The 72089-nt window shown below is 45.2% G+C and overlaps 1 protein-coding gene across 2 annotated transcripts; it reads right to left on the bottom strand.

The window, feature by feature from the left end:
• Positions 1-20961: 20961 nt before the first annotated feature.
• On the bottom strand, positions 20962-47519 carry NELFA (negative elongation factor complex member A; the record flags this gene model as incomplete). Of its 2 annotated transcripts, XR_014617416.1 has the most annotated exons (12): positions 20962-21351; positions 24986-25227; positions 26681-26780; positions 27798-28054; positions 30219-30330; positions 33762-33850; positions 34681-34750; positions 34918-35048; positions 36846-36935; positions 37825-37986; positions 39131-39302; positions 47268-47519. XR_014617416.1 is itself a non-coding variant. In XM_084266821.1 (11 exons), 11 exons carry the CDS (start codon positions 47517-47519, stop codon positions 25043-25045), a joined length of 1620 nt encoding a protein of 539 aa, XP_084122947.1. In that variant the 3' UTR covers positions 24896-25042. The 2 variants fall into 2 exon arrangements, 1 of the variants encoding a protein (XP_084122947.1); XM_084266821.1 differs by lacking the exon at positions 20962-21351 and having other exon boundaries at positions 24896-25227.
• Between the last annotated feature and the right edge of the window lie 24570 nt (positions 47520-72089).

Here is a 72089-nt window from a genome sequence, read left to right as displayed (position 1 = left end):
AATGGTAAAGTTTTGAGGATTGCTATGATTATTATTATTATTATATTATTTAAAATAGCATATTCTTAAAAGGAAGCATATTTTTGTTAGTTCCTGCCCAGGTGGAAATGCATCTAGAATATTGTGTCCAGCTCTGGGCCTCTCCTTGAAAGAGCCCAGCCAGGGCCACCAAGATGATTAAGGGAGTGGAACCCCTTCCTTATGAGGAGAGGCTGAGGGAGCTGGGCCTCTTTAGCCTGGAGAAGAGGAGACTGAGGGGTGACCTCATCAATGTGTGTAAATATATAAAGGGTGAGTGTCAGGAGGACAGAGCCAGGCTCTTCTCCATGATGCCCAATAACAGGATAAGGGGCAATGGGTGCAGCTGGAGCAGAGGAAGTTCCATCTGAACATTAGAAAAAACTTTTTCCCTGGGAGGGTGGCAGAGCCCTGGCACAGGCTGTCCGAAGAGGTTGTGGGGTCTCCTGCTCAAAACCCCCTGGACGTGTTCCTGTGTGACCTAATCTAGGTGATCCTGCTCTGGCAGGGGGTTGGACTAGATGATTTTTCAACCCCTACTGTTCTGTGATTCTGAGAGCGTCTCAATAACTGCAGCAGTTGATCCTCACCCAGTTTGTTCATCTGACTGGAGACACACAGAATTGTTTCCTGAGGGAAGGAGAAAAGTGTTTACCAGTGAATGAAGCCAGGACCTGAAGGGAAACTTCCCCACCACTCCAGTTCCGCAGAGCAGCCAGCCAGCTTGGTGGGCACAAGTAGCCACAACTCAAAACCTGAGTTTTATTTCTCCACCCTCACTTTATCCATACAGAAAGAGATGGCTCTTGGGTAAAACACTTGCCCCATACACAGACACCTGTATCACCCCATGGAAAGACAAAGAGGGTGATTGCTGATACCCTGTCCTGTGCTACCAGCCAGCATAGACTGGTTCCCTGTGCTCCGTCCCCCCATACGTTGTGTGTCGTCCTGAGCCTCTGGGTAGCAACAGAGACTTTAATGATCTCTTGGTATAATCTTGTCGTCTTCTCAGAATTATCACAAAGACAGCAAGGATTCCACCTGGAAGGCAAGGAAAGGTAGTTATTTTCAGAGGGGGAGTTAAAGTCTCACCTGCTCTAGGGCTTCCCAACTCAAGTATTCTCTCTGGTAAGTTAAGGGGGGTTGGTTTGTGGGGTTTTTTTCCTCCTACATATTCTGCATAAAAATAGTTTGGGCTGGCTATAAAAATAAATACTTAACTTTGACATTTCAGCTTTTCTCTGGAAGCTGCAGAGAATAACAGCAGGTTTTAATGAAATAATTTAGTGACTTGCTTTCCTACTCCCATTTACTCTCTGCTCTGTGACACTATTATTTTCCATTGGCATCTTACCCACTGCTGATCCCACCGCAGGAGCTTGTCAAGAAAGGGGGTTGCCCTGTGCAGGGCTTACACTGAAGCACAAGGAGTAACTGACCTAGATTAACTCTGAGTCTAGACCGTGATCAGGACTGTCAGGAAAAATTACCCCTAGATTGAGCAGAGCCATGGAAGTAATTGGCAGATATCAAGCACTGTGATGTGCTGTTGGTTTGTTTCCCACAGAAGCATAATCAGGGAAAACTGATCTTAACAGAAGAGCACAAATCTGTCGCTGTGATGCAACGTGGCCAGACAAAGATGTCCAAATTTAGGCTGCATGAGCAGACAGTCTCATGGTAAACAACTGATCTGTTAGACCAGCCATGCAATACTCAGGTTCCTGTGGGGCTGGGTCTTTTACCTTTCTTTGGAGCAAGCTTTGTGACTTCACTGAGGAATGTAGTTCTGTGACCTCAGACTTGTTTATCAGAAATGCCTGTTAATGGTCCCCACGTGGACAGGCTTCTCAGGAGCTTCATTTTAATCTACTTTTTCTAATTAATACTCGCTTCAAATGGCATCTGGCTCAGCAGGGTTTTGGACTGCAGCCTGGCACAAGGGGATCTGGGCCAGTGGAGGAGCTTCCAAAAAGTTCCAAGCCATGGCTTGTGAGGACAAAATGCTGCTCCCACCAAAATATTTCAGCCCTCTGGAGAAGTGCTGCTAGACCTATGGCCCCTTCCTCATATGCAGTCCCTTTCTCCTCAGGACCCAATGGTGTCCTTTCCTCTGGTGCTAAGAGAGGGAATTGATGAGAACAACCAGCCCTGCTGTGTTGTAGGAGAAGCATCTCTGTGCTCTCTTGTTCATTGCTGGGAACAAACCAGTGCCTCCAGGAGCTGGAGAGGTTTACAGTAAACAGGAGAGATTTAGAAATCCTTCCCTGTGAGGGTGGTGAGGCCCTGGCCAGCTGTGGCTGCCCCTGGGTCCCTGGCAGTGTTCAAGGCCAGGTTGGATGGGGCTTTGGGCAACCTGGGCTAGTGGAGGGTGTCCCTGCCCATGGCAGGGGGTTAGAACTGGATGGGGTTTGAGGTGCCTTCTAACCCAAACCACCCTAGGATTCTAATGACACATCTATTTTATCTCCCCATGCCATTTAACAACAGCCAGCTTGACTGGAGGATGGGTCTTCAGGAGGCATGTAACTGTCATGCTTAAAACACAGAAACCCATGGAGAAGAGGCTGTAATTAATCCCTTCTCTGATGATTTAGTCAGCTCTAGGACTTAGAGATTAAAATGTTGTGTCAAGAGAGTAGGCAGCAGCACTTTCAGTGGGGTTTCTGTTCATCTGTCTGTGCACAGGAGACAAGTCCTTCTTCCCACCTTGCCCTTCTGCCCTTTTTGCAATCCATAGCAGTAAGAATTGCTCATTTGCATCATAACTCTTACCTCTGATTAAACATCCCCCAAACTTTGATTAAAAACTACTGAACTCTCCCCTTCACTCTCCTTGCTAGGACTATGAATGCACATGCACTGGTCTGGAAAGACAATTCACAGTGTAGCTTCCAGGTGGAAAAGCTCATCCACCCACTGGCTTCCCCTTGCCCTAATGAGCTAATTATAGCAGGTGACCTGTGGGATTAGGGATGCTCCAATGGTGGCCTTTCCTTCTGCTGGTCACAAGGTGGACTACAGCAGCCACGCAACCAACGCTGCACTAGCTGCCAGCACCCCATCCTGCTGGGCTGCTGCAGCAAGGATTACAGAGTTGGGGGCAAGGAAGGTTTTTAGGAAGCTTCGGATCTCATTTCAACAGGAAATCCTCCTTTTTCCTGTTTTTGGGGCAGCCAAGAAATTCCTGGTTTGGGGTCCATACACACACCTGCTTCCCAAAGACAAACAGCAGAGGGGCAGCTTTATGGTACCCTTCTTCCTTCAGAGCACACACAGCAATACCCCTACCTACAGATGGGGACAGGAGTCTCAGTCACGTCACAGCAGCCAGAAAGACCTTTACTAGGAACCCATAAGATACACTGTCCAGACAGCACCCCAGGCAGCGCCCCAGCGGGGTGCCTAATGTTACCAGAGGACAGAGAAGACAGGTACTTACCTGCTGAGAAGGTGGCCAGGAGAACAACTGTCAGGGGAGTCAGCTGGCAGGAGTCCCCAGACTTGTAAAGAAAGAGCTCCATGCAGTACGTGGGCTCAGCGCTGCCCGCGGGGCAGAAAGCATCGGGGGGGCACTTGATGGGGTTCACGTCTGGACTCTGCCCAAGAGAAGAAGTAGTAACTAACTCAGCACTGGCAAATGGAGAAGACCACAAAATGTAACTGGTCTGGAAGGAGATGAGGCTACAGCATTGACACAAACAGAAGAAAAACAGCCAAGAAATGAAGCCTGCCAGGGTTAAATCAGCCCGCCCGCCCCTGCGGTGTTATTCAGGTGAGGGTGAAGAGCAGAGTGTGTCATTCCACATCAAGCTCCCCAACAGACTCCCAACATTCCCCTGACAGCCCGGTGAGACCAAGTGGCTCCGCAGAGCCAGACTCCTGGTGTCAAACCTGAGCCACCTCCCTCCATCAGGGCTCTGCCAGTGTTCAAGAAAGAGGCTCAGCTAAGAACAGCGTTAAGGGAAGTGTGTTCAGCTTGGCAGGGGATAGCTGGATTTGTCAGTCTGGGCTGTCAAAGCTGCTGATGGTGACTCACTGGGCAGTAGTGATTTTCTGGGCACAGGTCGCAGCTCTCCTCGCCCCGCTGTAACTGGTATTCTCCTGTCCCACAGAGCTTGCATTTGGTGTCACTGGGACCTTTGAACATACCTGGAATACAATCACAAAATTAAGGTTGGGGACGAGAGCCCGGGGCCTCTGCAATTACATATGGCTGATTCAGCTTTCAATGCTGCGAGGGTAAAGACCTTTAGATGCTTCATGTGCATAATAAAACCTGAGCTGGGATGGGCTTGGTGGCAGAGGGGCAGGAAAGAGCAAGCAGGGACAGAGGGACTAAAGGACAGCTGGGGTTTGATCTGGCAAACCGAGCAAGTTCGAGTAGGAGTACAGTGGGAGGTGGGTTTAGTAGCAAGCTCTGGCTTTAAAGCAGAGGGAGGGTTGGAGCTGGAGGTCAGCAGCGTTTCATCCTCTCTAATTCCAGATTCAAACGCCTGTCACAGCTGTTTGAAACTTGCTGAGCAAAGTTTAAAGCTCTGCTTAGTTTCCCAGGCTTGGTGGGAACGATGGGGCACAGCAGTGCTGGGGCTCAAAGCAGGAAATGCTTTTCTGTGTGTTCCAAATGCAACTTGACTGCAAGAAGCGCCCGCTGCAGTCTCCAGAGGGGAGGCTCTCCATTAGGGGTTGGGGGGTGGCGGGGGGCTGGAGCACCCTGCCTGCCTGCTGACTCCCCTGCTGTGGTTTGACCCTCTTGCAGTGACACGAGGAGCAGGGCCATCCACTCACTCCCCCCCCACTCCCACACATGACTGCCCCTTCACTGCCTGGTCCACTGGGGTAAGGGAGATACGAGCCTTCCCAGGAAGAAACCATTCCTCCTGGTGCTGAATCTGTGCATTCCCAGTGGGGCTATCACTGCAGCAGTTACCTGGCAGGCAAGGTGTACACTCCTCCGACGCCTCCTGAAGAGCCTCTTGCCCACCAGGACACGGCAGACACCCCATGCAGCTGGTGGTGCTGGGGAGACAGACAGCACTGTAGGACAAGCACTTCCAAGACCAGCCCACCAAAGAGGAGTCTCTTATATGTGCACAGCCTGAAGCCTCCCAGGGTCTGCTTTTGCCCCTTTGTGGGCATTCACCATGTCCCTCTCAGGTGTGGTTTCTCACATGTCTAATTCCAGTCTGGCACGTGGTGGCATCTCTGTCCTCCCTTCGGTGGCTTATTTGCATGAAACCTCTAGGTACTTGCTTTCCTAGAAGCTGCTGTTCCTTAGCAAACTTGGCTGGAACTGGCCCGTGGGTACCAAAGGGAGCTAAGAGAGAGACCTGTGATACATCCAGGTAAGCCCTGGGTCCAGTCTTGTGGCAAGTTAATCAAGGTTCAACAGAGATCTGCTCCATATCATGGGACAAGCTAGCCCAAGGTGAGGTCAGAAGGAAGGTAGATGTTCACGTCCCAATTCACCTGCTTTGGATACAGATCCTGCAACCTCCATGCAGGCATCACTACAGAGCAGGGTGTGGAGCCCATCATGACATATCCCACCATCACCTCCCCCAGGCCCTCTCTCTCACCCTGGAGGTGACAACTCAGCCAGGGTACTTCAGCTGCTGCCTTCTGCCTATCCTGACAGGATAAACAAACCAGTAGCTCAGCTTGAACCTACAAAACCCAGAGCGATGCTCAGCTCAATCCCTGTGCCAGTATCAGCCAGTTTATCAGTGGTGTGCAATGCCCAGACAACACAGTGACAAAAGGAAGTTGCGAGCTGATGCTCTACCACCTCATTCTGGGGTATCTCCCCATCCAGCCAGCCCCCCCCCCACCTCATTATCCCACCCCTCTCCCAGCAGGGTCAGCACCAACATCCCTCCAGCCAAAAAGGCAGGCAGGTAATTTGCCTTTGGCCACTACATGGGTGGTTCTAGCTCAGTGGCCAAAAGAAAACCACCCCTCCCTGTCCACCTGACAGCCAGCAGCACAAGTCTTACTTGCAAAATGATCCAGGCAGGCAAGGCAGACAAAAAACTGCATTTTGCTGGGAACTAAAATACCCTGAAAAAGAGAAGAGTGAGGCTTCAGGATCTTTCCTCCACCATCCCTGCCCCACATTGTTGTATGTTTGCTCATCTCCAATTTACAAGCAACAAAATCACCTCCCCACAACACACTCCAGGCAGCTTCTCATGGGCTGCCAGGATGGTGGGGCTTGTATTTGTCAGAAGCCCTGAAGTAGCAAAACAAGGTTCCTAACGACCTCTGCCATGCTGAGGGACATGTGGGGGGCTTGGTGGCACTCTCATGTCCTAAATCCTGCCAGGAAGAGGGAGGCCTGGGCACACTGTCAGCACGACAGGTTGGACTGGAATGAAGCTGAAACAGGTGGTGATCCCAATGCTGGCCCCTGCGTTACTCAGCTGGAGCAGGGGGAACCCTTCTGGTCACCTCAAGCTCTCCAGGGTCTCCCCACCTAAGAAAAGCCATCTTCTTCCCCCTAAAAAGAAGGATTCCAGGCCCATTAACAGGGTGGCTCTGCTCTGTACAGAGATCTGCTGTTTGTTCTCCCTGCCTGCACCATCAGGACCATGAAATGTGGGAAGAGGAGGCTGAGGGAAGACCTTTTCACTCTCTACAGCTGCCTGAAAGGAGCTTGTAGCGAGGTGGGAGTTAGTCTCTTCTTCCATGGAGCAGGACAAGGAGAAAGGGTCTCAACTTGTTCCAGGAGAGGTTTGGATTGGATATTAAGAAAAATTTATTCACTGAAAGAGCAGTCAGGTATTGGTACAGGCTGCCCAGAGAGCCCAGGTGGAGCCACCATCCCTGGAGGCATTCAAAAAATGCCATACTGAATAGCTGCTAATTAGGTTTCCCATACACACACGCTAAGCCTGTTTCAGAGGTGCTGTTGTCCCGTCTTGCTCATATTGCACTTGCCAGGCACAGAGCAGCCTGCCGAGCCCCCCAGTACTGTTCAGACTGCAGGACACTGCCTACCAGGAAACAAGGACAGTTTAGGCTAATCTGTGTCATCAAAATGACTTTTATTTTCCCGACTGCCTCCTCCTTCCCCATCAGCTTCACAAACCACCTCTCCCGGCCTCCTGGAAAAGGCTCTTGCTGCAGTGGCAACACCAGCTTGTTGGGAATAGGAGCATGGCCCTCAGATCTGTTCTTCCCGTTTTAATAAGAAAACAGGTTGGGAAGAGACCTGCTGTTCTATTTTTAGCCTGAACAAAAGAACCTGCATCTGGCCACAGGAAAAAGCTGGGCGCGGCCTGAGGGAAAGGCGCTGGGGTGGAACACAAAGCCAGGCCTACCTCTGCCACACGCTCTGCAGGCTGCAGCCCCCGACTCATTCGCGTAACGGCCAGGCGGGCAGGGACGGCATTCGGTGCTCCCTGTGAGGCTGGGAGAGAAGGGAGCAGAGGTGAGCGCTGGTTCGGGGCACCTGGGCCTCCATCCACTTTTGGAGGAGGAGAGAGAAGGGCACAACTCTGCTTCACGAGCAAGCCTAGAAACAGGGTGATAGTAATGAAGGAGTCTAGGCAGAAAAACAGCAACTTGAGCTCGCCTGAGCGGTAAAGGTCCGCTGGAAAAATGAAGCTTTCTGTATCTTTAACATCAGAGACACCCTGCAGGCTGGGTAGGAAAGGATGGGTTTCCCCACTCTGAATTCTAGGTCTTGAAAAACACGTGTCAGCCAGGCTCACAAGCCTTGGTTTAAAGTCAGGCTGTTAAAGCCAGGCTTGGAAATTGAATTGAGCCAGAAAGGTGCCTGCTGTTCAGCGCCCATCAGCGATTCTAAAAGGAGCTGCTCTGTTGCTGAAAGTCAGGTTGCCTTAGGAGTTGAAAAAAGGAGCTAAACCCCAGGCACCGATGTACGAGAGTCCCGACCGCGAGTAACTGGGACTGTGGGAAAGGGGATGTAAGGAGTTAGGCCTCCGGGAGCAGGGGGAGGAAAATGAGGAAAGGCAGAGAGAGAGAGAGAGGAAAGTTGCTGCATTCATCACCAGCAAAGCCAAATCCCCAACAAGAAGCATGTATAAGTATTTGTGTGCATGCTTAGGGATGCTTTAGAGGAAAACAAGGGCATGCTCTTCAATTCCTTCAGAAACCCCAGGGCTGAGCAAGATTTGTGGAAAACCATAAAAACCAATTGGAAACACAACAAATGCTTTGCTTAAAACAAACCAGGACCGGGCCCGCACCAGCCAGAGCCGCTCAAAGCCCGGGGAGCCTGGATTCTCCAAATACCACAAAAATGTTAAACGATCCCGTCGGAGCCCCGAGGCCCAGGCAGCTGCCATGGCGACTGCCATGCACACACTGTGCCTGCTGGACCCCCCAATTTCTGGTTCCCCGCCTGTGACACACGCAAACCCAGCCGCCACTCGGTCCTGCCTGGCCCCCAGCTCTGTAGTGCCCTTTCTGACAGCATTTGTGTGTCGGCCTGGAGGCTGATCCTGTTCTCTTTGAAAGCTCTCAGGGGTAAACGAGGTAAAGCAGGTCCTCATGGCACAAACAGCAACGGGGGAGCACAAAGGGGGAACTGATGCTCCCTCAAATCTATGGGCTGCCGTGAATGTACTGCGTGGTCTCCTTGTACTTCCTCAGGGCCAGGTTTTGTTCCCTCTCCGTAGGGCTGACCCAAACGGAGATGCTCTGCAGGGGACATGGTCCAGGGAAGGCCCCTCCTGTCCCCGCAGCTGCCAGAGGGACAAACCCCACCGGCTGCTCACAGCAGGCATCGGATGCAGTAGGGAAAACCTCAGTGGGAAACATGCAGGGACACGTGTGTGCGTGTTCCTGCAGCCAGAGGACACTACATGGCACCCCTGGGATGTGGCAGCCCAGTGAACTTGCAAGGTCACACTTCTGCCTGGGACACCTCGTTAGCTTTTATCAGCTAAGGATGTTGCTTCAGTTGCTGGTGAATAGAATAGAATGAGATCCCTTGGAGGTGACAAATCTTGAGAAAGTTTGGGGCAAAGCACAGAGGTCAAGCCAGTTGGCCAGAGGTATCCTGGAGAAAAGCTGAGGAATGAACCCCACTGCTCACCCCCAAGTGTCCCTCTGCCACAAAAAGATGTATTCTCTCCTAGTACATATAAAAGACCATGGAAAAAAGAAGAAAAGGGGGTAGCTGGCTGCTGGGAAGCCCTCTACAAAAGCACCCCCATGCCAGTGTCTGCTGGAGAAAAGAATTCAGCAGCACTGCAGAGGCACACCCCTTCACACCTCCCCCTGCCCCATGGGGAGGTCTTTCCCAGTTTGGACTGTTTGTACACTTAAAAGGCATGTAGCTGTTTTGGCTTTGCAGTGAATGAGCTCCCTGTGACCCAGTCTGCCACAGAGCCCTGCAAGCCTCTGCTGCCACCGAGTGCTTGCACCATGGGTGGGTGCTGGGGCAGCAAGCCCAGAGCCCTTGGGATGCAAAGCCCTGCACCTCCCCCCGAGGAACCACCCTGGCAGCACTTCCCCCTTAGCCCAAAGGAGGAGACTTCTCTGGCTGGGAAGCATTTTGAGGGAGAGTGCCCACCACCCCGTGCCCAGGGGCTGAGGCACTTACTTGGTGTAACGCCCCTGTGGACAAGGCAGGCAGGATGGTTGCCCACTTTGGGGCTGGTAGTGGCCCAGTGGGCAGGAGATGCAGGCACTGGGGTCCGTACATGAGCCCCCCGCACAGCACGAGCAGCTCAAGGAGCCTAAATTGGAACAAAAGATCAGGATCAGGACTGAGAGACTCAACTTGAACCCCTTTGCTTGTCAGAGCAGATCACTGCCATGAATGCAGAAGTGTGGGGAGGCAGCCCCCCCCCCCCCCCCCCCCCAGTCCCAGGAGGTACAAACACCAATATGAATGCCAGTGACCCAGGAGGGTTTTCCTTGCTTTCCCTCCAACACACAAACAAACAAAAAGGAAGGAAAAAACCCAACATACTCCTTTGGATTGCTGATAATTCCAACTTGCGGGAAGCAGAAAGGCCCCAGAGCAGAGGATCTGCCTTCAGGAGCAGCAGGAGCTTTTCTTTGGGCACAGGAACCACGACATTCCCATCAGCCACAAGCTCGCCCTCTCTGGTCCACGAAACAAATCCAAGCTAAGGGGGATAACCGGGTGGGAGTTGCTGTAGCTGCACATGTCAATCCTGCCACCCCACTGCTGGCAGGAGCCAGTGCTGGGTGCTGCAGCAACCGGACACGGGTAGGGGGAAAGGGGGTTGGACCCGATGATCTCTCGAGGTCCCTTCCAACCCCTACGATTCTGGGATTCTGTGAAAGGATCCTGTGGATGAACATCCTGCGCAACGGGGCTGGCAGGAACTACCTCCTGTCTCTGCAGATGTATCCTAAACCATCAAAGCTGTTTATCCCTCTTTTAACGATTGCCCTGCAGTGGTGGAAGCAAAAAGTACATGGCTTGTATCTTAGGGATTTTTTAGGGGGGTGGGGTGATGGTTGTTTGAAAAACCTGAACTAACCACAACACAACACATAAATAACTTCTGAAAAAGGTAACATTGTGCACTCCTGACCACAGAAGAGGCTGGCCAGGTGGTTTCTCAAGCCTGACTGAAAAGGCCGTTCCTATAGCAGAGATTCTCTTTCAAACGTTTGAGACAGATAGGTGGAAGCCCTCCTTATACCTGGCATCATATCTCAAAACAGCATCCTCCTGCCAATAAATCAGGTTACACTTGTGTTACACTTTTCAAGCCACAAGCCTACTGCTTCCTCATCTTCCCCAGGAAGCCTTTGGAAGACAGCAGGAGGCCAGCAGAGGCCAAGCTCTTCCTCTTTCAGGGAGGTGTGACGAATTAGTTGTGCTCCTACTGGCTGTCCAAGCCTCTAACAGGAGGACACGTGCCAGTTTCACCTCCCTTGAAAAGTTACTTTTCCACCTAACAGAGCCAGAGTAAGCACTAAGCACCACGGGCTCTTACCTTCGTTGGGGAACGTCCCTGGGGAGCAGCGGGCACAGGCGGTCACGTTCACTCTGCTGCAGTTGGAGGGCTTGGCAGTGGTGAGGAATGGAGCCACTGACGGGACCCCAGGAGATGTGATCTCACCTGGAGGGGATGCTGGGGTGCTGGTGGACGCGGCCATGGGTCCTGTAGGGGTTTGAGAGGTGGTTGTGCTGGCAGAGGTGAGGACAGTCCCATCCGTGGTGGCAGGCAGAGTCTGAGCAGGTGTTTTTGTGCTCAGATCAGAGGACGGTGCTGCCGTGGATGCCACAGGGTTTGCAGCGGTTGATGCCACTCCAGCCGAGAGCGTTGCAGAGGCAGTTGGGGGAGCAGTGGCTACGGTGGGGGTTGTACTGGGAGGTTCCAGGGTTGATGCAATGGGGACCTGGCTGATAGTTGTGCTGGGAGGCACTGATGTTGAGGCAACAGGGTCCTGGGTGGTGGCTGTCTGGCCTAAAGCAATACCTAAGAGAAGAAAAAACATAATTGGTGGCCAAATTACTGTTCTCCCTTTAACAGAGGCTTCCCGTGAGGCCTTTACCAACTGCCCAGCCCACATGTCCTTGCTTGATGTCCAGAAGCTCCCTTCTGCTATGGTTTACCACAGAGCGGTCCAGAAGCAAGGAGGGAAACAGCATTGGCAGCATCTGAGAATCCCTGGCACGTGAGAGACTCATCAAGGAAATGAAGGACAGGGACCACGAGGCCACAGCTCAACTCAGCAGATGCCAGTGTCCAGGAGGTCTGGCTCTCTGAGATGAAAGGGTGTGAGAATTGCCTGAAACACTTGATTTTGTTAGCAGCAGCTGTGGAGACATCCCACGACAATCTATTTAAGATGCTTGTCAGGCAGCTGGCTGGTTTATCCCGCCTCTGTTAAAGGGATCAGCAAAGAAAAGTCATGGGTTTGAGATTTATGGGTTTTTTCTAAATCTGTTCTGGAGATGGATACTGTAACCAGAAGGGAACCTGCAGGCCAAGACTTGCTTTGATTCCAAAATCTCCCCATCAGAGTGGGGACAGCTGTCATCTTCAGAGACAAGGGGCATTGCTGCAGTTTGGGTGGCTTTGGGGTGATACAAACCAAAACGCTGTCTGCTGGCTCGTGTCATCCCAGCACACAGCCCAGGGGCTGCCCTTCAGCCTCCCACGAAACGAGACATAAAAGGCGGCAAGCCGGGTTGAGGCCGGCAGCGTGGCACCGAGCGAAGGAAGCACAGCGAAACCAGAAGGGGCAGCTCCCACCACAGCAGCTCCCACGTCAGTTTGGGCCGGAAACCCAGGGCGGGGACTTACCCTGAAAGCAGCTTCTGAACACATCCAGCTTCACGCAGCACCGGCGCGCGGCTGGTACCGCGCTGCTCGGCAGGCGCCCCGGCCAGCAGGCCTCAAAGCCACCGCAGCAGCAAGAGGGGCTGCTGGAATCCCATGGCCGAGCGCTACGGGTGGCCAGCGCTCAGCCCCAGCACCGCCACACAGCCCGAGTTAATCAATGAGTCCAGTTAAATTGCTGCAGCGAGATCAGGACACCAAATCAAAGGGTCCTTACACAGTTGGGATCACATGGAGAGGAGTTGCTCCCTCCTGTTGCACACTGCCTGCTTTGTGCTCCGCAGAGCACACGCCCCCATCCTTCTGCAACCAGCAACCAAAGGGGCAGATGAGCACCCAGCTGTCTGGGCCACCACCCATGTTTTCTTGCTGTAGCCCCCAAAACAGAGATGCTGAATTTAACAGTGGCCATTTTGCAGCATATTTGTTTGGCCCAGGCCCAAACCTGAATGACGTGGAGATGCCAGTGCCGGTGTTAGGCAGGGAGAGGAGTTCTGCAGTACCCACAGAGAACACCAGCACCTCGGCCGTGCCTCAATCCAGGATGGAGAGGTAATTCCCCTCATCTGACTCACTTGCCTGAAGAGCCAAAGCCGGCCTGCTTCTCCTTCCTCATGTCTGGCAGTAAGCCGAGTCACTCCAGGTTTTTATTAAACTAATCTCAAAGCAAACACTAGCAGTAAGTCAAGGGCAGGGTCAAGTTCTCCTGGGAAAACCTCTCAGAAGGACCACTGGGATCAAAGTCCGAGCTCCCAGAGCAGCCAGTCCCCACCCTACGCTCAGCTCTGCCAGCAAGAGACTCTGCGGTGGCTTTAAACACCCTGGATTGCACCCAGAAAAATTAATTTTATTGGTGCTTTTTTAAAAAAAGCCCCAACATTATTTTTTTAGTTGAAGATTGCTTCTTGGTAAGCTGTCAGGAGCTGGTTGGTCGAGGTGTTAAATGGTGGCCCTGTTAAGAGGGAATTTTTAACAGCAAAACTCTTCCCATGCCATGTTACTGAAGCAGTCCTCAAGGAGCAGCTTCAGTGGCCACTGGCAGCCTCCAGTAGCTGGTACCTCATACAGCCACTTAAACAACTGCTGGAGAAAAAAAGTAGGAGGTAGGTGGGGGAAAAAGAAAAAAAAGTTGTGAGCATCTAGTAAAAGCGGGTGATGGTTTTTTGACCAGTTACAGCTTCAAAGGTGGGAAAAGGACCACACAGTTCAGCCTTAGCCACATCAGACCACTTTGCCTCTGCACTTATGCTCCCTGTGCCAGGGAGCAGTGGCTTTGCTTTCTAGAGACTTTTTTTTTTTTTTGAGGGACACTGTGAATCACCAAAAGTATCTCCAGGGATGCTTCAAGGATGGGTCAAATTTTGTGTGACACCTTGGCGCAATGTCTCACTCTGAGGGCCTTGGGGGTGACAGGGAAGGTTACCGAGCTCACCCCTCTGGGCTGGGAAGCCAGGTGGCCCTGCTGACCTGCAAGGCACATGGGCACTGGCCCAGAACTCACAAAACCCAGAAACAGGAGGGACACTCCCTTGCTTTTTTCCTTCTCTCCAACTTACACAACTGCACAGCCTATCATTCCGAAAAAACTAACCTTTCGAGCCAAAACGCAAACAAGTGAAGATCACCATCAGCTCTGGTGAGTTCAAGGGCACCTGAATCAGCAGGTGAATAATTGCCTCCTGAAATGGAGAGTTTCGCCAAATTTCGTGACTTTATGAGAGTGCCAGACTACAGCTCATACCTTGTTACGTGCTCAGCCTGCCCTGGACGAGGCTCAGCAGGTAACTGCCAGGAGCAGCTTTGCCCCTTGCCAAGGAACGCTGTAAAACCCAAGTTGTCCTATCAGGGCTGATGGGTTCACACTCTGAACAGGGCCCCCCGCAGCCTTCAGCCCCCCAGACGCCGGTGGGCTGCAGCAAGGAGGGAACAGGGCAGCACCTCGCTCCCCCCAGTTGCCCGTGGCCAGACCTGCCCTGGAGGTATGTGATCTGAAGCCCCACAAGTTCTGCAGGTCCCACGTACCAAAACCAGTAACTGTAAGAACACAGGTGATATTTTTGGTTTGGGGTTTTTTTTTTGCTAGGTGAGCAGCACAAAAGGGTAGGAACAAGGAGTGGAGCAGAGAGAGGCACGATTACAAGAACATTCAGGCAGCTTTATATATGCTCTTTTTCTGACAAAGGCCCAGCTACCAAATGAGCCCCAGGAAGCATCCTGTCCCTTGGGGTTTAAGACAAAGCCCTGAGGAGCTGTTGCAAATCCTCAGTATGCAGAGTAAACAGGGCTCCGTTCTCCTTCCTTTTTTTTTCCCCTGGCAAAAGCAAACTTCTGTACTTATCCTGCTCAGCTGCTTCCAATGCTGCAACCCCTTCAACCTTCACTGCCTTTCCCACCTTGCCCCGGGCTCTTGCCCTGCCCTGCCACAGCACCCTGAGACGGCAAAGCCCGGTTACGGTGAAGCGCACTATGTCTTTACCCACCTCCATACTCAGGTAGCAGAGCAGTGCTGCTTTAGGAGGACTTACCTGTTAAACATGCCGTGGTTAAGCTCCAGAGCAGAGGAGAGGGCCAGGCACTCATCTTTTCCCCCGAGGAGTAACACAGCTTGTCAAAAGGCAAGGTCAGCAGCTCATCTCCCACGCCCGACTTTATTCGCCTCCAGTTTTGTGCCCAGTGTTGTCACCTGACTCGGATCATGCGGCTCCAGTCAAGTCAACCTCCCCCCGACAAAGGGGGGCTTTATATTCGGAGACTGCAACGGGTCTTAAGGCATTACCAGCCTTCTCAAAGCGCAGTGCGAATCAAGCGTTGAGTGGAAGAGCAAATCGAAGCCTCTCCTCGCAGCGCGAGGAAATACAAGCACCAGAAGTGTCCCTGGGGAAGCAAAGGGCTGGTAGAGAGGAACAGGCAGAGCCACGCAGCAGTCCTGGACCTGGCTGCTGGCCAGCCCCCCGTGACCTCGTCAAGTGAGAGGATTTCATGTTTTAGGCACCCGGGATTTCCTGAGAGAAGGAAAACAAGAAGAGAAACAACCCCAGAAGGTTCCAAGTGGCTCCCACCGTAACAGAGACAACCATGCCATAACCAAAGCTTACCCTCTGCAGGGTGCAGAGCTCTCCCAAGCAGTGTTTAACTTCTCACTCCTTGCTCCCAAGGTGTCCAATTTGATACCTGAAGTTGTTGTGATCAGAGTCGAACTCAGCGATCCTGGTGATGAAGGTTTTTAGGCGAGTGCATCAAGCTTACAGCAAGGCCTCATCCCATTCTCTGTGTGTTACCCAGTGGCTTATGGTTCATGCCCTGAGGCCGGGACCTCCTGCCTGTGCCCACACTGCCCAAGGACACAGAGGTGTCAGTGGCTTTCTCATCTTGCAGTCCTGCTTCAAAAGATCTATTCCATTTCCCTCTGCCCACGTCAGTTAGTGATCAGCTCTGCTGAGACTCCACTGCGACAGAGGATTTCCTTTCCTGTATGGATGAATGCCACATTAGTCTGATGAGATACTCAAGACTTGTCTGGACACCTACCTGTGCAGTATGTCCTGGGGAACCTGCTTTGGCAGGGGGGTTGGACTTGATGATCCCTTCAGGTCCCTTCCAACCCCTATGATTCTGTGATCTCACGTACATCACATCTTCCCCCAAATTCAGGTAACAGCTGGCTACTCATGTGGGGCTGTGGATGCTCAGCACACAGAGCCCCCCCCAGCCACGTGTTTGATTTGAGCACCCACCAGCCCCTGCAAAGGACCTCCTTCTCTGGTACCCACAGCACTGCCAGGGACACCCTCTTGTCCTCTGCTGTCTCCAGGAGCAAGACCATTGATACTAACATGCCTCATGAGAGTCACAGGGAGACCGAGCAGCTTCCTTGCCCCTTGTATCACCAGTTTGGGTGGGTATAAGCCAGCCGGTGACCAGCTGGTTTCACGCTGTCAAGTAACCTTAACCTGGGCAAGTTCTCTTCACATATTTCTCACCAAAGGTTTTACAAGCCTTTACAGAGGATGTTTGATCTCAGGTGGTGTAAACAATGCAAGGACCTGGTCCACCCAGACCCACGTGGGGCCATGCATTCTGCAGCCCAGCCAGGGGGCTGAGGGTCTGCAGTAGTAGGCAACTTCTGCACAAGTATCACAGGAGGATGAAGCAGCCCCACACCCTGATAAAACACCAGCAACCACACAGCGAGGTTTATTCTGCTAGAGGAGCTGGTGACAGGTCAGTCCCCTCCATACCATGAACTGACCCCCATGACCTTTCCCTGCACCCCCAAGTCCCAGGAGAAGTTACCCATTTCCCAAGCAGCTACAGCACACACACACTGGAAGAGCACTTCAGAGGCAACACCAACACTCATCCCTGTGACAACGCATCCACATGTGAGCCTCAGCCCAGCACACAGAGGAGAAAGATAAAGCACACCTTAACCCCCCTTACACACCCTGAAAGTGGCCCCCCACCCCCAGAGGAGGTACCAGAGCCCACCTGGGAGGCAAGGCAGGTTACTGTCCTCTCAGCTGCTTCAGCAACTGGGCACGTGGGACATGCTTTTCTGAGGGGAAGAGCCTGATCATTTACAAGCTCCTGCCCCGGCTCGTCTCCGCTGAGATTAAATGCTTTTGCTAGGTGGTTCAGAGAGAGTAAAACTCAGTGTCACAGCTGATCAGCAACAGGGTCCCAGGCTGGCACAGGGCCCTCCTCTTGTCCGTTGCTCTTCCACTGGTGGAGTGTACCATTAGAGAGTGCCTCGAAGAGCAGGCGTGGATTTCTGAGCTACCCAGGCATTCCACATCTGAGGGCTGAGCATCCATTCGCTGCCAGTCACCCGGGTGTCAGGCACACAAGCCACCTGTGTGTTCACAGCTTCTTCAGTAACAAACACTGAGCAGGAAGAGGCTCTCCAGGAGCATCCCTCTTCATGATGTCAAGCGTGAGCTGTCACCACCCCAGCTGTAGTTAATTGGGGTGCAACAGTAAGTGCTGTAGGGGTGAAAGGCTCCAGCTGAGGGTAGCGAGGACAGGAACCCAAGAGCTGAGAGCAGATAGACATCAGCCTGAAAACACTCCAACCTAAACGATCTGCTGCAAGGCCACTTCGCCCCACACGCTGGGGGTAGGGTAGTTTTTGGTGTGCTGCATACAGACATTTGACAAGACTGTGGTATTTAGGCAGTGTGTTCCTGATGTGGACCCTACTGTTGAACTAGCAAGAGATCCATGGGAACTGCAGCCTGGCTCCTGACTGGTACTTCTCTTGGAAAACACCAAAGCAACGCAGCTTGCTTATCTGCCAAAGGCTCTCTGGCACTTTCCTGTACCAGTATGAGTACCTGCAGTGGATGGGCCTCCCAACCAGGATGACTTTTGCCACAGAATTATTACCAGACTCCTCCATGGGCCCAGGTCTTGAACTCAGGGAACAGGGAGGTGGCCACCTGGACCTCATTTCAGGTAAGAATTGCCTTAGACTGCTGCTTATGAACGATACTGAAACCAGCTCTGTGCCCACACCACCCCTCCAGAGGCGAGACACACAAGAGCAAGCCACAAGCCTCAGGGCTCCTGAAGTAACACACACAGCTTTGTCCTCTGAACAGAGGTTAAAACCTGTACCTGACCAAATGGCCACCTGATGGCACCGTAGCTTTGGGGAGCAAGGACACACTGCTATGCTTCAGAGTCAAGACTAAAACTCTCTTAGCTGAAAAAATAGTTGCTTTTCTCAAACTGCACCAGCAGAAGCCTCCATCATCGGTGGTGTGCAGATGGCATAGCAAAACCCACAAAAGGGACCTGAAGGAATTAAAGTAATAGAAGAGTCATTAGTCACATTGAAACTAACAACTCAAACCTCTCCCTTTTCATAATATTTTCCTTCTGCATTTAGAAGGAATAAGAAGAATTAAAAAAAATAACAGTAGAGAGTGCCCAAGAAAAGGTGTGGAAGCAGTTTGTCCATCCGTGACAGTGTATGAACTCAGCCCAGAAGCTCGTTTTCTCCCAGGCAGCACTGACCTTCTAATTCTTAATTAGTCTCCATCAGCTAGAGAGGGTGTTAAAACATGAGAAGCTGCCAAGTGGGTGTGGGTGCAGAGTCAGCCTTGGGGATGCAGGTCAAACCCAGCTAGTGCTCTAGGCAGAAAAATTGCACTAACGGGTCAGCTGCCCTGGAGCAGAGCACACAGGGCACCTGGGGACATGCTTTAGGAGGCACAGCTGGACTTGATCTTCAAGGTCTTTTCCAACCTTAACAATTCTATGATTTACTGCAATAAAAGGGAATAGGTGTGGTTGTCTGACACAGCCGAGGCATTACCAAGCCAGGAAGGTCACTCCTCAGCAACTGGAGATGCTCGCACATTATTGCTTATTCTTGTTGGTCCTGTGGGGATGTAAACTTCCAAACACCCAAACTGAGGATGCTGGGCTTTCAAGGAGCAGCATCCAGGGTGTGCCAAGAACCCAGTCCTATGAAAATCCAGATATAAGAGGATGGGGCCCTCCCATGGTGCTCCAGCGGTACTGGATTCAGTACCATGATCCAGAACCAAGAACTCTGTAGAAGGGGAGATGCATTTGTAAGGTGCCTCACATTTTCCTTCAAGTTACTGCTTATATATAGACCTCCACGCTCTGGGCAGCTTCCAGCCATCAGAAGATCCCTGAAGCAGCATGAAGAACTGCTCTGGCAATGCTTCTGACATCTACACCTCCAGGTCCTGGCTGCCCAGGCCTCAAGCTTGAGGAATGGTGACGGTAGATGGTGGCCTGTAACAAAGTAAACCAGAATACTTGAGGGATGAGATTGCACAGGCATTGTTACCACAGAAGACACAGAAAAAAGAGTGTTTCTCTCAGTGGGACAGCTTTTACTGGACATCACCAAGGTCTTTGCAGAAGAGAGACTGAAATTTGTTTTCCAAGAGGATAAAGACATAAAATCCAGTGCAGGTAGAGGTGGTTATGCTGTCAATGCCTGCAGCACTTGGAGGAGGGAAGGAGGAAACAAGGTTGATCTGCCATTGAGGTACAACTTTGGTCCCATCTAGACAACAGCTCTGGATCAAGGCAGATGACCACAAAAGTTTAGCACAAGAGGAAAGCTTGTGTCTCCAACTGTCCTACACAACAGAACAGCCAGTATTTTTTATTGAAAGATGAAGAGGAAAAAAACAGAGACATTGACACCAAGTGACAGATCAGACACTAGAACCAAAATTACACACTAGTGGGAATTTGAATCAACCACTCAAAGAAATAGATTGTTTTCTGTTGTTTGTTGAGTGCCTACCAGGAAGGAGTAAGTATATTTTAGTATGAAATGTTCCTCAGAAAACAGATGGTTGAGAGAGCCAGATGAAGGAATGACCCCAAGTTCCTCAGAAGGTCTGGTATCATGCATTTGTTTCGAAATACAGGTGGTTCTGAAAAGGGTTACCTCAAGTACTTCAGAACAATCACTTTTTTGCTTCTTGCCTTTCTCTCCTTTCCTGCTCTCAGGAGAGGACAGGGTAGCTTCACAGAGTGACATCTGACGCGCTTTAGGTTCTGCCTGAAAGGTTTAGGAATAGATGACTTACAGGTCAACTTTTGTTCAGTCATCAGTCACAAGGGTTAGTATTAGAGCAACATCCTAGACATATAAAGCCCTACATGCTTGTGCCAGCTAGGAATATCCTAAGTATCTACTGACACAGAGATTGCTAAAGCTGGATGGGTCTGGCTCTGCACAGGCCATTCTCAGAAGACAGACAGACTGGCCTAAAGTGCATCAGTGAGTCACTCGGGCACCAGGAAACCTCTTTGCCAGAGCAAACACACTCTGAAATAACACAGCATCCACCTCATCCTGGCCTCAAAGCTTGGTCCCCAGCACTGCCAGAGCAGCTCACCCGGAACGGAGGAACTCCCTTCCCAGCTATTTGATAAGGTCGACTTGACACAGAAAGAAAAACCTCAGGCTATGCCTGGCACCACACCAGCGCAGGCAAAGGGCAACGGAGCCGTGTCACACAGCTGCACATCAGAAATGGGACCGAGGCCAGCCACACACATCCACCTAACTCTGCACTGGAAGATCGGCCTTCACGTTTAGCACAGGATAAACCAGACCACTGAACCCGTACCTCTGTGCATAAAGAGTTTCTTAAAACAGCCCCGACACCAAAACACTACATCAACCCCCCAACAACACACACCTGCCTTCCGCAGCACTCGGAGGAGTGCGGTAATCCAGCTAGAGGCAGCATAACGAGGAGGGTGTACATCCCACCTTCATACGTACCACGTGGGCCACGCACAGGACATTCCTCACACCATCAGGTCTACGGCTGTGGCTCAAGTGCCTCAGTATATGCACACCCACACACTGTGGAGACACATCACCCAAGGTTAATCATCTTTCCGCAAATCCACCCAGAAAGTGGCAGCAGGTATTTTGGTAACACCTCCTACTCGCAAATATCCTACCCAGCACTGTGCCAGCTTTGAAATGCATCTACAGAAGCCGTGTGACATCAGCCTAAAAGGGAAACTTTATCATGCAATTTGGCTGCTTGGTCTCAGGCTAGCAGTACTCATCACCAATTCAACTGTTCGCACAATATGGGACTTGATTATTAAGAGTGTCAGTCAATCTCCTTAGAAAATCTAAATTTTTATTATACATACTGTATTACACTGAAAATACGTACCCAAAGACAGAGTATTTTGAATTTACAACTGTACAAAAAAAAACAATAGAAAACATACGGGCTATGCTATAGATGTAACATTTTACAAAATGACAGTTCTGTTAAAGGCACCAGACTCCCAGAGGGCTCTGGCTTAACATTTCAGTCGTCTTTTCCAGTCAGATCTTACTATGAAAATGTGATTCACTCAAACTGTGTAATGTCAAAGTCTCAAGCTTCTTTCATGTAGACAGGTGGTCTGCGCTTTGATGCGACTTAGCGAGAGAAGTGACCGATTTCACATGGAGATGTCAAGCAACTACCAAAGGCTCCTCCCCATCGCATCCAGCATCCTACGGTGTTTAACCAAAAGATTAAATGGCAAAGCAACCAGTGGGGAAAAAAAAAAGAGAGTCAAGTTAACCCACAAGATACTGGCACAATACTAGAGTGTTAACCACAGTTAAGCCTAGACATTTTTATGGGGATAACTGAAGAGCTCTGGAGTAGGAAAAAAATGCTCGGTCCAAAAGGAAGATGGAATCTATGGCGAGCATCCTCCTTGGGCACACCTTCACACTCATTTCACACCGTCTGGTCCTCACGAAAAGACTATGCAGCCTGAAGAAACCCAGCACTTTGCTGGAGGGCAAGTTGCTGAAGAAGCCTTGGTATGTGTGCATGTGTTTTTCCCCTTAAGAATAAAACATCTGGACAGGGAAAAAAAATGAGCCGCTTCCACTGCTGCTTCCTCCAGTACTCCACTCTCCAAGAGCCAGAGAAGCCACCCGAATCTAGGCTTGCAGAGACAGGTGCTTCTTGACAAGCAAGGGCAAGAGGAGCTGGGGCACCCTGCCTTGCTGAGGTACAGTACTGCACTTCCAAAGTTTGGGCTTGCTATTTCCTAAAGCCTCACACTGGGATAAAGGGAAACAGGAAAGGACACAAACAAAACTTTAAGAAAACTCTGAACTACTACTCCTCCTCTCGTTGGCTCATCAGGAAGTCATTCTAGAGTCAACGAATGTTTTCTTTAATCTTACAGCACACCTTGAGCCTTGCTGAATTAAATCCAGCTAACATCCAAGTGACTGAATATTCAAGACAAAAAATATTAAGTTCCAGGGCCCAATTTTATTCTGTATGAGACAAATCCATTCTATTGGAATTTAAATGGTAATCTTGTCCTTTCTGAATTGTCTGGCATTATCCCTGCTTTCAGGCCACTCGTTCAATGATTTCACTCTGAACCGCAGAGCTGTGCGCAGTTTTACTTCTTACCATATCACTAACAGCAACACAAAAACTTCCCTTTCTTTAAGCATTTAAAAACAACTTTCTAGGTTCACAGATGAAATTGAAGTAATGCTCTGGTACTGAGGGTCATAGTCACTTTTGAAAATAAATTATTCTTGCAGTGTTAAACTATGTCATCCTAATGACTTAACGGAATTAAAAATATACTATGCTTCTATTTAAAACTTTAATTTATTGCATATGACTGACTTTAGGCAAACAGGTCTGGGAGACCAACTTTGTTACGCAGCAAATATAAACAGGTAGCAGCATGGTTAAGCCTCCTATACACTACCGCACTTAGATGATGCAGCTGCATTCTAGAAGGGCTTCATTAAGAGGAGAGGGACAGCTGTCTCCATCCCGACAGCACAGGTCTGAAATGACGACTTCTCTGGACTAGAAGTTTACCAAGGGACCCCCATTGATCTCAAGTCAGTCAAAAGGGGCGTCACACAGCAGGTCCTGATCACTTCTGAATTGCAAAGTCTTGCTCCTCAATCTACAGTGACAGCACGTGCACCTCAAGTCAGGCAGTTTTCTAAAATTTCTTTCTTAAAAATTGTATTTGGTACTTGCAGCTTATCTAGCAAGCAGGAACAGTTAAGAGACAGAAGTATAACACATGTTTACAGAAAACTGGTCATCACAAGAAAACTTTAAAAATCTGAATGCAGACAAGAAAAGGAATGTCACTTTTCTTCAAACCTTTCTTTTAGAAGATGAATAATTTCACATTCTACTGTTAGCCCTTACTGTGTAACATAGCATAATCAAGTAAGTTATAACCATGAAAACGCATTTCTACTGATCTCATTCTAAAAAGTAAAACCCACTACTCATCCTCACTTGTCAGGCTGGTTTCTAACTGGTTAAAGAAGGAACAAAAAAGATTGCAATCAGAATCACAATGTACATTGCTTCTGAAATGGGGTCATTACGTGGAGGAGAGCCCCCAGTGTGAGAGTTATATGCCAGTAACCTTCACACTAATACATGCACAACACTCCAGAATAGTAGTAGGTGCCATCAAGTAACTCACCCACTACAGGAGCTAGAACATTCTGTATATTTAAAGAAATCTGTATTTTTGGTCATCTTAAAACACTGCAGAACACAGACTTTGCTTATTATTTATACTTGCCCTGTCAGAGGATTTGTTTGAAAGACTAAAAATAAAATGCAATACAAATTCCCCAATACAAAAGACCCTAATCAATCATCTAATATGTTAGTATATAAGTATATTTATGGGATTTGGTCTGCTTTTTTTTTTCCAGAGAAATAGAAAAAAGCCTCATTTTGTCTTAAGAGTTCCACTTAACATGAATCTCTAGTCAGCCCAAGGCACTTCCTCAGTGCCAATCACCCACCGCGCTAGTCTTTGTATTTCCTCCTTCTCAGTACTATTCCCAACCAAGCACAGCTCCACATACAAGTACTAGCAGAAGATAAACGTGTAATCCATGTCTTCTTCAAGTGATGAAACCAAGTCCCCAAAGGATGAATCCTGAACTATGTACATTAGTTCTCTCTATAAATACAAGCCTTATTGGAACTATTAACTCCAGATTATGCCAGTGGTGTGAACTGTGAACACAGTTATAATGATAAAAATGTGCCTTTACTAGAAGAGGACAAGTATAAGGCACATTTATATGCCAGTATAATTGTGGCCACATCAGTGATTATAGTGATCTAACTACACTGGTCAGAACCCCAGCTACAGTCACCCGTAACTCTTCTGATCAGGGATTGGCAATCAAACATGTTATGACTACTCAAACATAAATTAACACTGCTTCAAGACAACAAATCTTCCCAATTACCTACATTCAGGTATGTTTCATTCAACCATTTCTAGGGCCATTTTTAATTAAGCTGCAATTGGTCTTGAGATGTAAAGGTTTCACTCGGTCCCAGGTAAGTTATGCTGTTCGAAGGGCTTGCTACACAAGAGCCATAGCTTAGCCACTACCCTAAGCAAAGAGCTACTGCTTCCAGGCAGCAACAAGCCACCACTACTGGGCATTTTTTTAGGTTTTGCTTTGGCTCTTTTGTTTTTCTTCAGAAAGTTATGATACTCAGTTTCTCTCAAGTAACACCAAATATTGATTAACTCATGCTGGGCATGGACATTGACAATATAGTGAGTTAACAAAGCTGCTCAATCTCATCCTATGACCCAAGCATAAGCAAGCTAGACACACAACAGGTACCATTAGACACTGGACATTTACTACCTGCAGTACTTAGTTATACTGCAGCTGAATTACAGAATAATCAAGCACCAGGTTGCCGTGCTTTTTTCTTATAAGAGAACCCATTTAGCCAAAGAAAATATTTTTTTTACACTAAAGATCTGTGCCCTCATTTAACAGTAAACCATGAATGACTGTGCAATAGTCTTTCAGTACTCAGAAGTGAACTGCTCCCATCTGTAATCTTTTCTGGCATCTTGAACTGCAGGGAAACAGAAACACAACAACTTCCCCCCACCCCAGCCCCAACCCCAAGATCACCTTTGCCTCTCCCAAGATTTAAAAAAAGAAAAAAAAAAAAAAAAAAAAGAGTGAGTTTGACACCATCTTCTGTGTTCACTGAGCCCAGTTAAGTTGAAGAGCCACAACTTTTACTCTGGAGGGTAATATGAAACGTACACATGAATGCCATTTTGTACAGTTGACATACTCTATGAGCTGCTTGACTCTAAGCTTGATTTGGTCCAGTCTGCTGTTGCTGCATCTCTTAGGAAACATTAGTTATAGGTTTGTACTTCTTGAATCTGGTCCATTCACCAGTAGCGTAGTTCATTTCAAAGACCGTATCAACCAACATAGTGGTGCTGCCAGTGCCATCCGCCTTTGGTAAGTCTTCTGTATGCTCACTAAGCTTAATTTGGATGATGTCACCTTGCTCTTGGCAAGGATTTTCTGTGAAAACAAGAACAGGAACAGATTAAACATCTCAGCCCTGTATTAGAAAGGTAAAGTGCTCTTAATGGGGATTCTAAACCTTATGCTGAAACCTCCCCACCACCTAAACCCAACAAAAGAACTCCAAACCAAAACTTAGGAAGTAGTGTCACTAACAGACATAGCCACACAAACATCATCTTCCCTCCATGCATCACAGAGTGAATTTCAAGGATAACAAAACCAGACCCCAAAAGCTGAACCCCAAAGGTAAAGCATGCCGACGTCATTTCCATCTGCCTCCAAATCATAAGTAGTTTATATTTCAATAGGGGTTGATAAACTCAAGCTACCAGAGTTACTTTATTTGGGATACATTTCTATAGTTAAATGCCTCAACAACTTTCAGCTCACTAAAGTCACTCATCCAAGACTCTGTTCCCTTCCAGTAGAAGTACTGAACGTTACATTTCAAGGTACTGGAACTGACACTCATCACAGCTGGCAGTTACTGACCCTACCTTCAGAAGGTGCTGACATTATTGCTGAAGGAATTCATGTTGTTACGTACTTCTCTATATAAGCATTAATGAAGATACATGTGTGCACGCTTCCAAAAGAGTATTTTACCCAGCATTACAAAAAACCCAACTACCCATGTAAATATCAAAGCATGCCCTTGCACTGCAACTTGAAGTAGCATCTAAGAGCACCATCACTAACACAAGGTACACAGAGCTTTCTTGCAGCCCAGGGATCACCACAGTAACTGTACTCTGGTCATCTTGAATAATGTATTGCATTAATCCAAATGTGTGAGCCACATTTAGACTCCAATGATAAGAACCCTCAAATACCAAATTAGAAACCAGAGCTAGCACAGATGACAGAGTTCACTTAAGGACTCTTAAGCCTTTTCTCATCTTACATCTGAGGTAAAACATAAAACAGCCCTGCCTATCCAGGCCAATATATGACAGGATCTAGCTATGAGGCAGCTTATCTCCCTATGACTCACAGCACCTGTGGTTACCTAAAGCCTCCAAGACAACAGCTGCTACACTTCTAATGCTGAGGAATTAGCAAAGAGGCTCTGTACTACCTACCCAACTTGTACCTCCACTGGCCACAAAAGAACTTGCACTCATTGATCTTCTAGACAGACTACTAGGACCTAACCAGTCTGTTCTCTATTCCGAGTGGCTGCCTTTACCCCTAAGCCATGATATTACATGTTCAGTGAGGTATGTATTGTGTTTAGCAGCTGCTCTGACAGACCCTGAAGACCTATTTCTAGATAGTCTGGACTATAATCCGTAAAACTACATACAATCCAGAATAAAGCAGAGTCCAGTACTTACAGAGCAAAGTTAAAGCAAGAGTTTTGCACTCACATATACAGATTTATAAATGCTAGGCTGCATTTCAGATTTGGGTATTCAAAGCAAGCTAGATTAGTTTCAATACATGCCTCTAGATCCTGCCATGAATCCAAGAATAAGAGCCTTCTCTGGCCTTGTAACTTTGTTTGCAGTCTTGAACATTTCCTGTGCAGCATACATTTGCTCCCTCTGCAACAGATACAACAAATATGAATTCCAGTGGAGAAAATGTGGCCAGACACCTTTATTAATACACAGACAAGCGTAAGAGTAAGGTAGGAGTCTGCAGACCTACAAAAAGTGAACAAAAAAGGTGTAATCTCAAAGCTTTCCCTCTTTAATGCTCATAAACAGCAGTAACAACTGTATTTCTGAAACTGGAAAAAAGTATCTTTAAACAGTTAGACACAGCAATTACATTTTTCATATTATTTTTGGTTTATGATATGAAAAAAAAGGATAAAAACCCCAATGCCTCTCCTACAGTCCAACAAACCCAGGCTTGCAGTAATTTCAGAGGGATTTTTTTTTCCTTTAATAAACAAAGTAAAGGTACCAAAAATTCACCCAGCTTCTTAAAATTCAGACATTGCAAGCCAGCCCTACAGATGTGCTTAGCAAAGTTTCCAAGTCAGCGGCATCTTGTATTAGTTATCTGCTTAATTTCAAGCATGCACATAATATATACCAGCACACCAGTAACAAGAAGCTTCAGGACATAAGTAATCATTGTAGATTTTCGTTTCCTCCCCACACTCAGGTTTTAAAAGATGTGCAATTGTGTGTGTGTGTGTGCAGGGAAACATGAAATAAGGCTTTCCCTTTAGAATAATCTATTGATACTCCTCTTCTACCACTGCAATGACAGGATGCTTTATAGCACCTTACATGATGTGCAACTGTCCTAGCAACACCTCTACAAGAAATACACCTCTGTTCACAAATTCTTTGAGTAACCTGACTTTATTTTACATAATGAACAGCAGTAAATAAAGACATCTAACGTTAATGCTGCACAAATAAAAATGTTATTAACATTAAGGCAGCAACATTAACAAAGCCACAGTGGCTATAATAAAGCAGCCTTAACAACTACACGATCTAAGGGAAAGGAACTGCCAACGCACTAAATGAGACCTATAGTAAGAATTTGCATTTTCAATCTAAATCAAAAGCAGCAGTTAAAAAGAACCTGGTTTTACTTACTGTGAGAGAGAGGCTTTTTTTCGGTGGCGGCTGTTGCTGAGTTTGGGGGGCCGCTTGCGGTGCTTGTGCCGCAGGAGAAATGGCAGGGGGTGTAGTAGGTGTTAGGGGAGAGGTAGGCGTAGCTGCAGGTGGATTAGAGTTACTATTGTACATGGGTGTTCTTTGTTTGAATTGTGCAGGAAGAGTTGTGGTAGCATTTGGAGCTGCAGGCTCTTCAGTCTGCCTGTTAGTCTGTAATGTCTCCCGTGCAGAGCCAGCTGCAAAAAAGCCAATCAGAATAATTAAAAACCACTTCATTCACAGAACAGGGATGAGCATCACCAACGGCCTTTAAAGAAAACAAAAAATTCTCATTATTCCATCCTAGCACTTTGATCCAATGTGTCATCTAATATTTGTATGAAAAATTCAAGACCTAATGCTCTTTCCACTCAATTAGCTTTGGCAATAATTAGACAGCTGAGTGACTAGCTGTCCAACACAGACTTTACTACCTTTATCTATTAAACATAAAATTTTATGCTATCAGATTTATAAAATTGAAATGGCTTTATTTACTGTTGGCTTATATTGCTGTAACAACTGTGCTCTGACCCTATCAGGATTACATAGAAGCCAAAACCATAAAGAACATCATGGGTTTTTACCTAATGTAGCAGCAGCTTCCAAAGGTAACTAAGTCTCAGCCATTAACAAATACTGAAGATACACTAAGAGAGCTGACAGAATGAAATGCAGCCTCCACAAATGACTTGCTACTTTAACAGTAACTGCTGAGAGCGTTAAAACCCCGCAGTACTGACAAGTCCCAGCTCTTATTTCACAAAGTTGATCCATTCACCTGCACTTGAGGGCACTACTATTCCAAATGTGGCTGGAGGTGGAGGTTACATATGACCAAGTTACTGTGATTTCGTAAGTAACCATCTGTTCAGCACAGTCATTGCCCAGCACACACTCCAGCCAGTTACATCCTTGTGCAGCTGAGACATGGGAATGCCTCTCGCAAATCTCAGGAGGTTTAAGCTAACCTGTTCGCAGTAGAGTAAAAGCAAGATACAGACAAGAACTTTGCCCATGCCTTTCAGATCAGATTTTAGAGAATCAGGTTGACCACTGCCTATCTAGGCACAGGCAGAGCACCATAGTTTTAACATTATGGTGACTGTCCAGTAATATGTGGAACAGGACAGCAAACACAAATATTTGTAACAATCAGCCGCTCAATTTTCTACAAATCTCTGAAGTTTTATTAGTGGCATCCTCTTGTCAGGATGACTGACTTGCATAAAGTCAAGGCTTAATTATGCAACCTCAGATTACACGAGGCCAGGAGTGTGCATCTTGTATCGAGGAAATAATTCTATATTCCTGTCTGTAAAAAAAGCAAGATACCCCATACTCCAAAAGCAAAAACTGCATTAGAATTTTAGACTAAGCGTTTCCTGCTGTTGAATACAACGCCCACACTCTGGGAAACAGTACTGGCTGCTGACAACACCATTGTGCTCTTGGCTGGATTCCTTCTGGAGATACCAATTTTCTGCCAGATGAAGATTTGCATGGACCTTCAGAATGATTCAGAACTGTTTCGGGGCCGAGTGATTAGGTTTTGCATATGCATTTTTCTATAGTAACCAACATGCCACAGCTCACAGACAAACATTACAATACCAAATCACAACAAAAGTAAAAATAATACATTAAACTGAAACATTGGCTGGTAACTACAAGGTCTGGCTACAAATGCCAGTTGTGCACCTCTGTTAGTGCAAACAGGTTCATCACTTTAAGACTTTACATGCAGCAGAGAAGGAAAAGTAAAACCAAGTGTCTTAAAGTATTTGTACAAACCCTTTATTCTTACACTTTTGTTACTGTATTTAATTCTAGAAAAATGCTTAATGTAACACTCCTGAAATTATGCAGAAATGCAGCTATTATCCATCAGACCGTTATAAAAACGTAAAAGGAAAACAGACAGGTTAATCCCAGCCTGTGTGAAAGCTAACATGTACCCTAGGAACACAGCTGACTCTTGAAAGCAACTATTTTCTAAATGCACACATACAGATGCCGTATGAAATATATGCTTCACACTTATGTGTATTGCTGCCATCTCTTTCAGGATTAAACAAAGCACTGGATTCATTGTTAGAGTAAGAAAAAAAAAAAAAACAGTTGCTTAGCTTGCCTGACCCCACTAAGCAGTCATTCTAAGACTTAAAAGAAACCATCAAGCTTTTTCTTTACTTGTCTGGTTACCCAAAACCCAAATGCTGGGTTCTTGCAGTGGATTTTCAGACTGCTAACATTAAGTTTCACTAACTGAGAGAGCAGAGGTTTGTAAATAAGAGGTAGACAATAAAACTGTACAGACTTGGTGGTATTAGATCTCAAAAGTCAAAAAGCATCTTTTACCTGGCTGTGTTTCAGAGCTTGGGATGTATGAGGAAGAGGGCACCACACTGGGGGTAGCGGGTAAATAACTTGTCGAAGGTAGCGCAGGCTCATTGTTCAACGAGCCAAGTTTCTGTAAAACAAAACCCACAAGTGGTACAGCCATACTGCATAGGTTCATGCACTATTTCTGCATTTTAAATACAACTTCAACATTAATTCTACTGTGATGTTCCTTTGGGGAAATTAATTATGGATGACTCTGTTAGGGGAAGTTTGCCCTTTCAACTCTAACTCCCATGCAACTTCCAGACATAAGAATTACCCTGGGAGAGAAAAAGCAGCTTTCTTTCCAATAATTCAGATCAAAGTCACTTCCAAAGGCACCACCTAAGCCAGTCAAAGATACCATTACTGAGAATATATGTCTGCAAATAAAGTCTGACTGCTGTTCTCTGTCCCATTCCCAAGTTCCTAGTGTGGAGACCAGACGATGAAGTTTGTGCAGATGGCACTCTGAAGAATTACACTACAGAAATAAGTCATCTTCTCCCTCAGCAAACACTCTAAGCTTAGCCAGCTGAAAACCTGTGTTCATCCACAGGCAAAAGGTCTACTACAGTATCACCCAGGAGAACACAAAGGCCTCTGGAACATAAGTGGTATTCCCCAAGGTTCAGTACTAGGGCCAGTTCTCTTTAATATCTTTAACAATGATCTGGACAAGGGGATCAAGTGCACCCTCAGTAAGTCTGCAGACACCAAGTTAGGAGGGAGCATGGATCTGCAGGAGTGTAGGAAGGCTCTACAGAGGGAGCTGGACAGGCTGGATTGATGGGCCAAGGCCAACTGTACGAGGTTCAACAAGGCTCAGTACTGGGTCCTGAGCTTAAATCACAGCCACCCTAGGGAAAGCTACAGGCTTGGGGAAGAGTGGCTGGAAAGCTGCCCAGTGGAAAATGACTTGGGGGAACTGGCCAATAACCAGCTGAACGTGAGCCAGCAGCGTGTCCAGGTGGCCAACAGCATCCTGGCCTGTATCAGGAACAGTGTGGGCAGCAGGACTGGGGCAGTGATCAGCACTGGTGAGGCCACACATTGAGTACTGTGTTCAGTTTTGTGCTCTTCACTGCAAAGACAGGCACTGAGGTGCAAGAGCATGTCCAAAGGGCAATAAAGCTGGATGTTGGTCTCTTCTCCCAAGTAAGAAGCAACAGGACAACAGAAAATAGCTTCAAGTTGCACCATGGGAGGTTTGGATTGAATATTAGGAGAAATTTCTTAACCAAAAGGATTGTCAAGCACTAGAACAGGTTGCCCAGAGAAGTGGTTGAGTCATCATCTGTGGAGGGACGTGTAGATGTGGTGCTTAGGGACACGGGTTAGTAGTGGACCTAGAAGTATTAGGGTAATGGTTGGCCTTAGTAACAACTATATGATTCTATAAGCAAGCAGAAGGCAGCAGTGACAGCACAGGCAAAAACCTGTTCACCCTGAAACAGGCAGCCAACACTAACATGACAGGTGTCATCTAGGATCAAGCCAAAGAAAGTGCCACATTTTGTACTTAACTAGAGATGCCATTGCACACACAACATACAGACAACAGCATGGTGGTCTCTATGAAGGCATTTACCTTAGTCCAATCAACCTTATAAACAGAAGAGGTTAGCCAAATTTTGGGGCAGTGAAGTCTAGCAGACAAATTATTTAAGGTAGCCTTACTAGACAAAAGATGGATATTCTGTAAAAGGTGGAGCTTGCAAAAAAAAAAAAAAAGCTACTCCTAGTGTTTTGTAGAAAGACAGGCAATGACATTCAACACTGACTCAGTGCTACCAACATCTGCCTATGCTGGTTTTGACACGTGGCATAGATTGCTAGAGGCTCTAGAGGTAAAAAAAATACCTATCTCACCCACCAAACCACACATCTTTTCCACAGCACACTCCAAAGGGAAGCACTGTATGTCAACACACAGACTTAAAGAGGCAGAGGTAAACACAGCCACTTTAACTTCGTAACAAAAGACGACCCTTAAGATTCTAGATTGGTTTCTATCATCCTAAGAGGCTTTCAAACACTGGGTGCAGCAGCCTCAAGTTATTTATTAGTATCTAATGAACTCAGTTGTCCAACCTAACTACTGGCCAAGGCTTGCTGGAATAAACTGACAGTTTTAATTCAGAAGTAGAGGGAAGGACCTAACATTATCATAAAAGTATGTCCTGACTGAAACAACAAAGCTGTATCAGTTATTCCAGTGCACCATACCTGAAAGGTTTGGAAAACACCCCCCTACACACAACACCTCTCCTCATCTCCCTACTGAACTACCTCTAGCAACAGGTTAACTTTTTCAGTAGATCCTAACTAACTTTTGGATTAAAAAGAAATAAAGGAGACTTAAGATAAGTAAACACTTCTGAACTTCATGGATTTTAAGCACAAATGTATAAGCCATTGGTAATTGGTATGGAGATCAATTGCACTGTTATTTCTCTTCACCTTCCAGTAGTAATGGGACTGGCTAAGCCTATACACAAACAGGTTTGGAGACCTCAGAAAAAGCTGCCTTTAAGATTAAGCAGCAATTCTCCAAGGTAAGCTAAAATGGAGAAAAGAAACACAGAAGGGTATTAGTGCTTAGGTTCTTAAGTCAGAAGACAGATGAGTCTTTTTGTTTTTTAACTTGGCTGCCTATGTTCAGCCATCCCTCCTGGCCCAGGCCAATGAGAAGTGCTCCTCAGGTAGATTTCTGTGGACACTATTTCACTAGGGGCACAAAGGATGCACAGACACAGAGCAAAACCTGCAGAAACTCCTTAAAATGATTCCACCTCACTAGGATCTGCTATCCTTTTCATCTGAGATGACTACAGCCGCCAGTTACAGAAATGTCAATCCTCAATTTTTCCTGGAAAGAGTCCAGCAGAGGGCCACAAAGATGATTAAGGGCCTGGAGCATCTTCCCTATGAGGAAAGGCTGAAAGAACTGGGGCTGTTCAGCCTTGAGAAGAGACTGAGAGGGGATCTGGTCAACGTTTATAAATATCTGAAGTGTAGGAGACAGAGGGAAATAGCCAGCCTCTTTTCAGTGCTCTGTGGAGAAAGGACAAGGGGCAATGGCTGCAAGTTGAAGCACAGGAAGTTCTGCACCAATATGCAAAAGAACTTGTCACAGTGAGGGAGCCCTGGGACAGGCTGCCCAGGGGGTGTGGAGTCTCCTTCTCTGAAGAGATTCCAGACCTGTCTGGATGCCGACCTGTGCGAGCTGCCCTACGAACCTGCTTTGGCAGGGGGGTTGGACTCAATCTCTGGAGGTCCCTTCTAACCCCTATAATTCTGTGATTCTCATCATAAACTTAACAGCAACAGAACAAAAACACACACAAAAGAAAGCTCTACCTTTATCCTGCTTTGATTTTTTTTAAATCTAGTTTGGTGAAAACAATGGAATTTTCACATTTCTAGAAGTTAGTAAGATATGATTACAATGTTTGTTTTTACAAAAACATTCATCATAGTTTCATCTTTGTTTGTTAGGTTTTTCTTTTGTTTTACCTGTGTAGACACAAGGCCAGCAGCATAATCTGGAGTAGCATTTTCTACTACTGTTTCTTCTTTGGCTTGCTTTTCCACAACTTCTGTATCTATTACATACAAACATAAGTCAGTTCAAGGACACTTTCTGCAATACTGAATTAAATGTACTTGTTTAAACAAAGATATAAAAATGCATTTCTCAAAGTCTGATAGAACATACTTGAAGTATATTCTGAAAGGTCAGTAGATACCATAATCTTTGCATGCAATGTTATCAACTCTATTATGAGCTGAACCACAATGTAGATACATCAGGATATAGTAACTGAGTCATCAGGCAGAACCGGCTAATGCTGTGATATTAGAAAGCATCAAAATCCAAGGAAAATTTAACTGCAGTTACAATCTTGTTAAAGATGGAACTCATCTTTTTGGTGACAAATAGAAGGTTGCTTTGAGGCAAACATGCTGCCCAGCATTATCTTCTTGATACGGTTAAGCAGAGCATGGCAGTGCCACTTCAGAGCAGTATATCAGAGAGTATTCACTTAAGATTTTTCAGCCAGACTTTTGGAAAGTGCTGGAAGTTTTTTCAGCATTGCTTTTGGATAATTTGGCTATGCAGCCAGCAGAAATAGAGTACAGCAAAACATCTCTGAACAATTCCATTACACACCTACGGTCTGCCTAAAGCACCACTGCCTAGTTCAATCCTGTCATGCAACTAAGTTATTACCTAGGCACATGGCAACACAATTAGAAGCATTAAAAAAAACTAAAATCTTTCCTCAAAGCACTTTTGTGTTCTCTGCCCCTCCCTCTTTCTTTCTTAAACCTTAACTGAAGAGGAGTTTTAGCAAATGAAGAAGAGCAATACAAATTTAAGTCCCACGTGCAGATACATTAATAACCTTTGTAAGCAGTATGCTATACCAACCTAATGTCTTTCTTCTTCGCTTTGCTTCACGGCCAGCACCTACCATATCCAGCTCAGAGATATCTAGAAGCTAAAAAGAAAGGCCATAGACAACTTAAGTAGCTCATCTCTAAATATTGTTCTTATTTTTTTTCTTTAATATATTGATACTGGATTTAAACCTGTATCAGAAATTCACTTTAGAATAGGAGGGAGAACTGACCAGGAAAGCAATAGATTAACACAGAGTGCACCTACCTTTACTCCTCTTTCTTTGCGCAAAGGTGTTCTTGAAGGGGGAATAGGAGTTCTGTTTCCAGAGGGACTAAACACACTAGGTGCTGAAGTACTCCTGAATGGAGCTTGTTTTGGTATTCCTTTGAGTGGTGCTTAGGGGAGATTAAAAGAGGCAACAGTTTTAATACATGCTTAAATAGTTCTTCAGCTTCTCCCCTGAATGTATACCCCTGCTCTTCAACTTCATATGTTTCTAGTGCAGAACTGCCTACAATATACTACATGATCTTCAAAGGTCAGACCAGGTTTTATCCTTCAAATAAGGAGGAAGAGCCAGTCTCTAGGCTAATGCTTGCAACCACATTCTACATCAAATAACCAAAAAGGCACACTGCTATCAAAATGTACTTTTCCAACATACATGGATGCTTTCCTTACTTATAACAAACTTTGAACTCATAAAATGTATTAGCCATCAATGTTCTGAATCCAGTTATTACCAAAGTTGCTCTTTGAACTTTAAAATCTAGTTCCTTAGTAAAACTGTGCTCCATCAAAGATTCTTAGCCAAGCTTCTCTGCAGGGGTAAGGGGGCTCATAACCTACTGGAAAGGCAAAGTACTGCTTCACACAGGGGTTTGAAATTCTAGAGCTGCTGTTTGCATTAGGTGGTGGTCCAACCTGGGTCTATACTGCAAGCAGAAAACCTGCTGTCTCAATACTCAGTAGAAACTCCTTCACTTTTAAGTAGCTGTTTTTCCTGAACTTTACACTGTTACCCTTCTACCTCACACTTGCATTAAGTGCTGACGACAGCATTCTTGCATCACCTGCTAAAAATATCAGGAACAGATATACATATTTATAAGGTCTCTGAGCCTCCTGATAATCTCATCATATCCTACAATTTGAAGATAAAGGTTCAGTTTCAATTTGAGGCTAGATACTCATATCCTTCTGTATGTTGTACTGGTAACATTTTCACCACAGGACAATCCTCCCTGACCAATGTAAGTTTCAGCAGAGTTAACCCCAGTCCCATAACTCTTATTTCTAGAGACCCCCTGGCTTTAAGTCTTCTAACAATTAGCTTTTAGTTCAACAACTGAAAGGAATGCCAAGAACTAATGGTCAATTTCTATATTGGGACAATTTTTAATTCAAATTACAACTAGACTTGTTGCATTTTCTGCACAAATGCATGGCTAAACTTTGATATTATTTAAGAGGTAGTTTTGAGCACCAACACAAAGTACTTCACAGCTTCTAGCCACCATACTACAAAATCACTCAAGTTTTATACCTCAGCATCATACTGGTCAGAAGAGTTATAGCTGTGCAGCTATTTAAAGCTATTTGAACCCTCCTCTTTCTCCTAGTCATAACCTTATTTAAAAAAATATTAAGCAGTCCAGGAATTTCAGTGAGCAGTTGAAATCTGTTAATACAAAGTTGAAGAATGCTCACCACGTCCATTCAATAGAACCCACTGCACAGCCTTGGCTGGAGAGGGTACACTGTCCCCTCCTCTTTCCCCTTGCAGAATGATACAAATACAAGACGGTTTCAGTCTGCTTCACAGCATTTCAAAGAGCACAGCAGGTTACTGGGATCCTCTCTGCTCCCTTTTGGAGCAATATGGCTTAGCCAGGAGTTATTCCTGGAGTTATGTAAATTAAATTCTTAGCAAAGTCTATAGGCATGATCTAGCTGTGTACATTCTAGAAGCGTGGCACACATACTTGCCATTTCAGAAAACCTCCACTCTCTTGTTCTTTCTGACAAGAGATGTCAAACATTTAAAGATCAGGAGAGAGGGAGGCAGAAAGGGAAGAATCCTTTGCTTCAAAAACAATAAAGTGTTTGTAAAAAAAGCAGACTAATTTTATTCTTCATCAAGATTATTTTATCAGATTTTCTTTCCAGGAAGTGATGAGAGTGAGCCATACTTGTTGTATCTATCTTCTTGACCAGTCCCCTGCCTTTGGCATGGAAAGGCACTCCTGCAGTCTTCTTGAGCTGTTGTGCAGTTTCTGTGGCTAAAGAGAAAAAGGGCTTCAGTTATTCCAGAATCTGTGCTGAAAAAAAATACAATATGTTGTTTTGTATTTAGAAACTAATATACAGAAAGATGGGAACAGCAAAAAGAAAGAGTATTTTAAGTAAAAACCAGGTCATTTATTCCAGGTAAACACAGTATTTGGAGAAAATGCAAAATCAGTATGACTATGCAATTTACAAGATGGTCTAAACTAAAATAAATTGAGTAGCCAATTCAGACCATAGATAAAGACAGTTCTCCATAAAATCAAGAAATTAGAAACCTTTTATTTAACTAGACCAACTACTTGAGCCACAAGAAAGTGAGCTGCTGCAACAGAACAGCAAGCGTAGTAAACTATTTTAAGATCACTGAGTTGAAGCAGCTACCAATACATCTATGTACACGTTGCCTTTTGTTAGTGAAACCCCTCTTGGCTTTCACACCCTATACAGCCAGAGCAAGCACAAGAAAACATTAATTAGTAGCTCCTGCTCACAGTAGCAAAACATGCAGCAAAGTAAAATTAGGTTCTCATTTCAGGAGCTTTAACCAAAGCTGTCCCTCTCACGTCTTCACAACTGACTTTAATATACCCTTGAGATAACATATCTGTGCTTTAAAAAGCTACAGCTTTTTGTATGTCTTGAAATCTGAACAGCATTTAAATCAAGATTAGCATTTTAACATGATCATGGCCAGAATGACGTGCACCTGCTCTTCCACATGTATCAGTTTATCAAAAAAAACCCAAACCAGCCAGCAAAGTTTGTATTACAGGAAATTTTAATGCATATTCCCATACTAGAGAATAAGACTGAATAGAAGGTTTCCTTTCACCATTTAACTTTAACTCAATCTTACCAGCCAGCTATAGTACTACTTACACTTCTGCAAGAGTTCAGCTCTGAGTGTAGCACTTTTGGGTTTCCTTTTCAGCTGAAAGTGTTTCACTGGGGGAGTAAGTGGCCCAGCTAGTGTTGTCAAGGCATTTTTGTTTAAGTATTGGCATTCCAACGGCAACATAGCTGAAGTTTCACATTCACTTACTGCATAAAGAGTTAACACAGTACATACGGGTGTTAGCAACGCTTTGGTGGCTAATTACAAAACATTTTACAACTACACTCTGCAGGTGTTTTTAAGTTTTAGATTACTTGTTTAAACACCAAGAGCAATTTACTTTTAATTATCACACAGTGTATGACTAGTTCCTAGGATGCTTGTTTTTTACAGCAGCTTCATAAGAGTTTCCATGTTAGTTATACCTTGTCAAATTACAGGAATTTTAAATGAGCTATTACAGTCTGTGTAAAAAGAGATTTAAATGACTGAATTCTCAGGTTCCTTGACAATCATACAAACAGAAGTCCTAACTAAAAGTGTGGAAAATTATCATCTGCTTATAGTAAGAAAACAAAAAGTTTCCACCTCCAAGTAATTTCATTATTGGCCTGCTGCAGTCCTAACTCCAAGACCATGCCTGTCTATCAACCTCTGTGAGCTTTTTCCAGGGGACATGCTAACACAAACCAACTGAAGTAGGAGTAACTTCACGTCACGGTTTACTATATTGCTTAAAGCAACAACTGTGCAAGTGGCTCAGTCAGTAGTTTCAGCTGCTAGGCAATCCACAGCTAGTCAGACATCAGCAGCATAAGTCTCTCCCCCACAGTACTTATCATGTGTCTGCTGCAGGTGGACTTTCAGCAGAGAAGCACCCCGCCTGTTCGATACAACTGTGGCACTTGCACACACAGAGGACAAGGCTGTCCACACAAGCACTGCAGAAACAGCCTTACTGTCTTGGTACCACAACATATAAGGCAGAGCAATATATGAAAAACCTCAGCTTACTAGGCTGCAGTCAGTCAGTTATCACCTATCAGTGCACATATTGCCTGTCTATGGTTCTAATGAATCCATGTTAGCTTGTGTGTGCCCTTCACACATCGGGTTAATGTCTGACATGTAAGTCCTGATGATGTATGAAAAGAAAGTTTATGAAGTTACCATTCTGGAAATATCACAGGTCCCAGTACAATAACATGCCAGGTCATGAACTGTGGCAGTTAAGAGACAAGGCATCCTGCTTGTCCTGATACCAGTGCTGTTAAGATAGCAAGTCTGCCTGTGAGATGACAGGTTGTTTCTGAAAAGAGGCGTTGCATTTCACCAGCAAAACCAGCTTACCTTTCTCTCTAAGTTCTCCTAAAATATCTTGAACATTGGGATTCTGTTCTTCAAGATCAAGGTTAAGGGAGCCAGTATCTGGAAAGGATTTTAAAATATCAGCTACCATTAAGACCCAGGGGTCTGAATCCAAGGTAGCGAGCTGGATAATTTCAGTCAGTGCCCCTTTCATCTAACAAAAAAAGAAAAAGAAAATCAGCCAATTGGAAACAGTTTTAAACAGACAACAGTTGGATTTTTTTAATTATTTTAAAAAGACACAAGCATAAACATGCACAATGTTTTACTACTGGGGAAACAGGAGACTGCTTCAACAGTTATACATTAACTCTACAGCTAAGTAAAGAATGAACCAAGATAATTTTATTCCCCCGTATTGCTTTCAGTCAATTTCACTCAAGTTCTGTGGGAAATTTCGGCAGCTGGAAGCTTTGTTTAGGACAGAACTTTTTTTACCAGAAGCAACAGGCCAGTTCCTTACATTCCTCGCTTAAACTCCCAGTGCAGTCACAACCTTATATTCAGCTGCAAGACTATACAACTAGAATACAAGAAGTTGTTTGGAACTGGCGTCTAAACCAAGATGTGCCCCTTTCTGGGGTAGGGAATAATATAGCAAACAGACTATATCTGCATCACACACACCTAAACTAAGTCGTCACAATTTTACTTAGGCCAAAATAACGTTTCATGCTAAAAGTGCACTGTTTGACAAAACCTCGTATTACTGTAGTGCGCCCAGCCCTCTGATGAGCCACAACCAACCACATATTCCATCTGCCCAAAGTTTCTACAGTCAGAAAAAAAGTTATTTTTCATTAAGCACCTATCTGGAAAAAGGGGAAATAATGTAGAAGATCAATTAAAAATATGTCATTTTTAATTTGTTTTTTAAAAACAAATTACTGATAAACTTGTCTGATGGTATAAATTTAAAATTAAGGTGACTAGAGTCAGGGGTTTACACAGCAAATCTCAAATGATGTGCTTTATTTCATTCACATTTAAGACTGGTAATTTTTTTCCTTAGTAAATAAACCTTTATGAAACTAATGCTTTAATGTTTACATAGAACTAAGATGGTTGTGATATGTTTTGTGGCTACAGAGTCACACAGTGTAACAGTGAAGTTACACACAGGCAGAGTATGCCTAAATACTTTTTAGTACTAGCACTGAAGAATTCACAAGCCAAGTACACAGAAATACTTGAATTTTGACTTTTCACAACCCACTGTGGCTTAGTTACTGCCTACATGTTGCTGACCACAGGGAGACAAGCAAGAGATGCATCTTCCCCAACGTACTTCTCATTATCCAACTCCGGTTTCACTGCGTGCAGTGTAATAAATTAGAGAGTTTTCTTTCCTTTATTCTGTGCTGAGCCTGTTTTGCCCGTGATGCTAATTGCTGCCTGAGCTCTCCCTGTGCTTCTCTCAACTCCGCAGCCTCTCGACACATGTTTTCTCCCCTGTCCAGCTGAAAAGGGGAGCAATAGAGCCACTTTGGTGCACACCTGTCCTCCAGACAGAGTCAAGCCACCACAGCTGTATTTCTTTCCCTGTCTTTAGACCAGCCTTGTCTCATATGAAAAAGTTTAGTAAAGCTTACTGTATTCATGCAGCTAAAATAAAAGTTAAACTTCTGCTCTCCATTTCCCCCAATGGTTTTAAAGCTCAGCAGAGGCAGACAAACATTGACATTTCTCAATTCTTGTCACCCACTCAATGCTATTGCCCTCTCACTTTAGAAAGGTTTATGAGTGCACTAGAGAGGCCATTTGTCCTTTACCCCTTGCATGTTTTTGTGTCCATATTCATGTGCTTGCAAAACAAAAACACAGCAGTTAATCTGACCAAAAACTAGCATCTCCCTATATAGCCTTAAGCTCGATCAGCCCCTTGGTGTGGCTGAGTCCAGTCACAAAAACCCCAGAACCACAAAGAGAGCAGAGCAGAAAGGAGACTGAAACAGTCAGTTGCTTTCTTCAGCAGTGCTACTGATGTGCTTCAGATTAAACATATCCACAACCATGCACTCACAGTTTAACACTTTGTCAAATTCAACCAACACTTTTGCAATGGAGGCAAGAAATTTCTAAGGCTCTAGTCTTTGCTGACCTCCACAGCTCACTTCTTTCTCAGTAAACACACACACAAAAAAAAAATCTACCTAGACTCCAAACAGGCTTGTAAGTAACTCTGAACTGCTCATCACAAGTCACTTCTACAGTAGATGAGGACAAACGTCAATACTATTGAAGCAGAAATCCTTTATTTGGCTGTCCTATAGGAATTACAGCACTGAGTTATGCGAAACACCTGAAAACTTAAAACATACCATGAAAGCTGATGAATCTATCATTTATTTACAGACTTTTCACAAGCTTTTTATCTGGATACACCAGTGCTGGTTAAGTGTATAGCGTGCAATTTTCTCCAACAAAGCAAACGCAGCCAATATTTGGAAGAAAGAAATCTCCCACATCACCCCAATTTACCCCTCCTATCTGGTCCACAAGACTCCTAATTAGCTACACGCCTGTACTACACACGGTCCTGTGGAGCTGCTCTCGGGGCACGTTACATCCACACTACTCTCAGGGCAGCTAAAGTTCAGGCAACCTACTTATGCCACAACCCACCACTTCACATGACTTTGGTTCCTTCAAGCAAGGAGCCCAGAAACAGCTTGTTTGCCTAGTGCTAGGCAAACAACATTATCACAAGGCCTCATGGCAGAAAGAGCAGTGAAAAGAACAGTCACTTCCCTGCGTGTGACAGCGAAGCACACTAATACCTGCTGTGAGCTAACCAGAGCCCGTGCCTGAATATGGGTTTGCATTTAAGAAGCCTGGATTTGAGTCTTGCTTCAGGTTTGTCTTCAAATGGCAACTTAAATATATGTTCCCAGTTTGGTGTTGGAACCAGCAGCTAAAAAAGCTTCATTTGTGGTTTGAGAATGCATGAAATGCAACTCAGAATAACAGAGAACCCTACATACAGCTCTTCTGTTACTTTACAAAGCACAACCATACTCCCAAGCCCTTAATTGTTTAAGGTTGTGACACTGGGTCAGTAAGAGTCCCATCAGCTCCAACCACTGCCTTGTTAAGCATGAATGTCAAGATCTGATGCAACATGTCCTAGCATTCCTCTCCTCTAAAACTTAAGGATATTAAGTATTTTTCTCAGCCTGTTGGCACAATGAAAAAAGCATAGGGCACAACTATAATCATTTGACAAGAACGGATCAGACAGGATGGAAAAAGACTGGGAGCTGAGACAGAAGGAGCTTAATAATGGCTGTGCAGGAAGAACAGACACACAGCACCACAGGAATGGGTGAAAAAAAGAAATGTTACTAGAAATGTGCAAATTGATAGCTCCAAGATGACTTCTTGCAAAGTATTTCCATTTGTTGGCTTTATATTATGCTTAAATATATGCAACTACACCTTTAAACAAGTACAACAATTGGCTAATAAACCAAAGCAAGTTTTAATCTTTCAGGGGCTGTAGGGGAGGTGATATTTAATAAATATCTGTATTATTATAGAACATTTTCATTAAGCTAAAAGCACTGGATCAAATGTACATTATTAATTTTACGTAATACCAAACTAGAATGTATCAAGTACCACTAATGTATATGTTATGCATTTTAATAATGAAGTGTGTAGAAGTGGCCAGGAGCAATATTAGATTAAAATATACTGCATTTGAAGGACATGGAACTGTTGGAGTGAGTCCAAAGGAGGCCACAAAGATGAGAGGGCTGGAGCACCTCTCCTATGAAGACAGAATGAGAGAGTTGGGCTTGTTCAGCCTGGAGAAGAGAGGCTCTGGGGACAGCTTATTGCAGCCTTCCAGTACCTAAAGGGGCTGCAGAAAAGAAGAGAAGGGACTGGTTTACACGTACATGTAGTGATAGGACAAAGGGTGATGGACTTAAGCTGAACAATTTAAATGAACAAATTTGAATTAGATATTGGGAAGAAATCCTTCCCTGTGAGGGTGGGGAAGCCCTGGCACAGGCTGCCCAGAGCAGCTGTGGCTGCCTCTGGGCCCCTGGCAGTGTTCACAGCTTTGGGCAACCTGGGCTGGCAGAGGGTGTCCCTGCCCATGGCAGAGGGTTGGGACTGGATGATCTTGAAGGCCCCTTCCAACCCAAACCATCTGATGGTTCTGTACTACAATCCCATGAAAAACTAACACTAAATACATCCTAGAAAGCTGCACAGCAGCCTGCCTGTTCTGAACACAGAGAGAATAGCAAGTGTCACGCACCCACTTACACCATTGCACTAGTACTGTGCAATTCCCAGCTGGGTGAATAGGAGAGTCCTCACTCACATAAGGAAGCAAGAAGAGTGTTTACCCTTGTTCTCTTGCAGCCACTGTAATAACAGGGCAGGCCACTGCCAGGACAGGCAGCATCTTCCTCTCAAAGGTAATTCAGAGAGCACAGAAGCACAGTCCCCTATACAGGCTTGGTTGCAACATCCCACTCTAACCCTGAACGAATACATGAAATGCTGGCCCAAGAAGAACATCTGCACTTGCTGAGTGAATCAGGTTAATGAGAATATAATATACCAAATAAACAGAAGTAATTTCTGCGAAATTCACAACTAAAAGTCTAGTTAGCACTACACTGAGCTTCAGGCATCATCTCAAATAAGCACAATTACATGGGAAAAACTTTAGCAAGTGAAAAGCTGGGGGCCAGGGAGATACAGCAGTTACCAAACTCTGCCCAAAGATTTACAGTGGAAGAGAGAATTTTTGATAACTGCCTACAAAACATGTTTAACTTAAAACAGGAGCCAATTATTCTTATTAGTCAGCAGGAACAAACAAGCAATAGTGAGGTTCACAGCATGATCAAAATTTAGGTTTATTACCTGTCCCATAGGGGTATTATGACGATTAAGTCACTTATAAAATATTTTGAGTGTTGAATCAAAACATGAAAATTGAAGGATTACATCAAAAAAGAAAAGCACTTAAGCATACAACTGAGCTTTTAAGAGAGCTCATTGAAGATTCACTTGTCTAGACTGAAGCTTTCACAGAGATTTAGAAATAGGACCAGGAGCCAGTTAAACTCCTCCTAAACAAAACACCACTACACTTTTCTTGACCCTCTCGTAACTTTTTACTCTGATGTCTGCTCCCAAACGGTTATTGTGCTATTCTATGCTCAGTGGAAGTGATATTCTAGAGAAAATGGGAGAAAAAAGATTCCAGAGAAAATAGTAGCCAAGTCCAATCTGTTACCTAGAGAGGGAAAAATCCCAGCACATCATTTAATGTTTTACATAACGAATCAGTAACATACCCAACACCCACTACTGAGACTCACAAAGCTTTAAAGCTGATGCAGGGTGTTTTCCAGTATTTTAAGTTTCCAAACAACAGCTCAGTGCCTCTCTCACATGATCGATACAGACAGGCACATGGCACACAACCTTTCCAAAGGGACCAACAAAGTACTTTCATAGCTAAGTCTAATTATTTTCCAGTACTGGAGTGACTTCCAAATGACAAGTTTTACTTCCAGGCAGCTACAGGTGTCCTACACTGGTGCATTTCCACTAGCAAAAAGACACCACGTTCAGCACTCCACAACACACTGAGCACCCACCTACCTACTGCACACACAAACAAGTATGTTTGTATGCACTGGGTATGGTGTGTAAGGTACCCAATGCCAGTTAAAATATCCAAAATCCTGACAAAATCTTCACAAATACAACCTATTTTAGCAAACTCACCACAAGTGATGAGTCTCTAATAAGACAGCATGCCTTTCTATCAGCAGTTTGGTTACAGCAGCTATTTTTACCATTTATAGAATGAAGTCTATAATGATAATAGCAGGTCTACAGGCAGCGTTAAATGTTTCTGCCTCATAAGGGCTTTTTTATCAGTTTTCTAAGCCCTTCCTCTCAGTTAATAATAAAAAAACAACATCCCCAAAATAATTAAGTGTTACAGGCACTGTGCAAAGCACTGAAAATATGCCAGATCTCTAGACCTTGATCAAGCACGGTCTGTTTACAAAGAAAGACTAAGTTTGTAACTGAATTCCAAAACTTAATCAAACAAGTGAGAAACCCCACAGTATGTTGTTACAGCAGTAACAGGGGTCTTCATGTTTGGAACACAACTGATCGCTTAAAAAACACAGCAAAAGGCACAGCGACTGACTTGCTCTTCTGCAGACACACTTTACCTGGGTGGCTGACAACAGCACAGCTCCAGTCAAGCTGCTGGCTACCCTCTTCCTCAGTCACTTCCAGAGCACTTCACCTGCCCAGGGGAAACTCTTCCAGCCCTTCAACAAATAATTTAATTGAATTCTGCTCCCTCAAAGAGCTGGCAAGACTATCACTTCTGAAGGTCCCCAAGACTTTTTTTAAGCATTCTGCAATTTAAAAGCATCCCTCATTTTTTAGCTTTTCCTAAACATTGCAATACTAATTTCTTCCAAGCCAAGATTTTCACTCTAATTCAGAAGAGTTTTGCACATTCAGAGCTCATGGAAGTTTATGCATAGCTTCCCATCCCCCTTCCTGGCTGTGGTTATTTGTCTAAAACAGCTGTGTTTGTCATACACAAGGAAGACAGTTTGAGCACTGCACAGGCAGTAAACCTGATATTCATGTTTTAAAGATTAAACATGGGTTGTTTTTTTTTTTTTAAAGTGACACCAATCATACATAACAGTGAACAATCATACAGATGCATGCAGCAGAACAGACACCTATACACACTGAACTACTGCTTAAGTGCGATGCTTGTGCATGCTCAGTTTAGCAGTACACAAAAGCTGCATATACAATAATCCAAGTTATATACCTGGCAGAGTGTGGGAAGAGAGCATGTATGTTTATTAAACCTGAACAGCTGCTGTGTCCTAACCAAGAACGAGACTGGTGCAAGCACAGCTAAGGATACTCCATACAACAGGGTGAGGATTAACTGCACACCAGCCTCCATGGTTGCTACCAGGAACCAACACCATAGTGGAAGTGGGAGAGGAATTCCTCAAAACTGGCTGAAGAAACCAAAACGTTTCCCAATCCTTCCCCAGCTATTGCCCTAAACATCAGTAGCTGCCTACCAGGTAAGAGTAAGCCACTGGCGGATGAGGTACAGTCCAGGGCCAAACGAATAAGCTTTTTCTGGATCCATGATAACTGCTCAGACTCAAGACAGGCAACTTACAAGCCGAGGTATGGCAGTAAAGGAAAGCATCAGCTGTTCCCAGAAAGGTAAAAAGCAGCAAAAAGACCAAATCACGTGGCAATTTTCACCACGCAAGACCTGACTGCAAGAAGGTGGGGAAAAAACACTGTTCAGTGCAGACCCCAGATCTTCCATTCCCAAAGTTTCAGCACTTGCTGCTGTCCTTCCTAAAGCTAAGATGTTGAACTTGGGGCACCTACCCAGCTGCTGGTATTAAGGACAGACGGGAAAGGAAGCCAAACACAAGGCTAGGCCTAAATAATCATGGCTCTATCCTAATCCTAGAACACGTACTGCCTCAGAAAAGCCCTCTACCCCGACGGCACACAATCTGTTATCAGGACACAGCCCTACAACTATGCCCATATGGAGGCATAAGAGAGGTTACAGCTTCCAACAGCCCGGTGCGAACCAGAGATTCCACGAAGAGCAGGAGGAGCGGCAGCAAAGCTTCCGCCCCACGCACTCCCTTAACACTGGGAATCCGAGCACTTTCCTTTACCCTAGTCCTCCGAGCTGGGCCTCAAGGGTCCGCTCTGCCAGCCGGGACCTTCGTTCTCCCTTTTCTCCGTGCCAGAGAGATGTCCGTGGGGAGCAGCCTCGCTAGGTACACCCCGCCGCCTGCCCTTGCGGAGCAGCCGCTGCTCAGCCTCCCCGCTGAGGGCTGCCGCGGGCAGCTGCCCGCTCCCACCGCCGCGCCCCGGGGGCTCCGCTCCCCGCCGACTCCATGTGAAACGGGCGGGCGGGGGAGGTGGCGACGGCGCTGCCTCCCCCTCCCGCCCCGCTGCCGCCTCTGACCGCGCTCTCCCCTCACACACACACACCCACACACGAACCCCGCTTCAGCGAAGCTTCCCGCGTGAGCTCCCACCCAGCTCTCACCTCATCCACCGCCCGGCGGGGCAGGTGCAGCATCCCCAAGAGTAGCTTGAGCTTGACGGCCGAGGAGAGGCCGTGAAAACAGAGGCGGATGTTGTCGATCACCGAAGCCGTGAGCAGCGAGGCAATGCTCGGCGGCGCCCACAGCTCGTCTGTGGAGCCCAGTTTGTTGTGCAGCCACAGGCCAGTATCGCTCTCCCGCATCGACGCCATCTTGGGTGCGGGGCGAAAAAAGAGGGGATTCTCCACGGGCATTTTATGAAGACACCTAAGGGAGGAAGGGAGGGGGGTGAGGACCCCTGCGGGTCGCCGTCTTGTTCGTAAGCCAAAATGGCGGCGCCCTATGAGGTTGCGCTAGGGAAGGCGGAGGTTCTGCCGTAAACTAAAATGTCGGCGTCCACACGGCGAAAATCAGTGACGCGCCTCTCGTTTCTCGCTCACATGCAAAATGGCGCCCACCACGGCTTTCCTTCCGTATTGCAAGATGGCGCCGGCTCACCTCAGAGAAGTTTCTCTGTCTACTCCGGCTCGTTGTTCGCCCAAACTTCTCCGGGGCTCACCCAGCCAGACAAGGGCCCAGAACCAGGGGCAGGGTGCTGAGCCGCCGCGGGCCCGGGCGGCACAGCTCGGAAGCAGGCCGGAGCCTGCCCCTCCCCTCCGAGGACGCTAGTCTCCCCCAGCCGGCAGCTCCCGCCTTCCCCTTCCTGTGTGGGAGCCGCCTCACTGGCTCGGCGCGCCAAGGGCCTGCCGCTGAAGGCGGGAGAAGGGCTGAGGGCCTCGCTGACAGCCCGCCCTTCCTCCCCGGACCTGGGCCGGCCTCCGCGCCTCCCGACACAGCGCTTGGCGAGGCAGCACGTCTCCTTCCCTCGCAGCCCCCGTGGCCCTGAGGGGGGTGTGGGGGGAACCCGGCTAGTGCGCGGCGCTTGCTGGGCTGCGCCTGGCGGCACCCGTTTGGCTCCCTCTCTGCTCGGCCTGGGTTGAGAAGGCAACCCTTTTTCCCCGCCCAGCACCATGCGGAGCTTATTAGAGCTAATAATACCTTAAAGCGCACCCTCCTCCGTGGGTCCCTCGGGTCCTGGCGGCCCTGGGCTCGCCTCTGGCAGCTTGCCGGCGCGGTGCTAGGTGGCGAACCCTCCCCCAGCGGTGCCACGAGCAGAGCTGGGTGCCTTTCCCCTGGAGACTTTTACCCTGGGTGCTCCTGAGGCGCGGGAGCCAACCTCAGCGGTAGCGCTAGCAAGAGGCGCCCAGAAATTGGGGGTGGGTACGCATACCTTCACATTCCCTCGTGGTTCAGCTCATTGTTACTTAAATATGAAAAATTAATCAATTGCCTAAATCCCAGAGGACTCGGGGCTTTTCAAGCGTGGCATAAACGGTTCATTTTAGTGTCTAATTGAAATGAAAGCAGAGGAGCTGTAGGAGCGCGTAGGAAAGTCACCTCACAGAGTTTTGAATGAAATCAGTTTTTTACAATGTTCCTCCTTGAAGGGAGGCTGCTTGCCACCTGATTCCTTCAGGAAAGTGCTGCATTTGTGGCTGAGGTGCCTTTTGTTTCTTCAGTACGGTGGTGTGGAGTGGTTACACTTTTGTTCCCAACCTTTCCTAGTACCCAAAACGCTGAGCGCCTGTGGCTCTTGGGTCACAGGCAACACCAACTTCTATCAGTCTGGAAATATTTCATAGAGCAAAGACTACTCATTTGAATAAACGAATATATTAGTACATCAGCATTTTTTTCCCCCAGAGCTAATCATTTGCACACCCATGCGTTTGCTGGTGCAATCAGTGCCTGCTCAAAACCTTTGTAAGCCGTCACTTGACGTTTCAGAACAGCAGAATTGGAGTTGAGACAGTTTGCCCAACACACAAATTGTTCTGTCCAGAGTTTCAGTTGACCTCCATCTCAATACATTAGTTCGGTACTTAGTTGTGGGAGAATTATCTACCGCAAACAACTATATATCTCTAAATTCATACAGAAAAAAAACCTAAAAGACTGAAATGAATGATTAATTGAAAACAGAACAGAAAATTAATTAAAGCTGTAAAGAATGGCATTAGTTTAGACATAGAATTAACATGTCACTATTACTAATAACCTTTACCATCCCTTAATTATACCTAGCAGTTTAAAGTGGGTGCCAGTATTGGTAACATTTAAGTAGATTCTTACCTGTAGTGCAAAATCCCATCAAGTTGTCCTGGTTCTGGCCAGAGCCAGCCCAGGTGAGCTGAGTTACCCCAAGCTGTTTCCACACCACCTGACATCACTCCCCCATAAAAGGGGCTGGTCTGGGAAGGACACCTATGGGTGCCTCTAGGGCAGATTGTGTGTGGCTAGGGTATGGGGCTGGTCCTCCAGCTTGTGCAGTGCTCTGCAGGTGAGTCAGTAAGGTACTCTGTGTTATTGCTGGGTGTGAGCATAACTGGCTGTTATTCTTATGCTTTCATGGTGCTTTTGTCAGTAAAGTGTCTTTATCCCAACCCATGGAGGGTCTGTTGCTTTTGGGAGCGAGGGAGCAGCATGTAGTGCTTGGCCACTGCTTGGGGCTGAGCCATCACAAGATTCATAGGAATGATTTGTTTTATGGCAGGGAAGTGAGGCTTTGGACTGCATGTTACTTGGTGTACAGAGTGTGTGCTCCTGGACTTTGTGTAGCCCCTCATAGACTTATGCCTGATACTACTCAAGGGTAGGGACTCTTATGTGAGAAAGTAGTCTGAAAATAAAAAGTGCAAATTAGCACAATTGTGACTAAATTCCCAAAAGTGGTTGGTGAGGCATAGTTTAATATTCTCACCCTTAACTCTGCTCTTCTGGAAATGTAGAACTCGTGAGATTTTTTGTATGTTACAGAAAAAAAAATCCCCCTAGCTGAGTGAGGAAAGCTAGCAATGTTCTCACCCTCAAATGTGAGGAGAAAAATAACCACTTCTTCTTAAAGGGCAGCTGGAGGGGGGCAGTCAGAGGCTGTGCAGCTAGTTGTTGTCAAGCAGTAGCTGAGGGTTAACCTGGTTCCATGAAATAGCAGCAATGTTTTTTAAGCACCAGGCCTGATAAATACTCCACAACTCTGTAGTGCAAAGTGGGCAAGCTGTACAGCCTTGCTCCACCAGTGCACAGGGGCTAAATCCTTCTTAGGAAGGGTAACTGTTCTGGTAAAAGTTGAGTGGGATTTGGTACTGGCTTTCTCAGGCAATGCCAGACTGTGTGCTGATGGGAGTATTATTACATGCTTGCTTTGCTCCTGTGCTTTCCTTGAGGCATCTGTTTTTGGGCACTATCAAGTGTTAAAGGACTGAGCTCCCTGGCTATCTAGGCTGAGCTAGTGTGATCACTTCTACCTTCCTTTCTGAAGTGTGAGTGGAGAAGGGAGCCTATCCTGGGGGATGTGTCTGGAATATATGGTTTTGTATAATCAGCTTGGCTCTGGTCCTGTTGCCTGCAAATTTGTCCCAATCAGCTGCTAAGTGAATGGGTGTGGAGATGAAGACCAAGCACCAGGGCTAGCTGTGAGAGTGTGCTTTTGTCCTGTCTGGTTACTAGTACCTGAGCTTTCTGATTGCATAAAATAAAGCTTCATTTATTTTTTTACTTAAATTTTGTTCAGCTTGAGTAGTGATTTTTTGAGTGACATGGCAAATACTAAAGTGCTCATTCCTCAGGGATTCCTGGAGCTGGAAGGGGTCTACTTGGTTTCTCCAGAAACGCTTTGTATTGTGTGTCATGTTGCATTACTCAGTTAACTGTCAGTAGATGTTTTCTCCTCTAAATTGCAAGTCCCTCTTTCAATATTGGTGATGTTGAATATTGGACTGTTGAGAAGAGCTGGAGCATCCTACCAGATAGCTGGTGGGGAGACACCCTGGATTCAGTTGACACTATTCAAATCCTAGGCAAGATGTATCTCTTTGAATCTAGATTGTAATTGTTTTAAGAGAGATGTGACTTTGCCTCACACCAAAAGCAGTGCTCCAGGAATTTCCTGAGGTGTTGTTTGTATCTCTACATGTTAAAAAATAGATAAGATAGAGTGAATTAGTCCTGCACTACAGAGGTCAGAGTGCTGTGCTCCCTGTGTGAATCAGAGTAACTGTGTGTACAGAAGGATGTTACAGGCATAAGCAGCAGTACATCTCCATTGGGCACCCAAGTAGAGGAGTGCATACAACAACAGGCAGAGATTTGAGATGAGTGTTGGTACTGAACTCTCTATGAGCAAGAAGCATGAAGCAAGAAGCTGCTTTTAGTGCATTTTAGGAAGCACTGAGGCATGTGCAAGAAACACAACAGTAGCATTAACAGTGGCACAAACTCCCACTGCAATGGCAAGTTTCTTAGCCAGCAAGGCTGTGATTTGTGCCATGATGGCAGGGCCTGCCCAAGGAGGTAGACAAAGCAGTTGATTGTGTATTACACAAGCTCATCCACCCCGCCACTTTCATTAAGGTTGAACAACTGAGCTTTTCTGCAGGGTTGCTCTTAGTGTCGTGTTTGTAACTGGAGTTCTCAACACTGTGACTCTTTACTACATTCAGTATTCCAGTATGTTTTTAAAGTGCCGTTCCCTAGGCTTTCAAAGCACCATAAGAGGACAAATTTTATCCCGTGGTACAAGGCTGATGTGTAAGCTGCCTGTGTGGTTAAACCTTTAGAGCTGGCTGGGGCACTCGTGGAGTAACTGGTAGTAGTAACAGGCTAATATCCTCTGTACTAACTGGCAACAAAGGCTTGTGAGTGGGTCTAAAGTACACATAATTTTCAGGAAAATCCATTTCACTACCTCTACATATACAATTAAGTTATCACTAAGCACTATAGCACTTTATAAAATGGTATTTACTGTCGGTTTTAATACCTGTCAGTATGTTTTTTAAAATACTAATTCAGTAGTTAAAATACTGCTTATTGTAAGTTTATGCAGTTTCATTTTGTGGGGGAGTTCATTTGACCCATCTTAAAACTTTGCTGTAGCAATGGGATATGAAAGGAAGCACTGTCTGAGAATTTGCTCAGACAAAACCAGATGATCTGACTTCCTCAAGCCAAATGGGAAGCTTGACTCTGGTAACCTCTTGTCAGCTGTGACACAAGCAGCTACCTTCCCTGGCAGGCAAACTTTTGAAACTGATATAACTCTGTTCTGGTAGAAATAAGGTAAAGAGGAATAAAAACTATGGGAAGTGTCCTGGATACATCTTCTCTTGTGAACCATTGTGGCATGATGCGTGGTAATTACTGCAGTAGAGCTCCATTTGGCTACCTGTGTCCACGATTATCATCACTCTGTTTTACAACTTCAGCCACATGATTTTCTTTCCCCTCAAAATAAACTTCAAAATAGTGTGGTGACTTTCCACCTGAGATGGTAAATACCCACGAGGAGTGAGAGGTCGGACTCAAAACAGCCGTCTCCTTTCTGTTGTGCTGCAGGGCAGTTTCATTTGATACACTGCCACTCTTGGGCTCTGATGTCTAATGGTAGCTAATAGGCCTGAAAATGGAAGGTTAGCAGTGATGAAACTACTTCCTTGAAGCCTCTGCAGAGCAGTGTACCTCTGTAACAGGTCCCATCCCTGTTTCCAAACAGTTTCCAAACTGCCATCTGTTTGGAAACTCCCCTTCTACTTTTCCCCTGTCTAGTAACTTAGTTGCTTCCCACGTTTGACCTCAGAGGTCATCGAAAGGCAGTTTGTTCGGGCTGGTGGGTCTGGCTGAGGAGTATTCCTTTAGCTTTTTCTGCACATCTCTGCCCGTGGCCATTGCTGCTCACTTGCCCCTTACACTGCCTTTCTTTCGCTCTTGATTTTAATGAGTTTGTAATTCATTATCGTTAAAATTTGAGGCACTACCTAGTTATTTAAAATAAATATATGAATGCACAGATCAATTACCTTCTCAATTACTCTTTAATAAACAAGAAAATTTCTCTGAGAAGCTCGTTAATCAGACACAGCAATGTGCAAAATTAGCCCATTAGGACCTGTCTGCTGTAAACAGACTTTCTTTCAAAGTCATGTACTTGTGCATGTGTGGTGCCTCAAATCACCTCTGCTTATGGTGATACGACCAAAGGGTAGAAAGGCCTTGTTTTGCAGATAAGGGATTCAAGGGAATTGCTCAGGGTCATCTGTTACTTGGCATCTGATGACATGCTCTGTATAAAGCGTGGTATTGCTGTTTTGCAAGAAGCAATGATGTTTCTAGCAGCCATCACAATGACATTGTGTTCCAAAATGGGGGGGGGGGGGGGGAGGGGTACTAAAGGCAGGTGATGTCAGACAATGTCATGGTCTCTGACAAGGAAGTCACCAGGCTTTCAGGGACGATTGCTTCCTGTGAACTGCAGGGACACTGCCAACACCTGTATGTTTCTCTTCTCTTTTCCCTCAGGAACTGTTCTTTATAATCTTTCCTTTTTACCGCTCTTCATGCCTGCAGAATTCAGGAACACATGACTGGATGAGACCTCCTGCCTCACTGCTTGCTGTCACGTGCAGCATTATTATGTTGGTCATTTTATAAACTGTTAACCTCCTGGTACTTGATGGAGTCCAGGGTGCAGTTTGCTTTATTTGCAGTGAGAGTGCACTGTTGTCTTTAAACGGGCTGATGCTCAGCCTGACATCTCCATGATGCCCTGGCCCTTTTCATGGGTTGATGCTCAGCCAGTTTCCCACCTGCCCTGACGCCTGGGGTTATTATCTATTGAGCCTGAGGTATCTCTTGGCGTAATCCTCACATTTATTGAGATCTCTCTGGATTAAGGTCTTCGTGCTGATGTCAGCCACTCCTTAATTCGGTGTCCATAAATTTGCTCAGGAGGAATTCTGTGTCAAGATGCTGAACGCTCTGTTCTTCACTAGCTACACGTCAACCATTTGTCTTTACCAGTTGAGCTTGGTGGTCCTGCCAAATTTCAAACCATCTGGCAGACTGGTGGCCCAGCCCACTCTTTCTCAAAGATGACCATTTGTGTGTCACTATGTACATTAAAGTAGAAGCAAACAGGAAAAAAAATGTTTATTTTTTTGGCATAGATTCCACACTGAGCACTTGGAGAAGGTTTGAAAGCCCAGGGGACATAGAAAGGGCACACTAAAATATCCAGACAGGAGCTTGTTAGTCTTACTGTGAAGTCATATGGTATCATGCATCCCTTGTTCCAGTGTGAGGGACTCCATGTATGGTACAGCTGGATGTTCTAGCTGTGAGTTAGGAGATACAGGTATATCTGGGCCTGAAACTCTTTCCATGTTTATGAGTCGATGGAGAAGCTGGATTTCACAGTCTATCTGCTTGCTCTGAATCCTGGTCAGGATCAACCTTGGTAACGACACAAGGTAGACAAACTTGAATTTATAAGTTGATAACTCCCACAGACAAAAATCTGCTTTTAATGGTGGCTGCTGACCCAGTGTGCTTTCCAGAGTTACTGCTGATGTATTTCTCACTCTTACAGTTAAGAGAGATTCCTTATGGAAGTCTTCGCTTATGTTTGTTTTTCACTTGGTGCTATATGCTTCTGTGTTTGTGCAGTTTGCTGGGCAGAATTCCAGTGGGATGGCATGTGCTGCTTTACGAGGACAATGGAATCAGGAGCTGAACACCAGACTACACGGAGGCTTGAGGCTTGGCTGCACAGGCACAGGTCTGCTGGTACAGGAGCGTGTCAGAAGCTGGAGCAGCGGTTGTTGGAGCGGGGGAGGCAGTCTGTAAGTGTGACAGAAAGGACAGTCTGGGCAGCCAGAATAAGCATCACTTGCCAATGATGGCTTTCAGGGAAGTGTTGCAGTAAAACATGCTGAGGTTAATGTGTGTTGTTTGAATAATACTTTTTCAAAGTAAGTTCTAATAGTAGCGCATTTAAAAGCAGAGAATACACACACAGAATATTTGAGACAAATCATTAATTATGAAATTATACAGATTCACCCACAATACATTTCAAATGCATACATGTTTTCCAGCTGGTCTGAAGAAACAGTCAGTTACTGCCTGGCAGTGAAGTTCTCTAGCGTTAGTTCAGATACTGCTCTGAGTCTCTTTTTGAAAAACAAAGGTTATAGTGGAAAAAAGAGACCTTCAAAGAGCTTGACAAGATTTACATAACTGAAGAGTCTGGCTGAAGTCAAAACATCTCTCATAGTTTAAGGGATACGGTGAACTTGACCCATAGGCACTTAAAAGATAAAATTAACTAAAAGCTTTTCAAGGTTTTTCCATGTCACTGAATTTTCTCCACCCATTTTTATGCTTTTGCAGTGGTTCTTTAATTTTTTTTAATTTTCATTGCTATGAGAAAAATCTAAGTAAGCAGGGGAAAATTACTAGCTCCCCACAGTTTGAGATAAGCAGAGAACAGTGAAAATTGTTATAAATCTGCTAATATTTCTCAGTTATCCATTATCTTAGGATTTATTGGCAAAGGAAGGGTTCCAAATGGACATGTTTTATTATGCCATTTCATATGTCCATTTGTTTGTTAATATTTATCAACCATAGTAAAGCGTTTCTTGTAAATGCCTTACCTTTTGTAATCTATAAGAAAGGCTAGGCCTTTAGGAAGACGTCGTTATATTTTATCAGATATAATTAGAAAAACTAACAAGCTTCCAGGCTCACAGCCCTTGTGTTGGGTCTGATTTCATCTAATAAAATATATTACCTATCCTTACAGACTTTCTTTTTCAGCACAGATTTTCTCAGCATAGCTGGATTTCCTCCAGAACTATAATAACAACTTAGAAGGTTGCAGTTTTTGTGGGCAAGCTTACAGTATTTAGTATGGGATTGTTTATGAATTATTGAGGTATTGCTACTCTTGGTACAAACTGATACTGCATGTCTGTTAGAGACCCAGTAAATTCACTTCTAAAATCCACAGAAAAGTAAAATTTTTAAATTAGTATTATTTGTTTCACCCTGATGTGCTGAGAGTTGTTTTGCTTGTAAAAGATTATAATTTTAGCAAGACTTCTGTTGTGTTCTAGTAACTGAGGTGTTGCCTTGATGGGCGTGTTTACAGGGAGCGTCAGGAGGCATGAAGTGGGGTTACGTGTGCTATTTGCATCTGTTGATATGGTTCTGGTTGCCATCGGATTTTACTGTCTTAATCCCTGAAAAAAAGGATTCTCACAGCTTTTTTTGAGATTTGTGCACATGCTATCCTCTGTAATAGAGACATCTAAGGACTGGGATAGATGAAAGTATATGCTTAGGGACATCTGAGAAAATGAGATGAGGCAGCTCTTAAACTGGGTTCTCCAGCATCTGATTGATGACTTTTAGTCTACATTTTTCTGCTTCTGAAACTTAGCTGGGCTAAATCAAAGAGCTGACAGCTGGAGTGTTGTACTCTTCCCAATTTTCAGTTGTGTTAGAGGGGGATGTTTAAATCCAGCTTCATCTGTAAATCCCTCTTTTACTATTGGGTGATGTAAATTAACTCAGAAGACGATGTTTTGAAATAGATTGTATTGACACATGGAAGAATTTTTGATCTACAGCTCTTTCAAAGGTGACGTTTTGGATTTCGGTTTCCAATCTGATGGAGGATGGGAGTAAAAGAGGGAAGAGGGAAAACAAGGAGGAAGTTACACCCCTGTCCTGGTTTTGGTCAGGATGGAGTTAATTTCATTTGTAACAGCAGATGAATGCTGTGTTTGAGAGTAAAATGGGAGTACTGCTGATAACACCCTGATGTTTCTAGTTGCTGTCAGACAGTCAAGGACTTTCTCAGCTCTTCATGAGAAAGGAGGGGCGAAGCCAGGACAGGTGACCCAACTGGCCAAAGAGAGTATTCCACGCCAGTTACGTCCTGCCCAGGATATTGGGGGCTGACGGGAGGAAGGCCTGGGACGGCTCCGGGACGCGCGGTTCTTGGGGGATGGTCGGGTTCTGGGACAGCTCTGGGTCGCACGGCCTGAGTTGTGTGGTTTGGTGAGAAACTGCATTGTGTATCAACAGCTTCATATATTTTGCTTTGAAGTCCTGTTAGTATTGTTACATTGTATCTTTCTGTTATCTTAGTAAACTATCCTTATCCCAACCCACAGGCCTCTTAATTTCTTGATCTTGGGGTTATATGCCCCTTTCTCTTCCTTTTCCCTTCCCTTACTTCTCAACCCCCCCTCCCCTTCCCTTTAACCTGCTCTTTTCCTTTACGGAGCAGGCAGCTGCGTGGATCTTGGCCCTCAGCCGGGTGAAACCACGACAGTCTTTTGGCGCCCAACGTGGGGCTCGAAAGGTTGGGATAATGGTAGATCTGACCCTGACTGGATTGTAATTAAGTCAAAGTTGTGATAAGCACTTTGATTTAAGCAGTCTCTGGTCACGATGCTCTGGTATGTACTTAGAAGGCTGTGCTCGCAGCTGTGGCAGCAAAAGCACTGTCTGTTGTATGCAATCCTAGCAGGATCCTTTAACATCCTGGGACTGCAGCTCCTGTTTTCGTTCCCGTACCTCATTTTGGTGTACTTTATGAAAACAGTTTATGATACAGTGATATCGATGGTTGTGAACTTGTTCTGGTACTTGTATGAGATTTTGCTGCCCTGTCCATTCTTTAGACATGGAGGAGTTAACAATGGCAGCTGGTATGGTGGGAGTACAGAAAGAAATATCTATGCTGTTTTCTCTTCCTTTGGGCTAAATACAACAGCTCTGGTAACAGTTTTTGAAAATTTCCAATATCCCTGGAATATTCAAACTAGCATTTTGCTGTTGTTAAGTTTGGTTAATATGGTTCTGCTTTTGTTCAATATTAAGCAAAGGTTTATGAATACCACTCAAGAGTGTTCTGCGAGGCCAGATAATCACGAGTGGCAGGGTACGTGGCAGAGTATGGGCAACTACCTAGGCACTTTCTCACGTCCGATGTTTTGGAGTTTCACTCCCGAACAGTTACAGGACCCTGATAAAGTGGCTACATATCTGAAAAAAAATTGCCGTAAGTTTCCCAGAGATGCACAGCTTACTGCACTGTGCTGGGCCCTGGCCACTATTTACCAAACACTGCTTGATAGCAGGCAGCACTGTCAGAGGGAAAGGAAGGAAACCTGCCCAACTGAAACTGCAGCTACTGTAACCACTGGGACTAACACTGAGGCCACTGTAACTTCTGTGACTAGCACTGTAGCTGCTGCAACCCCTATGAATGGCACTGCAGCTACTGTAACCACTGGGACTAACACTGAGGCCACTGTAACTTCTGTGACTAGCACTGTAGCTGCTGCAACCCCTATGAATGGCACTGCAGCTACTGTAACCACTGGGACTAACACTGAGGCCACTGTAACTTCTGTGACTAGCACTGTGGCTGCTGCAACCCCTATGAATGGCACTGCAGCTACTGTAACCACTGGGACTAACACTGAGGCCACTGTAACTTCTGTGACTAGCACTGTGGCTACCGCAACCTGCCCAACTGATGCTGCAGCTACTGCTGCCCCTACAGCAGACACTGCCAGTAAAACAAAAAATCAACCCACATCAGTGTCTGTTGCTCCCGTACGAAAGAGGAAATACACAAAGAAAGTTGTTCCTGTAGTGAAGGATGACGATGAGGATGAAATTGAATCAGGGCCACCCGATGAAGGTCAGGATAAAGCGGGGTCATCTGATGAAGGTCAGGATAAAGCGGGGTCATCTGATGAAGGTCAGGATAAAGCAGGGTCATCTGATGAATCTCAGGATAAGGCAGGGCCATCCAAACCATCTCAGGATAAGGCAAAGCCATCTCAACCATCCCGGGATAAGGTTGTTCCATCTCAACCATCTCAGGATGAGGTTGTTGTTACACGATCCCTGTCCCTGAGCGAGCTGCGTGAAATTCGAAAAGATTTCAGCCACCGCCCAGGTGAGCACATCATCACTTGGCTGCTCCGATGCTGGGATCATGGAGCCAGTAGTCTGGAATTAGATGGCAGGGAGGCCAAGCAGTTGGCCCCTTCCCTTTAACCTGCTCTTTTCCTTTAAGGAGCAGGCAGCTGCGTGGATCTTGGCCCTCAGCCAGGTGAAACCACGACAACCCCCAACCCCCTGTAATTTAAAAAAAGTCAGTGTTTTGGAAAAAAGTTAATAATTTTACATTATTTCTTAAAATCTCTTCAAGTTCTACCGTTTTAAAGTCATAGGAGACTGTCACTGAGTTAAGACCAGGCACACCAGGAAGACACTGACACAGGGCAATCTGACCATCTGGTATAATTGACTCACTGGCACTATGCTGTTTCATAGGTTAATGGTGAGTGTGTAATTTACTGTGACTAAGTGGAATAGATTGTACACTGGCATGCAGAAAGCCCAGTAGTACAACTGTATCTTAATTACATATCAAGTGACATAGAACAAGGGACAGAACTCCCCCATTGGAGCAGGTTTTCTTTGCAAACTGCCAAATGCGAAGCTGCCCGATGCCTTGTAAAGATCTCCAGCTAATCCTGGCATGTGAAATGCAAACCTTAAAACTGAAATAGGAACATCCCTGTCCTAACCTACAGGTCACACAGTAATTGGGGGAATAATGTAGTAAAATGCTGATGCTGATGGAGCAGGGATAAACCAGTTCTTTGCACATTTGACAACATGGCAGGAAAATGCAGAACAGGGAATGAGCAAGCAAATGGAAAGCTGATCCCAGCCAAGCATGAGGTGGTGATGACCATGAAAACAATGATGGATTTAAGGTTTTTTGTTTTACTGTCATTTGCTATTTACTTTTTCACTGTTAAAATGCTCACAGATGAAATGCTGAAGGTCCTGATGAATCATGTACAAACCCTTACAACACTGATTCCAGAACCAGTTTTTCAGAAGAGTTTGCTGGAATCCACGGAGGAAGCTCAGAGTAGGGCAGGGGTGACAGGATTCTTGCATCTTTGAGTAAATTCAGTTTAAGGTCTTTGGAAAACATACTTCAGGTAGTTAGGTGAGGTATGAGGACAGATGAAGATGGACATAGAGTTAGTTCATATGAAAATCCATAGTGTTTTAATAGCTGATTTACAGGTGTGATCCTATCCCTTTGGCTGATGTATTGGTAATGTGTTTTACAAGAGGCAAAATCTGTTACTGTCAGCTCAAAGAACCCATATCCTGATGAATATAGAGAAGGAGCTTAAAGACTCATTGCCACAGTGTCAGTGTCATGCAGGCATGACCTCATCAGTGCAGCCTTCCAAAGGGAATAGTTAGCTAAAAGAGCAAAATACTCTATATTAATTTATACTTTCCCTATCTATTTAAATGGCTGTTTATACACAGAGTTGCACTGCTTCATTACTGTTTGACAGTAGCTTAGTTCAACTAGTTCAAAACTCTGTGGACCCTTTTGTAATTGTAATTCTATGATAAAGCTTGCTCTGATAAACATATAGATTTAAACTAATCAGGGTTACAGTCTCAGAAATGTCAGTCTTGATGCACTTTTAATGTACAGGGATTCCTTTTATGGTTCTTAATGCTTTGTTTTACATAATGTATCTTCAAATTCCACACAAATCATATGAAAGCTTTTAAGGCTAAGATCAAACATTCTGATGTTAGAAAATGCCAGAATTCATGTTTGCAGAACTTTGATTTGCCTCCCCTTGTGTTTGATTACAAGGCAGTAATTAATAACATGAGCCCATTCAGTGCACAGAAAGGATGGTAATCACTTAATAAGCAACTATTCAGTAATTTGTTCTCTCTGATGCTTGATATGGGACTCCATGCCTTACTACTTATTGTTCAAATCCTGCTTCCCTGCTTCAAAGACAGAGCTAGGAATTTTGTTATGGACTTTTCAGTGGCATACAGCAGTGTAGAAGCTGAGAGTTTCACAAAATGAATTCAGTGTACTGTGATAACACCCTCATAAAGTAAGGAAAAGACATCATTACAGCTAATTACATTGCATTGCAACTACACTTTTAGCCATCAAAGCATGAGATTAGAATTTAGCCTGTCAGCAAAGCCCTGCAACCAGTTCATGGCCACCAATGAAAAATGTTTTTTTTAAGTGGCTAATTTAGTAGTCTGTGCAAGACAAAAATAGAATCCAGTCCTCCTGAGTGGCATGCAAACGCCTTAGCCAGCAACCACTGCTCTTCTTCCTGCAGTCATTGTGTTCACTTTCTGCAACAGAAAGCCAACATACTCTGGTCAAGATCTGATTCATTACACAGTCCTGATTCATCTCCATACCATGGTCCATACTGTGCATTGAGTTACTATATACAGCTCCATATCAACAAGCTAGATATGCTTCCCTACAAATGATGGAATAGCTGCAGAGGGAGAGAAGAGAAAATTCAACCCCAAAACCCATCCCTATGAGTGTTTCTAGCAGGCCTGGTGGTCCAGGTGTTTCCCTGCCTCTAACCTTCTGTGGCTTTGGGCAACTATGTGTCTGTGCTGGTGCTGAGCATGTAGGCTAAATGGACTAAAAAAAACCCCTACCCTTAGCAGATGGGTGAAAAAGCAGTTCATGAGGTGTGGGGGAGAGAAGTGCTGAGATGAGGAGAAGGAATTCTGGTTGCCAAGAGGCTTACAAGGATTTACTGATAGGAAAAAGAGGCCTCATTTACATCTGGAAGGATATGTCTTGCAGCTTCCCTCTACTGATCCAGATCACTAGTGGCATGATCCTGGCTTGTGAAAGATACCTCTCAGGGATGCTCTGAACCCTGAGAGGTTAAGCTTGGCACTGTGCCATAAATCAACTTCCCTCCTTAAATAGAGCAAGATATCATAGAATTGTAGAGGTTGGAAGGGACCTCCAGAGATCATCGGGTCCAACCCCCCTGCCAAAGCAGCTCCCTAGGACATATCACTCAGATAGGTATCCAGACGGGTCTTGAGTATCTCCAGTGAAGGAGACTCCACCACCTTCCTGGGCAGCCTGTCCCAGGGCTCCCTCACCCTCACTGTGAAAATATAATCAGTTCCTCTCTTCCTTTTCCTGATGGGTGCTAAGCCATGAAGTGAAAACATACAGGTGGGGGTGGTTATACCTCAAAATTCCTACCAATACTCTTTTTGTAGGTCTCCTTTGGCTTCTTGATCTTTCTATGACAGTGTCCACGAAACTGTGAAGTGCCTCTGCTGAGTGAGTGATCAGTACATAAACAAGGTATTTCCTAGTGCCTTTCTCACATCTGTGGTCCTCTGGATACTATTCCAAGTGGCAGGACATCTTAGATCTCCCCAAGGCACAAGGGTGCTCTCAAACTTCCCAGCTTTTGGAGTGTGGTGCCACAGACAGTGTAGGGCTGCAGCATTAATACATTACAAGTCTGCAAGTTTTGCTGAGACAGGGACGTTTTGCATAAGCACCTGTGTGTGAAGTGTAACAACGGCATGATGTGGCATAAGGCTCTAGTTCAGGTCTGCTGCACAGCTCTGCTCACAGCTGAGTGACTGGGGCTTCTCCAGGGGGTATGTGCACCCAAGTGCAGTCTGTCAAGGGCTTCAAGGACCAGTGTGTTACAGTGTAGGGCAGTGCAGACCTACTGATGTAGCTCGGAGGATTCCTGGCCCTTCTGCAGTACAGGCAGGCCAGAACCCCCTTTACAGTACTCGTATGCCAGCAGAAGTGATTTGAGAACTCAGTGGCAGCACTGAGAAACAGGAGATCAAGTCCTTGATGGATTTTTGTGCCCCAGGGATAGGGCACGCTCAGTGAATCTGTATGCACAGTAAATGTAAAGAGCCTCTGGCAGACGGGAGCTGAGAGTGACAGAGCATTCATGGACATGAGCTCACAAGCTCCCACAGGTCTTGACTGAACATATTTGTACTGAGATTTTCAAAGGCTTATCACTTGGCCCAAATTTGTGCAGTGAGTCACAGGAGCAGTGAGAAGCACATCCCTCATACAGATAGCTCCTCTCTTACATTTGAAGAGACCGCATCAAATGAAGAGGCGCACAAACGCCTTAAACAGTTTTGCATTTCATTTATTAAGATGGGTTTTCTTCCATCTTCTAGTCTCATAGACAGCTGAACCAGTGTTTTAATAAACAAACCACCCTTCAGGTGCTCAGCAGTCAGCCAGCACAGAAAAATCTCACTTAAACACTAAGGTTAAAAAATTGCAGTGTACTGATCATACTGGTAACGAGCAGTAATGAACAGGTCGGGCTGCCCTAATGGTGTGTGCCCATATAAATAGCCAAGCGAGCGTTAAGACACACAGTGACTTATTTTTGCAGGCTACTAATTCATGAGATTTTGCATCTTCCATTCTGCAGCTGCTTTCCTCAAATCAGTTTAGTGATGCAAAGCATTAGTTTTAGGTGAGTGAACTCAACCCCATATGTTTTGAATGAGAGAAATTATCGATTATTGATTGATAATCACCCCAAACAAGATGGAACAAATGTGAAATATGAGCTAAGCTTTTAACAAGTCTAGAACATGATGGGATGCAGCTCACTGTATGGACTTCTGGGATGTTGTATTACAGAAAACAAGCATAGATGTCTCTTCATTACTACTACATAGATCTTTCCAGATAATACCTGTTCTCATTGCTACAACCAAAAGGTGGCAGCATATTGTCTACTTTCCCTTTCATCCATCTAGCTCTAAGCTCCTAAATAACCTTACTTGCTCAGTTTGTCAGAATGCCAGGAAGTCCAGAACAATCATGCTGAGTAAGGAACACCGGTGAGATCCTCTATGAAATCAACTGTTTATCGCCTTTAAATAAAAACAGGAGTCGATCAAGGACTGGTGATTTTACTCAGTTATTTCAATGGCATACTGACTTTTGGAAATGTGAAGAAGGGTTAAATTTCAGCTCAGTGGTGTAACTTCAGAAGGGACACCTACTTAGAGAGCTTAACACTTTTATTAACAGTAATAATTGTTAAGAAGTCAGAACCAATAGTCTCTGGCAAGTACTGTCTGACAGACTTAATTTTGTTCCTGTCTTGGTAGCTACAAAAGACTTGTGGACATCCAAAGGAGTGACAAAGCTAGGGCAAACACTTTATGCAGTGCAGATACCAAGGTGAAAAGAACATGAGTGTACTGGTTGAGTTTTGCTTCATGTATGCATCAGTTCAGAGGCTTCTGGAAAGATGCCCAGAGACACCCATTTCCCATTTTGGCTAGTAAAAAGATCTGGAGGTGGAGGGAAGCTCTCAAATCTGCAGGGGTGCTGTGTACTTGGCAGAATGCCACAAGTCCTCAGGAAACACAACTGCCACAAAGCATGGCTGTGTGTGTCCTTAATAACTCAAAACACCCACATGTGTATCAAACCAATTCCTGCTTTCTACACTGGCTTCCCATACTCAGACTCAGGGTCTCAGTCATGATTTCCTAGCTGCTCTGCTGCCTGACTTGGAATCTGTAAAGGACATGGCTCTGGGATGTTGCCTGCAGTTAACAGCTGTGTTCCTGAGGTGCTTTGGGACTTTCTACTGCAAAGGGGTAAATTGAGTCTCTCAAGCTGAGATACTCAGGAACTTTGGTTATCCCCATTTGTCAGCTGGAGAATAAATATACAGAAAGGATAAGAATGTGTCTTGATAATTACAGAAAACTTTAGGGTCACTTTCAGCCCCAGCTCTACCTGTAAAGCAGATGCTTATAAATGCCCTAAGTACAAGCCTCAGCAGCCATCCAGTCTGAGTGCAGAAGCTTTTCTGAAGTTATATGATAAACTTAGCTCATCTGGCTGCTGCAGCTTGCAAGTCTGGGTTGTGGTGAGCAGCCATCCCACATGGTACTGTACCCCCCATCTTTGCCATGATGAGGAAGAAGACTTAATGGAGAAAGTCCATTCATAGGCAGGTATACTGAATCTGGAGGATTAAGGATAATGATGTGGAAGCTGGTGCTGACAAGCAAGATGTGGGGAGGGTTGCTTAAGTGTCTGAGAGCACATGGTTCTTTGCCTCAGTCATAACTGTCAGGGTAGATGCACTTCAAGCGGTAGCTCAGAGACTGAAGACACAACTCTTAGATATTAAGGATCATCTTAAATTATTACTCATCCCTCCAAATGGAACAGCAAGTTTTTTGCCTGCTGTCTCTCGCACAGAAGCATGGTACACTTAAAGTTCCCCAAACATCACATTCTCCCTCATAAGAACAACAATGCTTATATAAAAATTAGACATGATGTTAGCCCAGGAGATGGGTGCAAAGTACTAAAATACACACAGCAATGAGGCCACGTAAAAGTGAGTATGGAGTAGGATTTCCAGGCTTTAGTCTGGGTCTATCATAAGTAAAGATGCCTTTGAGGGAAGCTGGAGGTTTGTGATGTGGTGGTTATGTCAGGATGTTCCTCAGCAGCACAGCACTGGTGGTTTGCTGTTCAGTATTTCTGTCTATTTCTCTCTGTTGTGCAAGTGGCTGCTGTTGCCTTGTCAGTGTCTGCAACTTGCTTTCCTGTTTAATCGGTCCTCACTTCAGTCACCTTTCCACAGTGCTGGTGTTGGCTTCTGGGAGAGATGATAGCCAGCAAAAGGTGGCACACAAGGCTGTTACTCAGAGTGAAGGATGCTCCTCGCCAGTAACACTCAATTTAATATCTAGAAACAGCAAAAAGTGACTATAACCAATTTTCTCTATGTTCTTACAAATGCACAGGTGGGAAAGTCCTCTGTGAATTGTCTTACTTTTTATATGCTGCCAGCCAAGGGATGAGTTAATACAATTCAGCCATGGCAATTTGAGCAGATTTCAAAGCTGCTTGTCTGTTGCTCCCTCCATTTCCCACTCTTGTTGAACAGCTGGTCTCTAGAAACAGAGGAAATATTTCTGTTTGGAAACTTCAAAACTGGCTTGATCGATAAAGGACAGAGAGCAGAGAGCTCCTCAGTATGTTCCCTCCCTCCATGTTACTGCAACTGGAAAATTGTCTGTATGACTAATGAATCTCAGACCTTATAGACCTGGAATAGACATTCAGCACAGGTTCTGTTTTGAATAGGAATCTATTTTTCCTCCATCCCTTATTTTAAATGCATCTGTAGTTCACAGCTATGCTCAAAACTGACAAGTCTGCATGTCAAATGGAAATACCAACATAATATGGTGCCCAGATATTTTCTTATGTCTCTTTTTTTGCTGGTGCGACAAAGGTATTTTTTTAACATTTGCCTATTTCAGATGAAGATGAAGTCTTAAGACTGTATTTTCTTTATTCTGGACAATTATAACTTCTACCTTTATACCCTCCTCTTTTTCTCCAATAACATTTGCAGTTTAACAGGGGTTAAGATCAGAACTCACTGGTTCAGAAATGTTCCACACCATGATATCCAGTCTCTTCTCCACCTAGATAAAAAGTGCTAGCAAAAACTGCAACCTGTGCCAGATTGAAATGACTCAAGGTACGAGCAGACTCTTGGTATAATCAATCTTCAAAGCCCATTTTGAGCAAAATGTGACAGTTTAATCCTCTGTTACTTCTCAACTAATTGTCAAGTACAACATTCACAGAATCATAGAATAGTTTGGGCTGGAAAGAACCTTCAGAGGTCATCTAGCCCAGCCCTCCTGCATTGAGTGGGGACATCTTCAACTGGATCAGGTTGTTCAGAGCCTCATCAAGCCTGACCTTGAATGTCTCCAGAGATGGGGCATCTGCAGCTTCCTGGGCAACCTGCTCCAGTATTTCACCACCCTCATCATAAAAAAGTTTCTTCCTTATATCTAATCTAAGTCTCCCCTCTTTCAATTTAAACCCATGTACCCCTTGTCCTATCCCTACAGTCCCTTATAAACATTCCCTCTCCAGTACCACTTTAGGTACTGGAAGGCTGCAATAAGGTCTTTCTGGACCCTTCTTTTCTGCAGGCTGAACAAACCCAACTCTCACAGCCTATCTTCATGGGAAAGGCACTCCAGCAGCTCCATGTCCGTCACGTACTGGCGACCCCAGAGCTGGATGTGATACTCAAGGTGGAGTCTCACTAGAGCAGAGTAGATGGGGAGAATCCCCTACCTCACACTGCTTTTGAAGCAGCCCAGGCTATAGTTGGCTTGCTGGGTTGCAAGTGCACAATCTATAGCATGAAGAGAGGGCCTCTAACTGTGCACATTTGCCCTCTAAGATACTTTATACAGTTAAAGCTAGGCCTAGTCCATAAAAAGCCCCTTCTGTTGGTAGTTACTGTTAGTTAATAGGAAGCAGCAGCAGGCTTGTTTAATAAGCTAATAACTCCTGACTGTGCTTAATTACAGCCTTTAATGAAAAAATATATTTGACACTTTCCCCAATAAATAAAATAGTTGAGTAAAAATAAAACAGCAAATATCTTCTTCTCTTTAAAAATCTTTAAACTTAAGAATATATACACACTTTAATTTTTTTTCAGCAAGCCTGAAGCAGAAGAGCAGCTGCACAGGTCTAGGTGATAGTGATGAGGAGAGGCAGTCCTGAGGTTCAGGATGAAGAGGGCTGCGCTGATAGTCTGGAGGTGCTTCATTTATCTCTGCTCAAAAAGGGCATGTATTTCTGTAGAAACCTGTCTGGAACCAGGTAATCCTGCTCCTCAAAGGAAACAAGGTCTTGCAGCTGGCAGACAAATGGCAGGTACTTGGCCTCTTTAGAAGGCAGCAGCTCTTGCTGGGCTCAGAACTCAATTTGAACCAGGAGCTGACAGCTGCTGTCTCTCCCAAATGCCTCTCTGAAGAAGCTGTGGCTCCTGGCCCTGCAGCAGCCCAACTGCATGCTGTCTGTCCACTTGCCATCTTGGATGTCCTGCATTGTTGATCTGTCTTCTAAATCATGTGCAAAGCCCCTCCAGTGGCATCAGTACAACAGGGCAGTGGATAAAATTCCACACATCAAGGGAAAAACGTTAAATCGTTCTAGCTTCAGAACTGCCCAACAGATGTTCTGTGGTTTTGACTTGAAACTGTTCAAGTTTAGACACAGAAACAGCTGAGCCAAGCGAGAGTGTTTCAGGCTCAAATAAACCACTGGAACCAATGAGGCACAGTAAGCCTATTTTCTTCTCACACCACTTCATCAATTATGCTTAAAATGCTTCCCTGAATTAACTTCTGTTCCAGGACAGTGTATGAAGAGATTAGCAATTGGAGGGGTTAAGTGAGGATCACAACAAAAGCTGCACTTCAGCTTGAACAGCCCAGTGTGCTGCTGCCATGTGTATCCCCTGTGTAATGTGTGTGCTTTTTCAGATGCTGTGCAGAGCTCTGGTACCTGTTTGTCAAAAGCATACTTCACCTAATGTTACTTGAAGACCTTTCTTTGCCTCAACTACATTGTGAAGTTGACATAAATCCACTAGAATGTATCTTTTGCATCTTGAAAAATATTTACTTCAAATTGCTTATTAAAACAATCTCCTCATATAACACTTACATGCCCTGGATGTGAACACGCTGCCCCATAGTGATTCAGGGTTGGATTAGATTAGGCAGTAACTCTTGAGAGGTGGCTGCTCATATTAGCAAAATTAGCATATCACAAGTGCACCATTAGCATAGACATTGCAGGAATTTATGATTTGAAAAATTGTGTCTTGTAACCCTCTCATCTCTTTTTTCCTCTTCCTGATGCCATTTCCAGTTACAGATCTCTGCTTTCTGAGGAGGGGCTGCTGCTCTCCAGGATAAAAATGCAGGATACTTGACCAGAAAGGATTCCTTGGTAAGAGAAAAGTATTTATGCAACTGAGAGCTCTACCTGTTTTTTTTCTTCCCTCCTTTGAGATGTGGAGATGGGTAATTTGTACATTATCACAGGTTCAAATATAGCAATTTAAGTAATGCAGGTTGGTGCTGTCTGCTGTCCCCGGGGACAGGGTGATCCTCCCTGTTGCAGACTCCTCATCCAGAAGCAATGATCAGGAATAACCAAGTGCTTACTGCCTTGCCTTTCCCATATCCCTAAAAGCAAGGAGAAAATCCCAGAAAAGGCAGATGGGCCTCAGCATGGAGAAGGTTGAGAACCTCTAGCCAAGACCTTGTCAGCACCTTAGGGCCTCCTGCTAATGCCTGAGGGTTACACTTGGAGTGGGCTGTTATTTTTTGAGAGATGGATGCATTGGAATTTTCTGTCAGCCCTCTCCTGCTTGTAAGTTTCCTCTTTGAAGGGGTGTATTTTTGTGTCATACTGTTTGTCCCCAGAGAGCTGATATAGCCTGGTTCAGCACGGTCCCAGTATGATACCAGCTTACTGACTGGTCTTGGGAAACCTATGCTGCTGACTGTCCCCACAGTATTTTGAGACACTTCATGCATGTTTGAAGATCTCAAGGTGGTTATGTGACTTTTAAACCCAGGAGTCTATCTTTGTTTTACATTCATCTACGTCTTTGTTTTCAGTCTCTGCTGTTGGAGCTAGCTGTGCTGGGAGCAGAAAGCCTGATGCTAATTCTGGCAGATGGGACAAGTGTGTAGTCATTCCATGACACTCCACATTGCCCTTTACCAAGCACTCTATGATCTGTTCTTTGATAGTATGCCAGACTATCAACTACAAGGGGATGAGAAGCCAATGTGTTTGCTCCAACCATTTTTTGAGAGAACAGCAGCATTTTGGCAGAGGGATGAGGTGGTGGAGAGATGCACAACCAACTGTTTCTTTGGAGGGTGGGTAAACGGCTTTCAGACAGCTGAGAGCCTGAACCAAACCAGGGGTCAGCATTCATATGCTGCAGCTGAGAGATTGCAGAAGAATGTCAGGGGCTGAGAGAACAAAGGATGTCAAATGGGGGACAAAGAACTAATAGATAGAGACAGAGAGAATGAATAATTACAGCAGAAGTTGTGTAAGAGGCAAGAGGAATCTATGAAATGAGCAGCGGCAAAGTAAAGGGAAGAGCTGAGTTGACAGACACCCCATTCCTTTTCTCTCACCTGTGTACTGTCCTGTGTAAAGCCCTAAGCAGCCAGTAAAATTGTGTTTTCTCTTCCTCACCTTGAAAGTTCAGCAGTACTGTAAATAACCTGCTCCTGCTCTTAAACATAAGCACTGTTTCAAGCTATTAAAATTGTATGAGCACCTGTCCAACCCCCAGTCAGCCAGGGCTGAGTTTTGGAAGTGTTCAGCTGTTTTGGCAGGCAGATGCACCTACCAGATAGACATGCTTATGGCTTTCTGACAGTTCTGGGTTCCAGCATAACAGTGAAAATCCTGTTTTTCTTGATTTGCTGAGGTTTATATTTCAAAAACCAGTAATCCACAGAAATCATGGTAACAGGACACATCTGGAGAGTACCCCATACAGCAAAGCTGCACAATGGCATCCCATTCTTTATTGTGTGTCCCCTGATGCCTGCATCCCTTGAGCAGCACTTCTTTTTCTCTCCCCTATCCAGCTTACTTTATCTCATACCACTTTTGTTTTGCTACTATGTTAACTTCCAATCCTTGCTTCTGTTTGCATCCTGCCTGACTGTGCTTGCTCTTTTGAACATGAAAGGAAATCTCCCTTCAATCTGACTTGTGTGGGGGGCTGCTCCCCACATGTCCTTCAGCCTGCTTGGCAAAATTAAAATACATCAGTATCTCTCAGTGAATGAGTTTAATCTTTTCTCTTCCACGGAGAGGGACAGGAGTTGAAAGAGTTTTCTTTGTGTAGATGGGTAACCTGATATTTTATTTGATAAGAGGAAAATATTCCTTTTTTCTGGCTTTGCAGTTTTCTAAGATTTTTCTGCCACCTATTTATCACAATGATAGAATGCTTTGGGTTGAAGGGACCTTTAAAGATCACCAAGTCTATCCTTCCTGCATGGGCAGGGGCATCTCTTTGTGTAGATCAGGTTACCCAAAGCCTGAACCAGCCTGGATCCCTCTGATTCCCTCTGAGGGATATATCCCTCTGATTTAGAGTGTGTAAATACACCTATCATTGTGGCATACTTGTTTCCTTCTACATCCTCATCCCCTTAGAATACACTTTTTAGCCCAAGGTAGGGATTTTTGTTGCTTTTTAAGTGGGTAGATGTGGAGATTAGAAAGGGTTCAGGAGAAAAAGAAGCATTTCAGAGGCTCATTTCAGCATTTCAACCTCCTAGGAGGTTGGTGGTTATTTAAAGACTTTTATTGAGTGGAAGATTTTGCAGCATTTTCTAATTCTGGTCAGACTCTGGATTCTCTATATTTCTTCTGAAGCTACTTGTGCAGGCAGATGCCCTCAACAAAATCGATTTGTTTTCAGCTGTCTCCTAGTGCGTTCTGCATAGTCTCAGAGCCACAGAATTGCTGTTGTGCTTCCTAAGATGAGTTGGGTATTTCTGGGGCATGAGATACTTACCTGCCTGTGTATTCTAACAGATCTTGGAAGGGGACAGTGATGAACAGACTTAAAACAGAGCTGCCATGTGGTTGTTTGCTTAAAATTGGCTGGGGATCTCATAATACCTAAAGCCAAGATGCTGTCTTTTCCTATACATTCATATGATTTATAGCAGTGTGCAGTGAAAGCCAATAACATAACCAGGAGAACAAGTGTGGAAGAAAGCACCAGGGTGGTAGAAGTGAAAAAATGCATTGTTTAGAAGCTGAGACTAGATGTCAGAGGTAGGAAGGCAGTCGTCTGCAGTGTGGGAAGTGCCCTACAGTACGTTTGGACACTGCATTTGGACAGGGTTGGGGTGCTAACACATATTGAGAGACTTGCTGCTAGTAACTCTAACTTAGTACATGAAGAAATCTAACATAGGATTCTTCATGCTTTTTCATCCAGAAGAACCTGATCTGTTGGTTTGAGGATTGTAGAACTACACTTTTTTTTTGCCAACAGTTAGAAGAAATTTTTCAAGGAGCAAATAACCTATTCTGCCCTGCTGCTCACTGTCTCCCTTCCCAGGTGATCTTGAGGGAATGTAATCTGTTA

Source organism: Gallinula chloropus (genome assembly GCF_964237585.1).
Source record: "Gallinula chloropus genome assembly, chromosome: 7".
NCBI lineage: Eukaryota > Metazoa > Chordata > Aves > Gruiformes > Rallidae > Gallinula > Gallinula chloropus.
The sequence above is the reverse complement of the archived record's forward strand: the minus strand, read 5'-3'. Positions and strand labels throughout refer to the sequence as shown.